Source organism: Panthera tigris, chromosome D2 (genome assembly GCF_018350195.1).
Source record: "Panthera tigris isolate Pti1 chromosome D2, P.tigris_Pti1_mat1.1, whole genome shotgun sequence".
NCBI lineage: Eukaryota > Metazoa > Chordata > Mammalia > Carnivora > Felidae > Panthera > Panthera tigris.
In genome coordinates, this window is record NC_056670.1 from 67,853,737 (window position 1) to 67,925,825 (window position 72,089).

Sequence of the window (72,089 nt, forward strand, 5' to 3'; positions counted from 1 at the left end):
GGGGAGGTAGAGGCTTTAGAAGGGAAACCCCACACAGTGCAATAAATGATGCTTTTGCACATTCTGTGCTTTGGCCATTGCAGTACTATTCCTTTACCTATAAATCATTTATGATAGGGCCTCATTCAATACTTGTTGAAAAAGAGTAGCAGGTAGACAGAAAAGGCTAGAGAGTGTTATTCCACGGAGTCTATCATTCCTCTAAGAGAAGTGAGGAACATGGCTGCAAGTCATTAAGGAGACAAGTCTGCTTGTTGTCACTCTGGTTTCTGCTCAAAAGGCATCTCCTTCAAGAGGCCTTGCTCGGTGAGTACCCATCTACAGGTCATCCGTTGCTCTGCCTTATCTCTTTGTGACACATTCTACCATCTGAAATCATCTTCTGCATTTAATTGTTTACATGGGTGTGCATGATATTTCTCCCCAGAATGTGGCTCTATGAAGGCAAGGATTTACTCTTCCTTATTCACCACTGTGGCCCCAGGCACAGAAGCAATGCATGCTGTGTTCTCCCATATTTACAAATTGGTAAATATTTGTTGGTCGACAAAATAAAGCCAATGAGGAACATACTTCAAGAATTATTAGGGCCAGTTAGATTAGCAGCTTCCTCTCTTAGGGATATTTGTGGGACTGTGGAACTCTACACAGGACTTGAAAATGACTGTGAGTACCTAAATGGGCTAAGTTGCTATCAAACCAGATACATCTCAGGGTAAAATCTGAGATGCTTAGACTAGCATCTGACCATCTGACTACCAAGTACATCTGCCATCTAAAAGAGAAGTCCACCATAATAACTTGTAGACTTCTATAATCTGCAAAATATTCCCATTTTTTGTGATATTTTTTCTTTATCACCTAATTCCCCAAACACATTAACCTTAAACTCCTTAAAATGAAAAATGGGTGTAGGATGGAAAGGAAGGGAAGGAGGAAGGGAAAGAAGGATAGCTATTTAAAACAAATATGGCTGTTCCTTTTTATGACTTCATATTTAAGGTTGCAGGATGGTCATTTGGGTGCATTTTACCAAGAATAATTGTGTTAGCTTAGAAAGATAGAGAAAAAATATTTTTCTTACCTAGTCACCAAAGCCTAGCTCAAATGCAACCTGCTTCATGGGCATTTCTGATTATGGCAGTCTTTATTTTGCCTTTTTCTAGTCTGAATTCTCTATAGAATTGGCACAACTAACTTGAGCCCTTAATTGAAGACTGTCTTTCATTAGTGCCATTTCCTCCCATGTTTCTGCAGAGGGCTTTGTGCTCACTAGGGATAGATGCTGTCCCTTAGGATCAATATATTTCCACAGCAGGAGCACCAGGTGAGCCTTCACTTTAGTTGTGATGGTTGACTCATGCCAAAGCACACGGATGGCCTTGGCCAGAGTACTATATATATATGGTCTCATTTAATCCTTGCAGCAACTATCTAGGGGTAGATAGTATTTACAGAAAGGATATTGAGGGTCAGAGAGGTTGAACCATCTGCCCAAAGCCCCACAGTTCATAAGAGCAGAACTAGGGTTCTACCAGGATTTTATCCTGTGCCTTTTCTCCTGTACCTGACTTGGAGAACATGCTTCTGGCAGAAGAATACTCAAAGCCAGGCTCAGTGACAGTTGATAATGGAAATGGAATCTTGTCTCTGCAACGATTTCTATTCTCCGTCCTGTACATGTGTTACTGCTTCCGGTTGGCTTCTAAGTGCCAGCAACAAATGGCATTCTACCTCAGGGCCCATTAGAGGTCATAAGTAGGGGAACTATGTGTACCTGCAACTGTGCCAAAATTCACTGGGTAGGAACATGACAAAGGCTGTTGTGTTCTACTGTGTTCTGTCTTGGGGACTCAGAGCAGTGGGGGTGGGGGGGGGGTGGGGGGGGGGAAGGAACAGGGAGAGAAGGCTGGCAAGGAGTTTGAAGTTCCTGCTGGCAGTAGACCTGATATTCCTTCCCTTGAGTTCATCAGATACAGCAGCTTAACATCCTGGGGATAAAAGACATATGTCCTCCTAATTTTAGGAGAAACTCTACTTTTAGATATTTGAATTCAAAAGTTTTTCTTGATCAGAAAGATCAGATTTTAAATTGTTTATCTTTTTCACCAGAATTGTAAAGAAGAAAGTAAAAGTCACTTGTATAGAAAAGTCATTTGTATAACAAATGTTACTAATGGTTACTCTGTTAGATCATTATTTTTTAAACATAGCTGGGATCATGCTTTATTTATATATAGCTCTTAATCCTGATTTATTCACTTAACACATCATAAGCTTTCTTCTCCTGCCCTTAGATATTCTTCATGAGCATAATTTTCATTGACAGCATCATAATTACCTTATGGACATACCATAATTTGCTACCATTTTTCTAACATTGGACATTTAACTTCTTTCCAGTGTTGTGTTTCATTGTGTGCCTAGTAGTTGTCAGGGTGGTTTTGTTTTTATGGTGGTCACTGGGAGGTCACCAACGTGTTCATCATCCTAAGACCGTCCTGGATAGCCATTCTAAATTTCCACGTATTTGTCATGTAATGATACCATGTGAGCGCCTGGGAAACTCCCCTAGGAGGTCATTATGGCTGAACAGTGGTCCACAAGAACTTTAAACATAGTCTTTGCACATTTATGCTTTCCAGGAAAGAGTTGCCTTCCCCCAACTAAGTTTTCTGAGTTAATGCCGTTCTCCAGGGAAGCCTATGGGGAAACAAGATTTCTTATTTAATGATGTGCCATCAGCTCACTTAGTGCCGATTTTACATCACCCAACAGAGGTTTGGACACAATATTCTCTTACTTTTGTGTATTTTCCTGTGGATGGTTCCTTGGAATAATGATGTTAACACCTCCAGGAGAGTTGACACTCAAGCCTAAAGTGGGGATTATCATTATTGAAAGCATCATGATTATGCAAATCTAATCAAACTTTTCTTTTTGGCAAAATTTGTTACCATCTTTTTTAATTCATTCCATGCCTTATTCCTACCACCACCTGAATACAGTAGGCTGGTAAAGTCACTGCAGTCTTCTCAAAAAGTGACATTGAGACAGGGTTCAGAGGCTAGGGGAATTTTAAAGAGACAGTTACGAGATGGAGCAGATTCTGCTGAGGTGCCCATCGGTCTGGTTCTTTGGCCTTGCTAGTGGCATGCCTCTGTACCCTGTGGTTTCCTGCACTTGCCTTCTGTGGAGAGGCACCACGTTCTTTGGATCTTCTCCAGACCTTACAATCCCAAATGGAAATTATGGAACATTTTGAGGTCTTAGAGCCAAGAAGTGACCTGGGAGTGCTTTGGCCTCTCCTTCATCCCCAACGTCATCCTCAGTAGGCAGTGATACTCTTGGTAAAAAATGGCACCAACGACATGGACAAATACACACCATTTGCTTACACTGATGTAATGCATCTTTAGAAAATTCTGCCTCTCCTATCGATCTGTGTCATATGGTGTAAATAAAATTATCGTGCTTGCTGGGCAAACACAGCTTCAAGACAATTGTTTGCCAGCCAGCATCCTGCCACCAGGCCCCTCCTGTGTACAAATTCTGGATCTGCTTAAAGAAGTGGCTTTTAATCGACTTTTGGATTATGGATCCCTGTGAGACTCTGAAAAGCTGTGGATCCTCTGTAAGAAAAACATGCACAGATGCCCACATCTGTCACACAGTTTCACGGGGTTTGCTTTAACCCTGACACAGATTAAAGTAAAACAAAATAAAACAGCAAAATCCTTCTCAACAGGCCCAGACACTCTTGAGAAAAGAAAACCAAGGCTCAGAGAAGTCAGTAGTTCATTGTGTGACAGAACTGGGGCAAGAATTTAAGTTAGTAATTATTACCTTCTCCATATTTTAGGGACTTGTTTTTTTAGTGACACGTAGCCAGGGGTTATATTCAAAATACTGACCACAAACAACTGCCTGTGAACACAGCTGGTTTGATGAATCCATGATTCTCTCTGTCAGCCGGGGGCTTTGTTGCCCCGAGATGGAAAGAGGCCCGGGAACCAGCGAAAGACTTAAGCACCAGGGGGAATTTCTAAGTAAGACAGCAGGCTGATGGGGGCATGCAGGGCCATGACCTGCCCGGGGCAGCAGCTTTGTTCCCTACCCACAGAAGGAGCAGGCATCCAACACTGAATGTGAATGAAGCCACCCAGTGCTGACAGCTTGACCACCAACAACTGTGAGCTCAGGGATGATTCCCTGAGTAATGTGCAGTTTGAGATTTACTGGGAGACAGAGCAACTGATTCTGGTTTCCTGGGCAAGTGCTTCATATCAGGCAACTGAGTGCTGGTGTGGTTAAACCATAGCACCCACACGGTCCCGTGCAGTATCATCAACTGTGACTCAATGATGCGGGCAGCGCTGCCCAGGCTGGTTGTATGGTTTGCATAATCTCTTTCTTTGCGAGATGCTTCTCCTCCACCCCAAGCAAGATTTCTCATCCTCTTCCTTAGGGTCAGTGGAACCTTAACCCTGTAATGGGACACAGAACTCACCTAATGCAAACCCCTCCCTGCTCCCCGACCCTTCTCTACTCCTGCCTCCCACTTTATAGTTATGGAAACAAAGTCTCTGGGAGGAAAAGCCATGAAACGTTCAGATTTAGTGCTGAAACTCCGTTGTACTGCCCCCTGCCCACTGTCATTCACATTACTTGCTCACTGGGCCTTTAAAACAAAATTGCATCTTCACAGAAATTTTTTCTTTGGCAACTTCCTGAAATATATTCTCTTCTATCATCCTGTGTATCTATCTTCTGGCAAAACATATTATCAAAAGTCTCAAGTCAGAGCAGATTCCATGGGACAGTACTCTTGCAGGGAAGTCAAAACTGCCTACTGCAAACAAATCTAAAGAGTTTTCCCGAATCTGTTGTGGGCAAGTTTGTTTGGGGTTGTGCATGGGGTCTCATCTCAGAGGACCATTCCACGGCCAGAGCCACGATCTGTCCTGTGATACGTGCCGCTCTGTGGGATCCCAAAGCATTTTTGGTAGCTTTTCATTGCCCTAACCTTTCCAAACTGGCAAAGGAAACATTTCCTGCCCCTTACTGTTTCTCAAAGCAAATATTAGCTTGCAGTATTTTACTCTCTCTTAGCCTCCAAAGAAATCTACTATTGAAACGTTGGAAATGGGGATAAATGAGCCCATCCTCCAATCTGTTTACTGCAATTCCCTTAATTGCTAAATTGCCCCATGCTGTTTGGCTTTCTATGATATTTTTGGGCTTCAGTTGAGCTCTGGAATAGGTAAGGTTCTCTGGGTTGTGTCAACAGGATTATCACAAATCCTCTTTCTAATAGCTCTGCGTGCATTGGCATACATCAAAGAACTAGCTTCAGCTGCCAGATTCTCCGTATTCATGAATATCTGCATATAAAAAACAAGGGGTTTTATTTGCATATGGATTAAAACAGGATGTGGGTTTTCCTGTAGTTTATGTTCCCTAGAGTAGAGGTATAAATGTGCAACTTTTTTCCTTGCACTTTCATTGTTACTTAGGTTGTGAAGTATAGTTTCTTTCTTTAATTCCTTTTTTTTCCTGATTATGAAAATAGTATGTGCTTGTAAAAGTTGGAAAATGCCAAGTAATAAGAACAAAGACATCTTCCACAACCTTACCTCCCAGCTGCGTTTCGATGTGCTTACGTTACTACACAGTATTCCCCCCAGAAGTCTTCAGCAGACTGTATATACAGCTTTATCCTTTTCTTTAAATTTAACAATATTTGTATCTCACAACATCTTCAGATGTTTTTAAGATGGTATTTGGATAGCACTTTAAGGGCTGCATAGTTTTCCATCATGTGGGTGTGCCATAGTTATCTAGGGGTTCTCTAGAATGCTTCCTTTTATTATTTTTACTGCTGTAGATAATACTTCGTTGATGATTTTTGTGCATTAAGTGTTGGGTATTTACCTTCAAATACTTTTTTCAGAAATGGTATGATTTTGGAGGGTTCTTTTTTAAGGTTCTTGATAAAAATGACTGGTTTTCCTTGTAAAATAGTGTCCCTAGCACACTACGAGAATGTTTATTACATCCAACTTCAACAGCTCTGATATATAAATAAGTAAGATATGTACATATCCCCTCATATCCTGCGGACAAGAGTGGTTTCCCATTGTTGTGTAGAACTTAGGCGTCTTTGATTACAAGTGAGATCAAACTTGTTCCCTATGGTTGTCAACCTGTATTTCTGCTTCTGTGAACTTTCTCCTCTAATAATTTCATGGGTGGTAGTTTAGGACGGAAGCTCAGCGCCACGAGAACACCAGTGTGTGAGGTTTTTCTGTACAAAACAGTACTACAAAGCCACAAGTGCCTTTCTTCCTATCAGATGGACTCTGCCAATCCTCCTTAGACATGCATGAGCTGGGAGCATTTCCTTGTATTTAAGCTGATATAAATTTTTCTGCCTAGAACCGTGGGGAGCCAGTCTTAAATGAACCCCTACAGAAATGCCAAATGTTGCTTACGGCAGTGGGGGTCTCATTTGGGATGACCGAAATAATGTTCTGTCATTAGCCTGGGGGTCATGCCAAGAGGTGGGCAATCACTGGAGATGAGGTCCGGCACAGTGGAGGTGGTCCTGAGCAGTTTCTACTCAACAGATGCCTCTAATGAGACATCTGTGCCTGAGGGTTCCGTTTAATTGGTATCTTCCTCCTCCTTCTCTGCTCCTGTCGTCAGGCAAACCAATTTGGGACATTTAAATGGTGCCTTCTCTGAAGTCTTCTTCTTAGTGTTATCTTCAGGAAATAAAGGCTCCATCTTGCAGGGCTTAGGTAACTGGAATTATTTGACACTTGGCATTTCCCAGCTTCATGGGATGGAATCCAAGAGAGACAAGGGAGAGCAGTGCTGATCATCCCATGGCCACTGTCACCTCAGTGGAACAGTGAGTGCTCCTCCCAGTTGGGGGCGTGTGTTCTTGGTTGATTGAATTCAGTCATTTTGCAGATAACTAGAACAGCAAAATGATTCAATGTTAAAATCTAGAGAGTCGATGTGATCATTTCATCATCTCACTGCCTTCCGACTTATCCTGAGCGAATAACGAATGTGCCTCTTTTGTTGTATTCATGCTGCCATTTGCTTTCTGTGTGGTCTTCAGCAAACCAAGGTCTGAGAGGAGAAGTAACTCACCCAACTCAAAAGAGAAGTGGGACTACGGGGAATCTACATTTCTTTGCAATGCATTTTCGTGTACTCCTAGACTCTATGACCCACCCTCAGAAGGAGACATCCTTTGAGTCGTTTTTTCATCTCGAGGTCTCATCTGCTTACAATTTGTCGCCTTGTCCCCTTGTGACCTAGGACATTGCATATCTGAGATGGATGACTGGGTCACGGGTAATATCTGTGACGTGGGAGTGTTTTCCTCTTTATGAATTCAACAAGCCTGTGCAGCTCCCGGTTTTCTTTATTAGTTCCACATGCTAACCATTGTGCTAGCCCAGCCAGATCAGTCACTGTCTCTTTTTGACCCCAACCCACAGCTGTATATTTTGGGGCTCTATAGAGATTCCATCTGATTCTAGTTTAGATTGATGCCCCACATAAAAAGAAGTTGAGATGGAATTTACCAGTAGGAAGTCCTGGGAACAGGAGCCCCATAAAGAACTCAAACCACGGGGGCAGGTCAAAACCAAAAAGAAAAAATGAATCCATGTGTACTTACAGCTAGAAGTCACCACGTGTGCGAGTGGTTTCTTATGGGATAGAGGGTAGATTAAAGCAAACAGCACAACTGAAAAACAAATACTAAAAAACAAAAACCCCCACATCACCCGTTTAAGTGTGGGATGAATTTGGAAGCAACATTCGTTCATTCATTTAACAAATGCTTGTTGAGTATCGTCATCTGCCAGCCGGCAATTGTGCCAGACTAAGAATAGAGGCAAGATGGTGGCATGTGTTCTGTTTGGGCTTGGCCCAGGAGGCACAGATGTAAGAGAGGAGCTAAAAGAACAGGATAAGCCAAAGAGATACCTGGTGGTTTGATGGGACAGAGAGGGCAAATCCCAGGTAGAAGGAATATATGTTAGCTTCCTACTGTGTCACAAACTGCTGCCACAAATTACCACAAACTTAGTGTTTTGAAACAACATAAATTTATTGTCTTACAACTGGGAAGTCAAAAGTGCTAAGATGGGTCAGGAGGGCTGCATTCCTTCTGGATGCTCTAGGAAAGAATCAGTTTCTTTGCTTTTCCTAGCTGTTGGAGGCCACCCGCGTTCCTTGGTAAGTGGCCCACCCTCCATCTTCAAAGGCAGCAGCTTCGAATCTTCCAGTCTCTCTCTGTGTCCCTCTGCTTCCCTTATGATGTTGCTTTCTGTTTTATAAGGACCCTTGTAATTTAAAATACAAAACAGATGGGGGTACCTGGGTGGCTTAGTCGGTTGAGCATCCAACTTTGGCCCAGGTCACAATCTCGCGTTTCATGAGTTCAAGCCTCCCGTAGGGCTCTGTGCTGACATCTCAGAGCCTGGATCCTGTTTCGGATTCTATGTCTCCCTCTCTCTCTCTGCCCCTCCCCCGCTCATGCTCTGTCTCTCTCCCTCTCTCTGTCAAAAATAAATAAACATTAAAAAAAAATTTAAAGTACAAAACAGATGAACGTCAGAGAAGAGAAGCAAAAATAATATAAAAATAAGGAGGGGGACAAAACATAAAAGACTCTTAAATACAGAGAACAAATTGAGGGTTGCTGAAGGGGTTGTGGGTAGGGGGATGGGCCAAATGGGTAAGGGGCATTAGGGGGGGACACTTGTTGGGATGAGCACTGGGTGTTATACATAGGAGATGAATCAGTGAAATCTACTCCTGAAATCATTATAGCACTATATGCTAACTGACCTGGATGTAAATTAAAAAACATAAGTAAATTTTAAAAATTAAAAATTAAAATAAATTAAAAAAAATAAAAGGTGACTACATTGAATTGAACTGGATCATCCAAGATAATCTCTCATCTCAGGATCCTTAACTTGATCACGTCTTGCAAGTCCCTTTTGTCATGTAAAGAACATATTCACAGGTTCTGCGGATTAGGGTGTAGTCTTTAAGGGCCATCATTCAGCTTCCCATAATATAATAGCAAGGAAATGGGATATTTTGAGACATGAAAGATGATTTTTTCCAAATGCCTACGTATACACATTCACATTTACACAAGTACATGTGTTGATATCTTCTTGATAATTTTTTTAAATTAACAGACTATTTTTAAAACACTTTTGGGTTTACAAAATTTGAGTGAAAAATACAGAGTTCCCACGTACTCTGTGATACCCCTTCCCTCTGATTAACATATACATATTAACATATTAACATATGCATTAGTGTGGTATGTTTGTTACAATTAATGAGCCAATATTGATATTATTAACTAAGGTCCATAATTTGCATTAGGATTCATTCTGTTGGACATGCTGTGGGACTTTCACAGGTGTATAGTGACGCGCACACGCCATTACAGTATCATTCACAATAGTTTTATTGCTATAAGAATCCCCCATACTTTACTCATAGCGATCATTTAAAGTTTTCCTTTTCTGTGAGTTTTAGGAAAACTTTGGACCCTTTTGCACTAATGAATGTGTGACTTCCCCTAAACACTATAGCCTAGTGTTCTCAGGTGTGCTATAACTTGTCATGACCCCAGATGAGATTAGTTTATAGTAGAAGCTTTTGCACCGGAGACAGTGGTATGCCAGAATCAATCCATCATGACCTGTGAGACTCCATTGTATGCATCTCTTTCTAACTCTGAACTCAGCGAGGTCGTGTTGATAGTTTGAAATCAACCATGGTAGAAGTATTTACACCGTGAACATCAGCAAATTCTACAAATTGGATCCCCTTCCCTCCACTGGCCTCAACCCCCCACCCCCAAGAAAGCCAGTTATTAAACACTGACCAGCACACGACTGCCTATAGTTCTCCCATTGCCCTTTTATCATGGCTGTGAAATGGCAAAACTTCTTGCCTCTTTACTCTTGTCCCGCACCTAACCCCCATCCCAGATTTGGAATGAGAATATACATCTAAAACGCATCCATTCTTATGCTGTGTAATCCATTTTGCAACTAAAAGCCGGTGTGAACTTTTGTCACATCATGTCATTCTCTCACTTAAAACTTTCCAAAGGCTTCTCCTGGGATTTAGGATAGAATCCTGACTCCATATCATGACCAAGTCCCTTTTTATTCCACTAGTCCCCTCTTACGTCTTTCTCCCTCTCACTTACCAGGTTCCAGTTATTCTGGTCTGCCTTCTATCCTTGGAACATGCCAAGGCTGCCTACCTACGGCACCTTCGCACACGATTGCCCCTGCTAGGAGCGATGGTTGATTCCACATCATTTACTTCTCAGCTCTTGGACGTCTTCCTGTGGCATTCCTTTTTATTTTTATACCCTGTGTTATTTCTTTATAGTACAATATTTGTCACCACCTGAATGGATCTTGTTTATTGATTGGGTTACTTGTTTATAATCTATCTCTCCTCAGTTAGAACATAAGATCCATGAAGGTAGGCACTCGTCTACTTTATTTACTTTTAGGCACCATGGGTGTGCTGATGTACAACCACTGTGGATGCTTTATAAATATTTGCCCAGTGAACACATATTTATCCAACAGAGCAGTATCAGCCTTGTCTCTGTCCTCAGAGAGCTTACAATCAATCCACTGGTGCGCTTGAAGCCAGGCTGCCAGCCAGATTAGAGCAATGGCGTGTTCTGGGACACAATCTGCAGGGACAAACTCCACGTTACGAACCAAGAATTAATTACAATACCAAAGCAATCCAGTGCATTTATGTAAATTAATTGAGTTTAACTTAATTTCCAACTAGACTGTAGTCCCTTTCTTCCCCCTTTGGGGATTTTCCACTTCATAAGGTAAAACAGAAAAATTGTTCAGCTTTCCATCAAGAAGTGTGTTAGAAACCAGGGCTGATTCTGCAACTACTGATGTCACAGTGGGGAGGGAAAGGAGGACAATAACTTTTCTGAACCAGTATCTAGTCCGACTCTGTTGCCTTTTTCCAAATGTCTTTCTTGGTGACGCCGAAGAAGCCTACTTGCTTTCATCAGCTAGAAAGGGGAGCTGCTCAGCCAGAAGGTGGAACCGCTGGCAGCTGTTTCCCAGAAAAGCCATCCTACATTCCCTACATCTAAAACTTCCACTGAAACTTATAGGACTGAACTTTGAAAAGAGTGAAATGTCGTTAGAAATCTTTGCACCGTCTTTATTCCTGAGTTGCTGCTGGTCTCTGGCACTCCAGTCTCAGATGCACAGGGAAACCTGCCCTTGTCCTGAATCCATGATGCCTTTTCCATCAGACTGCAGATCCCCATAAAATGTGCAAAGAGGTTGACTCTTGCTGCATTGACTCCTCTCGAGAAAGTGAAGGTTGCCCCAGCCCCCTCTCAAGCTGTCACTGAGAACAGTACTGGAGGGTGGATTTGCCAAATGTCTGTCAGAGCCAATGCTGGGGGCAGTGTCAGCAGGGAGCCTGCGTTACCTTTGGTGACATGATCTTTTCTCCTCCCTGTACCCTTCGACTGTTCTGAACCAATGACACAGATCTCAAGTTCCAGGGGACAGGTAAGTTACTCACCAGCTGATTCTTCCAGTAATTGGTGAGAATGAGCAAGACCTCTCTTTTATGGGCCTTCCTAAACCCACTATGGAAATAGGGGGTGGGTGTATGAAGTTTGCTTCAAGGAAGTCTTACTCAGGGAGTTGTTTGTCATGAGCGACACTGGCATTTAAGTTCCTCTCCTTTATTACCATAAAATACCTCCTCAGCATAGACCTGTTTCTCTCCCTGGCAAACTTGTCAAAATGGCTCTCATGAAAAGGAAACAGAGAATGGGAGAGCCCACTGATTAGAAACTTTGAAATAAGTGCTCCAACTTTGGATATTCATATTTATGATTTATGCTACTGTCTGCGATAAAAAGCAATAATGGAAAATAATAATGAAACAGAGGTTTATAGATATTTCTACACTTGCATCAGAAATCCATCCTGCCCCCATGATTCCAAGTTGAGGATGGCAACCCTTTAATACATGGGTTTCACTTCCTCTGCCACAGCAGACATTGCTGAATGATTACCGCATTCTTTCTTGTTGAGCTGAAATGCAACAGAAGAATCCTTTTGGATATGGTGTTTTTAGCAGCCACTATAATTCATCAGAAATGTTATGCAAGGGGCACCGGGATGGCTCAGTCAGTGGAGCGTCCGACTTTGGCTCAGGTCATGATCTCACAGTTCGTGAGTTCAAGCCCCGCATCAGGCTTGCTACTGTCAGAGTGGAGCCTGCTTTGGATCCTCTGTCCCCCTTTCTCTCTGCCCCTCCTCTGCTCATGCTCTCTCTCTCAAAAACAAACAAAAATTTTTTTAAAAAAGAGAGAAACGTTATGCAAAATGGCACCCATTTGCCAGCCCTGTTCTAAGTTAATAAGATCTACTGTGTGTGTGTGAATGCAGGTACCACTTGGAATGTCCTCAGCTGAAATACTCTCATGTTTTCAATTTCCATTTCAGATGCATCTTTTTGGGAAAACCGTTTTCTGCCCAAAGGAAATCAGCTTTCCTGTTTTCTGTTGTTATCAATATTGCTGTTTGGGTTCCCTTGAGTGTGGATTAAATGGCAGCTGAGAAATCTTGTTGGGACCACCTCTTCCCATTGCCTTTCAAAGTCAAGTCTTGACAAGAAATGAGTTCTTCCCAAAGATAAGTACATTGGAGGTTGGGTCTGGTGGTAGCTTCCTAATGAATTTGTGGTGCACAGATCTGTCCTTGAGCTATTTTCTGTAATGTTCTCACTGCAGTGTCCCATGACTGATCTTATTTCAGAGAATTGTATGAGTTTTGCAGCAAATTACAAGGAAGGCCTGGTTCCTAAAATCAGCTGAAGGCCAATTAAGGTTTCTTGGGGCGCTTTCCTTCAGCTGCAATGTCATCATAAATGACTCTCCAGTGCAGTGGAGGGCTGACATTTTGTAAGCTAATACTATATTTTGGGAGTGATTAAAATCTCCATCTCAGTCACCTGCCTGACCAACTGCCAGTGGCCACAAAACAAAAAGATTACAGTCAATTCATATCCATTAGGAAAATGACGTGAAACACTATTGGTTTAGGCTCAGTGGGGCTTAATCTGATTTCAGGAAGAAAGAAGAGGTGTGCAATTAAAGGAGAGAGGAAAGGCAGAAAAGAAAATCAAATGAGAATTTTCCCCCAAAACCCAAGGCCTTTTTGGTTTGTTCATTTCCATAAGGATTTATTAAGTACCTGTTGAGTTCTTCCCACTATGGTAGACCCTGAAAGGAGGAAGGAGAAAACACTAGCAATGCCTGTCCTCAGAATTTGCAGTGAAGTAGGGGGGGAAATACTACACACTGAGGAGGTGGCCAGAGAATTAGCAGATTCATGTTAGTAGGAATTTAAAAATATTCTTTAGGTGCCTGGCACAGTTGGAAAAGGAAAAGAAGATAAGTGAGAAGGGATAGTTGACATCTACATGCTCTTACTGTGTGCTTCACATTAAGTTTTACACATATTAACTCACCTTTACAACAACCCAACATACCATTATTATTCCTGCTTTACGGATGAGGAAACTGAGGCCCACAGAAGTGAAGAAACTTGCCTGAGATCACACAGTCCACAAGAGGAAGAGCTGGGGTTTGCATACAGCTAGTCTGGTCCTAGAATCTGAGGTTTCACCATTATTCTATGTGGCCTCCCAAGGTGATGGGGTATTCCTGACCCATGAGGATTTTCATTCTCCATGGGGAGATTAGGTCTAGGTGTGGGGATAATTAAGCTACAGGTAGAGGGTGTAACAGTGGAGGCAGGGAATAGAGTGATTGATGACTTCAGAAAGGTGGGTGTGCTAACTGAACTCTGGACATGGATGTGTATATGTTGGGGGAAGCTCTGCACAGAGGGATAGAGAAGGTTCTAACCCAGGAAAAGAGCACGAGCAGAGGAGACTGAAAGAATGGCTACAATTTGCAGTTACTTGTTTGTAGTTGTCTAAGAAGAGAAATCATTAAATCAAAGGGTGCCTTCTTACAAGGACAAGGGTTTATAGCACTGGGGACAAGAGCAAAGATGTGGAATCTGACAGACTAAGTTTAAAGTTCGATTGTGTCCCATGCTCCTCAAGTGACCTTGAGAGAGTTACCTAGCCTTTATCGGCAAATGCAAGATGGGAAGAACGGCTATAGAAGAATTGGGAAAGTCTCTCATCTTGTAACGGAGCTCATTTATTTACTTCTTCAAAAATATTCATTAGGAATCAATTACCTGCCATGTGCTGTGCTAGATGTTGGGACAATGAACAAGGCAAACATGAGTGTTGCTCTCTTAGAGCTTGTATTCCAACTGGGGAGGCAACACAATAAACAAGCAGTAATCAACAAGTAATCTTAGGATATGAGAGGGATTTTGAAGAAAACATAGGGTTGGGGCCAAGTAGACTTAATGGCTTTTACTGTGCCAAGGACAGTGTTTGTCAGGTAGGAGGCAATCAAAACACAGGAGCTTTCATTTTACATTTATTAATAGCTCCATCTTGAAATTCAACATGTAAGAGGAAGCCAAGGTATCAGATACTCTTTGCTGCCTACCAGGAGGGCATTTCTCCTTTCACCTTGCTTACAGACCCCTCTTTAATCCAAGATTCATCTTATGCCCACAGGCAAGGTGTTGGGGTTACAGGAAGCTCAGGATGGATGTCTACATCTCCAAGGAACTATCACTTTCTACCAAAATGTGAGAAGAAACTCTGGAATGCAATGTCATGAGAATGGGAACTGCTGTGTATTCACTGCTTTCCCCTCAGTGCCCAGGACAGTTCCCAGCACAGAATAGGGGCTCAACAAATGTCTGTGGAATTATTAAACAGGTCAATTGAAATAAACATGGATATATTTTAGAATCACACAAGCATGGCATAAAATTTTAAAAATCCAAACAGGTAAACATATTGGGAGTGCGACTTTATATTTTCTACCACTAGTGACATTTGCTGCAAATGTTTAAAGAGCTGCCTCTTAGGAATATCCCACTTGACTTTAATTTGAGCCTTATCACATATCATTAAGACCTTTTCTTAGTGCTCTTTCCCGGAACACATTTCTATGCAGACAGCTCTTGTTCTCCAGGCCAGCAGTAGCTCTGAACAAGAGGGAATACCCCAGCATTTGCTTCTGAACTCCTTTTTCATGAGCCAAATCAGCATCCTCAGTCCAAGATAACTAGAAGGAAATGGGATCTTGAATGGCCCAGTTGGGTGGCCTTTGCTCGTGCTATTTCTCTCACCTAATCTTGTTTCCTCTTGCTGAGAGCATCCCTCTCCATCCTGCAAAGCTTGCCTAAAAGCCCATTCAGCTTTCCCCACTTCTCTAGGCTCCAGCGAGTGGACTCTCATATCTCATAATCTGCACAGTATATTATCTTATCTATCAAAGGAATTAAAACATCAAATAGCAGCACAGGACAAAGCCAGGCGGAGCCCACATCCTGTTTCTCCAACAGGATGTGCATTCTATGAGGCAGAGGCCACGCTTTCTGCCTCTTTGTATTTTGTGTTGTAATATCTCTGGGTTAAGTTCTGGTGATATTCTTAATGCTTTTGGAGACTTCGTATAGAAGACTAGAAACTCTTCTATAAGGTTACTGTAAATTTTGAAGAGATAAAAAGTGTGAAGGGTCTCCACAATATCGAGTACCGGTTCACATTCCAAAGTTCCCCTACTGTTAGTAGTACATGGCAAGTACTCCATCCTTATTAGAAGATTTATTGAATGATCCACTCTCTGATAGCTGAGAACATATTCAATCCTCTTGCCTTATCTAGATGGCAGTGCTCCTGCTGCATTTGAAACATGGGCTTCCTCAGACTCTGCTCTGAAATTGCAATGGAGGAGAAACCAGTGGTTTCAAGGAACAGAAATGCAGGGGAAGCTGGGCCAGCCTCAGCTCTACAAGGGTGGTCACCAGCTCCGGGACTGACAAGGGCCATAGTACAAGACGGAGACGAAGTGCCGAGTTCCCAGAGGCTGTTGGTGGTGGCGAGGCCTGTGCCATGAGCGGTGTCTTCTGGAAGGTGAGATTACCAGAGCCCAGGCACTCTAGGGGCTCTTGGAGGGTCACACAGTGAAGAAGTCTGATAATCACCAGCCCTCTGGAGGGAAGTGGCTGATCCACAGAAGCCTGTTCCTCTACTTTGGTCATTGTTACGGGTCTCACTATAAAAGCACTGAAGTAAGGATCAGTCAGGAGGCTCATGGTCATTATGATTCCACTGTCTGCTGAGACACAAACCAAACCACTCAGATACAAACAGTCAAAAGGTCATGACTCTGCTCACCTCTCTGGTCTGAGTCCTGGGCCAGTGGTGACCCCCAAGGAGTTGCCCATGCCAAAGTCTCTTACCACACTGAGTCTACCCAGAGGACCAGGGCTGTAAATGCACTGTAGGTGATGCTGGATGATTCTTTAGAGGCCATTGGTGCTATCTCCTCGTTGTACAGATGGGGAAACTGAAGCCATGTAGGGGGAGAAGGGAATTGGACAAATCACATGACCCACTGATGTTAAATTTGGACTTGATTCTCCATCGTATTCTCCTTCCAACACTAAATGTAGTTAGAAGCCTGCTTCTGCTCGGAAGATGGAAAATGGCCTCTGACAATAAAAGCTGATTTTTAACAACCAACCCAAGAAAAATAGAATGCTTCAGCAAGTCTTTGGCCTGGATCCAGAGAGATCTTAGACTGTGAAGGGATGGATGGATTAACTCTTACCACCCTCCCATCCTGAGCTCTTTGAGCTTTTGTTTTGCTTTGTTTTGTTTGCTTGTTTTTTGTTTTTGTCACCTATGGGGTTTGCAAATCCACAAATTTGATTGTCTCCTGTCATGTGGTTGTCACAGGAGCATGGGCCAGCAAGAGGTTCACATGATGGTTTAATCAATACTGCAAATAACGATAATAATATATGATAGTTAGCACATGTGCTTACTGTACCAGATGCCCTTCTAAGTCCTTTGCATGCATCAACTCATTTAAACCTCACAACTCTTATCAAATCAGTTTACAAATGAGGAAATTGAGGCATAGGAAGGCTAAGTAACTAGCCCAGGATCACCTAGTTTGTAAGTGGTACAAGTGAGATTTGAGGATAGTAAGTCTGACTCTGGAACCATGATGCCTTACTGTCCTGGTTGCAGTGAATGGCACTTTAAAACAGGGCTGTACTGTAATTTAAAAAAAAAAATCATTGATTACAAATTCTGTCTCCCTGTCCTCAGGGGCTAGCAGTGGAATGGACCCTGAAAGGTAGTGCCTTCCCTCCCCCACCTTCTCCCACAGTGCTGTGGGCATTAAACCCTATCTCCCCTGCCGCCCTCTCCCCTCTCCCCACCAGGTAGTTGCCTGCTTCGGTACCTTCAGAGGCTCTCCTGCAGAGGCACCAGAGGTCACTGATGGATTGACCTTTTATATTCCCTTGGGGCAAAATGTACAGCTTCTTGGTCCTTCAGTGAAAAATAGCCATTTGAACTCTCTCAACTCTATGAATCTCATGAACTGGGTCTCCAGAAGCCACTTGCATGACAGGAAACAAATAAAAGGGAAGCCCACTCCTCTTCCCCAGAGGAGGAGTTAGAAGGCTGGAATAATTCATCACAGTCCCTACCCCTCCCGCCACACACACACACACACACACACACACATGCACGCGCGTGCACACACACACACGTACACACCAGTGCTCCACTCTACCAATGGAACATTCGTGTTGCCTCTGAATTATGTGCTTTTGATTAATTTCTAAGGAAAAAAGATCAGCTTTGCCAGAGCCTATGTTGTGTTTTCTCTAAATCAGGGCAAATAACATTACTTCTGCAAATGTTGCCATTAGAATAGATTTATATTTACCTAGAGAGGCCGCTCCTGAGAGAGATGCAGTGAGAAGTTTATGCTACAGACAGAATGATCTTCTCTGCTGAAATGCGATTTGCTGCAGAGGGCTGTTTGGGGTTTGGATAAATGAGAAAGATAAACACGATGACTGCTGGTGGTATTCAGTAACACGATTACCCCTGGAGAATAGATCTCTCTCCCTCTTTCTGTGTCTCTCATCACTCATCATCTCTGCAAAAATTTTCTGAAATAGAGGATTGAGCTGGTAAGGCCATGACATATGCTCACGTCCACACCCACATCTCTGCCCATGCCCTTGGTCACATGTGCACACACATGCACAGGTGTGCCCAGGCACCTTCACACAGTGGCTTTTGGACGTCAGCTTGGGCAGAGGAACACTTTTTTTGTCACAGTCATCTTTCCTCTACCACCAGGTGGAGCATATTGGGTCCTCGAGAAACTACCAATATATTGGCAGGAAGCAATTTGTCCCACAAGATAAAGCTGTGAGATTCAGACGAAGCAATAACAAATTTAGCTCTAGAGCCTTGAGGTGCTCAAAGTTTCACTCTCATGGTTTCAGGCTATGGAATAAAATTCTTCCGTGAGTGTAATTGGCTTTGCATTGCTCCTGTGTATTTTGCAACTCAGTCAGAACTGGAAAGTGGACCCAGGAGTTCTAGATTCAGGCTCTGTCCTCTGTCTTACCAGTGTGGAGCTCTCATGCATGTCCTAGGCTGTTCTGGGTCTCCAAAGAGGAGCCAGATATAGTCCCTGCCTCAAGGAGCATCAAAGCATGACCCCAAAGAAGCTGAATGTAGGCTCAGAAAGTAAGAGGTACCGAATGAGAGGTGCAGGGAAGCTGCCCTAAGGGAAGCATCACCTCCGGCTGGAGAAGGAAGGAGGAGTACTGGTCTAGCCTTTGAGTTGCTCACAGAGGATATGGAAACTTTGGACAGACGATGATGGAGGAGGGAAGGCATTTCTGGCAGAAGAAACAGCATATTTAAAGGGAGACAGAGGACAGCGGGGGTGTGTACGTAGGGGATAATGGACAGGCACTCTAGGGCTCAGGGTACATGTGTGGATGTAGAAGAGAGGAACGTGGGTGGACAATGAAATGACTTTTCTGTGTTGCCTTTCCTGTCTTCAGCCACTTCGCTTCAGCCAGTGGAGTCACCCCCAGATTGATCAGAAGCCCCCTTTCCAGGTGGCAATCACTCTTGCCAACTAAGGATCATAAGGGCTCTGTGCTCAGGACAAGGCACCAAAATGGAGGATGCCCAGGAGAGGAAACATGTCTTCTACCTACCTCCCTGTTGCCTTTGCTGAAACTCTTCCTTTCTATCTCCATCTGTTTAAATCATACTCATCCTCCAAGATGCAACTCAAATGCAAATTTCACAGCAAATTCTTCCTTAATGTTCCCAGCCAGAAGCAATTATTCCTCCTCCTGAGCCTTGAAATCCTGTGTTCCTCTGGGATGTTGATGGGATTCTCCTGTAAACAGTGGAAACCCCCAGATGCTTAACTGTGCCCTAGCGCCCAAGTTCAGTATGATCTCTGTGTGTCTATTCCTGTAAAAAGTTCTTATTATGGATCTTAAGTCAACTGCTGAACTGGGGCTTAATAAAGCATAAAATGTGCAAAACTGAGAAGATTAAAGGGTCAAACACTGTAGCTCTGATCTTTGAGTCAGCTCATTGGAAATGTGGCCAGCAGGGTGAGTGTGACAGCTTTGTTCCCACTCTTCTGATCGGGGTCTGGGAAGGGACCCATTTCTCCTCAATCCCCAGGCCCTCCTGGATGGCTGGCATCTATACAGCGCCATCTGGATTCTTCCAACTGGCTCAAAACCTAACTATCTTCCCTCTCCACAAACATGGCTTCTTCTCTCTTTTCTACTACTTCAGTCAACATCAACACCATCTGCACAATTGTGCGATTGTACAACTAGAAGATATCCTTGGCCCCTCCTCTCCCTCACCCTCCATTCCCAATCGACCTTGTAACTTCATGTACATCATTCAGATCCATCCCCTTCTTCCCACCTTTCCCTCCAGCCCCCTAACCAAACCATTGCCACCCCCTCCCTGGATAAGCCCAGTAGCTCCTAACTGTTCCCATGCTGTCTGACCTCCCTCACATCTGTTCCCCCATGGGTCAGCTAGTTTGCTGTCACATCTACGGCTCGTTTTTGCCCTCGCTCCTGCAACCTGGCCAGGGCCTCCCTGTCGCTCTCAATGGGGCTGTTATTGCAGCCTGGTAGGTCGTGGCAAGGAATGGGAAACCATCCTCTTCAGTCTCATCTTCCCCAACTCTGTCTCTCTGCACTGTCAATGTCCTGCCCTTTCCTCCTGGCATTTGCAGACTGCCTCTCTCTCTGCCTGGGATGTGCTGCTACTTTTCTGTTTAGCTTCGTCCTTGGTTTTCAGCTTCCCAGTGCTTCCTGGAAGTCTTCCTCTATCCAACAAACTTGACCACGGCCTTCTCTTATGGGCCGCAAAGTGCTCTGTGCTTCTTGCTCAGCACCATTGTCATGATTTATAATTAGATAATAAGCAATGACAAGATTATATCTTTTCAACTACAAGATGATCTTTAAGGCACTTCCCAGCCTCATCAAGCTATCATTCTAACCCTCGGGTGTGGCACTCAGAGCTCTTTCTGGCCTTACCCTATTTCCCCAATCCCATTATAGCCAATCCTGGTTCCCAACACACACCCTCTGCTAAGTGTTGGGGGCTGTTCTCTCTTCTGGACTTCCAGCCTCCCATGTTCACCTACCCCTGTGTAGAATTTCTGAGGCATAACTTAAATCCCAACCTTTCTTTGGTGTGTTCTCCTTTTAAATGGCTTCATCCCTCTGCATTAGTTAGGATAGGCTACGTTTTGCTGCAGCAACAAATTTACCTCCAATTGCAGGGGCTAACACACAACAGAGTGATTTCTCCTCCAGAATAAATATCCAGTGAAGTTCAGCAGGAGGCTTTTTTCCTCAAAGAAACTCAGGAACATAGGCTGATAAGGCCCTCATAACCTGGAATGTTGCTGGGAAAAAAGGGCATGTAGAAAGTTCGCGTGCTCTTTCTGTTTCCATTGGGAAGTGATACATGTCACCTCCAACTGCAACCTATTATCCAAAATGAATCACATGGCTCTTCCTAAATGCAACGGGGCAAGGAGGTGTGGGCGGCATCTAAGTATTCCCTAGGGGCAGATGCCTCCACCAAGGCAAGTGAAATATTAGTGCAACGAAATTCTCAAGGAAGGTTTGCTCGTAGTCGACTGCATACCTATTGATTTTCTTTCTGTTCTGAACACAAACAGTATTTTATGCCTAGAGATCTTATTAATTGAGGAAAAGCTAGACTTTGGCCCTGCCTTGATATCATCTCTGTATTACGTTTGTCTTGTCTCCCTTACCAGATGACAAATGCCTTTAAAGCAGGGACCCTTTCCAATATTAATAACTTCCTCAAGCAGCAGGAATAAAGGAAAGAGCTGTAGTAGGAGGAGAGCCTTACCTTTCACAGTTTGCATGATGTTAGGCTAATTATTTAACCTCTGAAGACAGAAGAGCCTTGGATTTCAGAGCAAGGGTATAGGACTTCCTTTGTTTAAATACCAACTCTGTCACCTACTATTTGAGCAACTTTGGGAAACTTAAGGCCTCAGTGTTCTTGTCTGTACAGTGGAGATAATAAAGTAACTACCTTACATGGTTGTTGTAAAAATAACGTATGCAGACTTCTTTGCTTGGTGCCTGGCATAGGTTGAGCACCCAATAAGTGGGAGCTGTTAGTGGCTGTTCTCTGAACCCTGGTGTCCTCAACTGTAAAACAGGCATAGTGAATTCTGCTGTGCTTATCCCATTGCCTGGGTGCCAAATCAAAATGAGCAGATGTTAACAGCGCATTGTAAATTGCAAAGTGTCACATACTATTAAGTGTTTCTACTATTATTAGGTAATTCAGGCATAAAGGAAATAAATCCCTAACGCAGGGCCAGGCTCGGAGGAGGTGACTAGTAGATATTTGTTGACATGAATTAAATATAACTATTGAGAATAGGAGGCTTTGCTATTTAATATTTTTCTATTTAATATTGCTCGGCACCAGATATTAGCCCTTGCCCAGGTACATTCTTGTTTGCATTTCAAGGGGAAAATGCTCAGCACACTTCTTGGCACATACAGAGATGTCCCTCCCAGTGGCATGGGCATTCTCCAGGCCTAGGAAGCTGTGTAGCTCCCTCCCTTTTGTCCCAGCCATCATGCTTTTTGTCCCCCTGTCCCAGTGGCTTTTTGTCCCCTTGTCCCAGTTGAACCAGTGGTCCTGCTGTTTGCTTGGTTGCATCAGTATCACTGGAGAGAAACTAGAGAGAGTGTCTTTGAAAGGGGAAATGATCTGTTACGTCCCTGGACCAACTCATTTTTCACTTAAAGGCAGGGCAGAATGCATCATATTTCTCTCTGAAGTCTTTATTTTCCTGTCAATAAAAATCTTGTTAGCTGCCTGACTGGGCAGGGTTTAAGATTGGCATGCTTATCTAGTTAATCCTGTGTCTGTTCCTTTATTAACCTTCGTTTGGTGTCGGACAGTTGGAGTGCAGGGATAGGTATAGTCAACAGTCCAAGGCCGTTAATTTGGTTTGGAATCTTGTCCTTTCATGTACTTGACATTCGCCACTCATCCCACAAGGAACCATGAGGGACATAGCAAAGCATGAGAGGGTGCTGTGGATATTCATAATGTGGAGGGATGTGGGTAAGAGCATGTTCTCTGGAGTCAGATTGCCTAGGTAAGAAGTGTGTCTCCATCAACTTAGGACATTTCTGCACCTATTTCTGCTCCTAGTTTCCTCCTGTTGTTAAAATAATGAACATAAAGTACTTGGCACAGTGACTGGAAAGAAGCAGGCAGAAAACGTTAGACTTGATACTAATTATTCACTTCACTGAGGATTAAAAAGCACCTGTTATGTGCCAGGGGCTGTGTTGAGTGCTTGGAATGCATGCAACTCCCTGTCCTCATGGAGTTTACACAATGAGGATGAAGAGGAAGATGAAGATGTTGATGACGACACCGAAGATGACTCCTACCCTCCGGGAGCTTAAAATCTATTGGGGGAAATAAAATGACCTCCCATGTTGCCATGGCCTTACCCTAGGATACTTGCAGCCCAATAAATTTCCCCTACTGCACAGTGAGATCATTGAGAGTCCAAAGATTGTTCTATTCATTTCTGGACGTCTACTTTCTCGTTTTCTGAGTGTATTAATGTTTCAACCTCATGATAAGGTGTGGCCAATCATGGGTGAGAAGGATGGCTCATGGAGGCCCCATTAAAGCAGAGAAAATATGCTGGGCATTGTAGGACATAGTTCATTCATTTATTCGTCTGTTCACTCAGGAATACTTCCTGAGAACCTAGGAGGTAGCAGGAACCGTGCCAAACATTGAGGGGCACAGGGATGAATGAAGCATGGTGCCTTGTCACACTTCATCAGGCCAATGACACACATGAGTGACTATTTCCCTAAGGTCAGTGTGTGACAGATTGATGCCTCCATTTCTAGCCTTCATCCCCTTCCTCTACAGTACGGTCCCTCCCTTAGGGAGGAGGGAAGGAGTTGCTCCTGATAAAAGTGTGCTGGTCAGAGAACAACCCACTGGAACACAGACCAAGGAAAATGATTCTATCCTCTGCCATTTGACTGGAACAGTGTTAGCAATGCCAGTGTCTCTAGAGAGGAAAATCAATTACGTGAATAACTGACCTGTAATTCAGTGAGAAAGATTTGACCCCTGAGTCACTACCATTTATAGTCGATACTTTGAGAGTTTGTCATGAATGACAAGAGAATGTTGATATGATAGCAACTCCAGAATCAGCTGGTCACCCTTGGGTGCCATACTTGTATCACAACAAATTCGTGGTGTCATCTTGTCAAGGCCCTGCTATTAAAGACAGGTTGAGGTCTCCGGGATGGAGATGACCTCGTAAGTGATGAGCATGTGAGAAAGAAGGAAGAGAAGGATGAGGAGGAGTAGAAGAGAAGCGATGATGGAACTTTACTTGTATAGTGCTGCCTATTCTGTGGGCAGTTCTGTGTGGTCATACAAACAACCCCATAGAGTGGACAGAAAAGGCATGTATCTCTTAGTTTCGGCTTATTCAGTTGTAAGACGAGGCAAGAGATGTTCCCAAGGTCTCAAAACTAGCAAGTGTTAGAGAGCTCTCCAGACTCTGAGCTTAGTGCTTTCCCACCAAACTAGCCAGCTCATGTTGGTGACATGGATTTGACTAAGGAGACTTCTGGGCGATTAGATGGTTTCTCTAGAATACTAGTTTCTCAAAAATATTAACGATCTCTCTCTCTCACACACACACACACACACACACACACACACTTCTGTCAAATATGTCAGTGAATTACAAGAATAAGGAAAGTTAAATGGGTTTATTTATTGTAGGACTTCTCAGTGCCTTTATAGGCTCACATGACAAGTGACTTCTCGAGATGATTCACGATAGTAAGAAAGGATACGGTGACTTCCTCAATAATGGAGTTCTGTTTTCATGGATTACCTTGTGAGTAGTTCTCTAAGACATGTGTTTGCAGAAGCCCAGCTTCAATTTTTTAGTTTTCTTCTTTCATTCCCTCTAAAAACCTCTGAGAGACACCTCTGTGAACCAAGGAGGACAGGAGTGGTGGTAGCCCAATGTTTAGGGTATATTTGTGTCTGGCCTGGGCACCCATAACGTGCAGCCCTCTGTTTTTACACAGGTCTGTCCTAAGGCCTAATTTCTCCATAGAGAAGGACTGACCTGGAGGTCAGGAGGTCCTGCTACCACCCAGTGGTGTGACCTTAAGCAAGTCAAGTTCCCATGTTGGTACTCAGATTTCTCTTCTGTAGAGAGAAGAGAAACACTGTTAAGATGCAGCATCTTGAAGCCCACCCCAGAGATTGCAGTTGAGTGGGTTTGGGGTGAGGCCCTGCAGACTATAATTGTCATGCCAGGTGATTTGGTATGAAAGCCTATCTACACTGGGGCCCTGGCAAGATTTATTCAGACCAGTGAGGACCCCAGAGCCTCTGAACATATGACAGAGCTGGGATGAGTGTTACATGTCAGGTGTATTCACCCATCTGCTGCCTGACTCACCGAGAAGATGGGCATCCCCCGGCCCACATCTTCTTCTTAAGTAGGCTTTACTCTTCTCTTTTTATTCCCTCTAGTTGGTAATTTTTCACCAACAGCCCTCTTGGGGGAGAGAGGAAGATCCCTTTGTTTACCTAGAATTCACCACCTACTACAAGGCATTAAAGCAACCCATAAATTGTATCACGCTTCCAAGTGTGTATGCTGGAAGTAACACCACGGTGGTGGTAAAATCCATTTACAATCTGCTTAGCCGTTTTGAAATGACGGGTTCTAGAAGTTGGCTCTTTTAGAAAGTTTTTCTACAAAACTGAGAGTTATGTAATGCCGAGCTCTGTTCAGAGGCAAGCTGCCAAAAGACTTGGTCGCTGAAAGAACAATCACTTTCCAATTTCACTTCAAACCAGACATGGTTAAGGAACTTTAAAATGAGGGAGATTTTCAAGTGAACATAAATTACTTTGGTAATCAAACATGAGTTATTAAAAAAAAACCTTCTGAGAAATGAAGTAAGGCTGGGAATATGAGAGTACTGAAATCCTCTCCCCACAGAGGAAACTGGCGGAGGAAGTCTGCCGATGGGTGAAAAGTTCTGGGTGCAGTGTTCCTACTCCTGAAAACAAGATGGTTCTTAATAGCCAAGGGTATGCAGGTGTACTTCTGGTTTCTTATGCTTATTTTCTAGATACTTGTCCTCATCTTGTACACGCGCTCTTCACCTGGCTTTTTCACATAAAATTGTAACACAAACGCTTGCTCACATTGCTACAAATCTTGTCACAGAATATATAACTGCTGCATTGTTTCCATGGCACAAATATGCTGTAACGCATTTAACCATTGCTCTCTTGTTGGATGTTTCGGTTGTTTCTATTTTTTTTTTTTTTTTTCTTCTTGCAGGAGAAAATATTGTGATGAACTCTCAGGGCCTAAAGAGTTTTCTGTATTTGGAATTATTTTCTTCAGAGCGATTTTAACATAGAATTCTAGTACCAAAGCAGTGTATTCGCCTCTAATTTCTTTCTTTGTTTCTTTTCTTTATTTCTCAGAATGTCGGGAAGAAGTTTGAAGACAGGCTGGCCCGAATTCACAGCCCAGGAGAGGTCTGACTTAAAAATAAATCCTTGTGTAAATTAAAAAAGGAATCTAAGCAAGCCTATCTATAAAGTCAGGATGTTACTGACTGTTAATTGGTAATATATATGGCTTAATAAGAAGACCATAAACTGGGTTCTGTTTAATTCTTTAAATCTTTTTCTGCATATATAGCATCTTTTTACTCACTTATTACAAAGTATCTCACATAACTCACCTAGATGTTTGGCCAGAGTGAATTTTATGTAGCATTGATATATGTCATCATACTGAACTTGTGTATTAGACATGGAAATATACTGAAACATGTAATTTCTCATGTTGCCATTAATACCCATTAAGAGAGTTGTTAAGAAAAAAAAAAGAAAGAGAGTTGTTTAGTTATTATTTGACCATTGTTCCGACTGAAGAACCAAAACACCAAACACCTGGAGGAGGGACTTGTCTAAGTTCACAAGGCTAAGTGCAGGCAACACCAATGCCTGGGGCTGTGTTTCCTGATTCTCAGACCTGCAGTTAATGGGAACACTTTATCACACTAAAGTAAATCAATTTTCATTCTTCCATTTATCTCTGCGTGCAATGAATGACAGAGTGACTATACCTAACAGGGGGTCAATATCGAGATGCTGGAAACAAAGAGATGAAAAAAATGATTCCGTTCTCAAGAAGCTACCATTAATAATGGGAGAATCGTAAATGCCAATGGATGACCAGCAATTTGATTATGCATGACTGTTACAGCAGTTAAATATCGAGGGCATGCAGAAGGCATGTAGGTAACCAGCAGGAAAGTCAGGGAAGGCTTTGCCAAGGCAGAGACATCTGAGATTATCCTTAAAGGAAAAATCTGTTTACAAGGCAGTGAGTAGGGGTGTGTGTTGGGGAAGGACACTCAAAATGGAGGGCACAGGAAGGTCATAAACAGAGAAGTGTTAAAGGGCATGGACTGTCCTGGGAACGGTGATATACATTCAGTGCCGTCGGGTCCTAAGATGTGGTGGGTGCATAAATGGGAGACAAGGCACGGGAACTGGGTGCCAGAAAGCTTGTTGGTCATTCTGAGAAGTGCAGACTCAGAGCATGAGGTGAAGAGACTCAAGGGTGTGTTGCAAGTTGTGTGTGTGTGTGTGTGTGTGTGTGTGTGTGTGAGGGAAGGGGAGAAATAGATTTTTGTAGACAACCTTACCTGTCGATGAGGGTGGGCGATATACTAGAGAGGCTGACACTCGTAGCTGGGAGATCATTTCCGAGGCCATTGCAAGGAGGCAGGTGCAAGATCAAGATCGAGTCTAAGCCAGTGATAGCCGTCATGGTGAGAAGCACCAGATGGAAGAGGCACTGACAGAACTGAGTGTCTATTAAAGGCAGGGGTAAGAAAGAATTGGCAACTGAGGATAATTTTAAGATATTTTTTCGGGGAAAGTGGAAAACTAGAGCCGGGAAATATAAGAAAGAGAAGGAGCTTGAGGGATGGAAGGTAAGAAAGGGAGTTACCTTTGTGGTGTTGGAAGGGAATCGAGGTGGGGGCACAGCCGCTGAAGATGGGAGGCTGTGAGCCGGGCAGGTAGGGCAGGACACAGATTAGGAATTGGGTCAAATGCAGCTTGTGTAGTTGAAAACATGGGACGGGGAGGGGACCATCCAGAGGCAACAAGCAGAGTGAAATAAGAAAAGAGAAAGAACTACACCTGGGAAATGCCGACCTTCATTAAAAAGAACTCAGCAAAGGAGACTGGGAAGAGAAAAGAGGCAAGAAAAAGCAGTAATTTGGAAACAAAGGGAGAACTTGTTTCTCTGCCTAAAAAACTTCCTGCTAGGAAGACAGCAGCAGGATAAGAATCACCCAGCAAGGATTCTTTCGGCCAGTAAATAATCAGGACCGGGGACCACGGTGGTGTAAGCCCAAGGTGCTTGGTGGAACCAGGAGGTGTGCTGGTTCCAGCTAGACATGGGAGACTGAGGTAGATGGTGCGGCCCTCCGGAAAGGGTCTCAGGAAGCTGCTTCACAACTTGGCCTCTCTCATTTCCTAAAGCAGGCTGGGGGAGAGAAGAAAGAAGAAGGAATGATCACCAAGGCTCACTCACTGGCTTTCTCGTACTCCAACTCCTTGATCGCATTTATTTCACCAATGCTATGAGGTGGGTGGGGGAGAGGAATGGTATCTGGGGAACCCTTTCCTCTGTCCTCATGTTTTCAGGCTTCTATCCAGACCCTTCCAAGCGTCTCTCTTACAGAAGCTGCTTCCTTGTTTCAGTTGGTAGGATGGCCAAGGGTCTGCACAGCCTTTGGCCCACTGTTTTTTCCCAGGTGACTTAAGACCATAGAGTCCCTGATTCTCTTCTTGTTTTGGAAGTGACTTGATCTGTCTGATGCCCATTATCCTTTTCTACATCGCCAAGAGTAACCTTTGGGGAAGGTAAATGGTTATGACTGTTTAGCTCTTTTGCCCTAATTTGGTTTGGTTTTTGGAAAGGGTGAAATATTAGGAATCTTGGGAATTACTGGCTATGAATCCAGGCTGTATTCCCAAAGCCTGACGTGCCAGTTATTAAACTCACGTTGACCCCTCAATTCCACTCGTATCTGGTTTTATTTTATTCAGATTCTCATTTGGAGGAGAAGAAAAGCATTATTTACTGACCTGCTCAAATCCCAACATATGCTCATTTTATATGTGAGGAAATTGAATTCATTCAGTTTGTAAATGACAGAGCAGGGATTAAACCAGAGTTTAAACGCAGAGATTCGACCCAGGCTCCTTGTACTTCTATTCTTCTGTGCTTCCTCCTCAGGTTGAAATTATATTGACCAAAAGAAAAAAAAAAGTATCCCAGTCAGATGACATGATTCCAGTTACAATGAGTTATGAATTCACTTAAGCCAGTTTCTGATGTCCTGCTTGCTCCCAGGCTATCAGTTCAGGAAACACTCTCTAGCATATTCCCACGAGGTATATTCTAAGATGGTCTTCTCATCGGCGCTGCTGGGAAAGAACTGAATGTTAACACGCCAAACACTCTCCCTTTCCCCAAAGATTCCACTACTTTTGATGACGCCAGTTTTCCTAATGGGGAGCAGGAAAACGGTCCAGTTTCTTTATAGGACCATTCAAACTTTTTCCCAGGGCAGGATGATCCTTGGGAAAGCAATGGCAATTTCCCTGCAGGTTCTACCGTGCCCTGGGCTCTAGACTGCTTCTTCTCATCCTAACCATGACCCCAGCACCCCCCTTCCTGCCGCTGCCCCAGCAAGGGCATGCATGTGAGAATACTTTGCACTTATTCCCCAAGTAATGCTGTAGTATTTCATTTGCTCTCACAAGAGCTCTGCTGGTCCATTTTCCCAAACACCGAGTCATGGGGAGGCCATGGGTAGTGACCCAGGCTAACTGGACATAGATAGGGACTAAGCTAGTGTTGAACACAGGTTTAAGTCTCCTGGCTTCCTCTCCACTTTACATTATAAGAGTGGTATATTTAAAAATTGCGCCTCAACATATAAAATAGAAAAAAGCTGGAAGTGACTTGAAAAGAGTAACTGAGAGCTCTTCAAATTTAGTTTCCCCTTTATTTCCTGTGGTGTCTCCCCAAACCCACCCCTGTAGCAAGCGTTGACCCAGATTGGATTCCGATAATACATTTTCTGATTTCATTTTTGTATTTTTATTTTTAATTTTTTATGTTTATTTATTTTGAAAGAGAGTATGAGTGGGGAGGGACAGAGAGAGAGCGTCCCAAGCAGGATCCTCACCATCAGTGCAGAGCGTGATGCGAGGCTCGATCCCACAAACTACAAGATGACCTAAGACGAAATCAAGAGTCCACGGCTTACCTGACTGAGCCACCCAGGCACCCTAATGTGTTTTCTGATTTTAAAGTCTGGGTGTTTGGTCCAAGAAAAAACATCTTAAGACTGAGAAGTTGTGGTGTATGCTTGCTTGAAACACAGAACATTTGATGTGGAGATAAGAGGCAAGGATTTAGTTTTGGTTTGAATTCTAAAGTATAGATTCCTTGGCATTGGCATTTGTTCCAGTGAAAATGTATGGCAGAACGTGTTTTTCTTTTCTTTCTTTTTCTTTTCTTTTTTGTTCTTAGAACACGTTTTTCAAACTAATCTTTTAAGGGAACAGAGACCTGAAATATGGATTATCTTGTGGAGAATATATGGTTTAACAACTTTGTAAATTAATAAATAAATTTGTTTCTTAATTATTAGGGAATTCCTCATTAGGATGATTTATTTTTTTTTTAATTTTAAGTTTATTTATTTATTTTGAGAGAAAGAGAGCACACAGGAGGGGCAGAGGGAGAGAGAGAGAGAGAGAGAAAGAGAGAAAGAGAGAAAGAGAGAAAGAGAGAATCCCAAGCAGGCTCTTCACTGTCAGTGCAGAGCCCGATTAGGGGCTCAAACTCACAAACCGTGAGGTCATGACCTGAGCTGAAATCAAGAGTTGGTTGCTTATCTGACTGAGCCACCCAGGCTGCTCTCTCGTTAGGATGATTAAAAAATAATAATAAAAGAAAGAAAAGAAAAGTAAAAGAAAGGAAACAATAATCTCAAACCATCTACAGATGTAGGCAGACAGGTAAACTTCGGACTCTCCAAACTTATTTTAGTATCTTATTATGCAAAGCATGTTATGAGCACCAGCCCAGCCCGCTACCTACAATAACCCAGGAGTCTGTTAGAAACACTGACTCTTAGGATCCCCCCCAGAATCTGCTTTTCACAAGGTACTCTTGGGATTCTTTTTTTTTTTTTTTTTTTTTTTTTACTTTGGGACAGAGAGAGACAGAGCATGAACGGGGGAGGGGCAGAGAGAGGGAGACACAGAATCGGAAACAGGCTCCAGGCTCCGAGCCATCAGCCCAGAGCCTGACGCGGGGCTCGAACTCACGGACCGCGAGATCGTGACCTGGCTGAAGTCGGACGCTTAACCGACTGCGCCACCCAGGCGCCCCCGTACTCTTGGGATTCTTATGCGCATTACAATTTCTATGGCTTTGGTACTTTTGATTTCTCAGGGCTGAAATCTGGGGGCAATCCTAAATTACATGCCAGACTAGACCTCTAGAGCCACACAGAGAGCCACTGCTGATGTTCTGAATGACGGTTTAGTTCCCAAACACAAGGGGGACATATTTCTGTGAGTGACCGACTGTCTTTTGTATAAGTGGCTGCCTCTGGCCCAGGGCTGTGGGTGAATCAGAGCATGTGATTTAGTGGACAAAGGACATATGTTTAGAAAGAAAATGATTGCCAAAAGAAAGGAGGGTAGGAAGAAATAATATTACTCATATCTGTTTTTCATTATAAAATAATATTGCTGTTTTGCATGCTTTCTAGATTCCTTAGGGTATTCTATTGCCACTTGGAGGGTTTTTTTTTTCCTTTTTACATATTTAGAAGCTATTTAATAGAAACGTTACCGCATGGGAACAAAAATATTTTTCTCACAAAATGTTCCCTTTCAATAAGTTGCCACGTAGTTTTGTTCCATATGGTGCTTTATAAACTAACAGTGTCTGTAGGCAATGCAATTGACATAGCAGCAGAGGGGGAGACTTAGATGTTTCAAGTAGCTATAGCAATCCATGTCAAAGGACTTTTTTGCTTTAGACAAAAGATAACTGATGTTTAATTTAAAAAAACACGAAAAATCCCATGTACTGTTAAAGAGGGGTTCAAGCTAAATCCCCAAAAAAGACTGCAGAGTAAGTGCATCTTTTCATTTATTTCATTCGTTCATCAAACATTAACTGATCTTTTACTAGGGATGCAAAGATGAACAAAACATTGTCCATGGCGCTAAGAAATGTCCCCTGTAGGGGAAGAGGAAGAAAGAGGACAGCAAAGGATGACAAGAGCTTTCAGGGATGTGGGATCCCTGGGAGAATACCTAGGGGTTCCTAGCAAACCTGATAGGTGAGATAGGAGCTGAGGGAAGTCTTCCCCGAAAATGTGAACCCTGGTGGAAACCTTTAAAAAAGCAAGTCATAAAACCACTCCCTCATTTCCTTAAGGGCTCTGCGCTGTATCAGTGAGGTCCTCCCTGACCATCTGTCTCAAGAACAACCAGTAGCCATCCCAACCCCCAGTCTTTTCTGTCCTTTTACTCTGCTTTTTTTGCTCCAGAGCACTTACTACCATCCATGGAAGCCAGCCTTCGAGAGAGCCCCGAAGATCTCTGCATCTTGGTATTCTTGCCCTCGTGTAGCCTTCTCCCACTTTTATCAGGGTTAGGGACAAGAGAATACAACAGAATCAGTGACATGTCACTTCCAAGATGAGGTTATCAAAGATACCATGGCTTCTGTCTTAACCCCTCTTTGTCTTGGATCACTCACTGTGGAGAAGCCAGCTCTCAACTTGAGAGCAGCTCTCTGGAGAGGTCCACATGGTGAGGAACATGATAGGAAAGGAAGGAAGGAGATCTCCCCAAGCCAGGCAAAGCTTTAGACGGGACTGCATCCCTCCTGACAACTTGACTACAACCTCAGGAGAGATCCTAAGCCAGAACCAGGCAATTACTCTGCTCCCAGACTTCTGACTCTCAAGAGCTTTGAGGTAATAAATCTTTGTTGTCTCCTAAATTTGGGGTAATTTGCTACACAGTAATACATAACTAAAATGCCATCTCGTACATTATAGGTTTACCTGTTTATTTACTTATGGTCTCTCTTCCCAAGCAGGATGTGACTTCCATATGGAAACACCTTTGCTTTGTTCACTGCAATACCTCTAGTGCCTATAACAGTACTTAGCTTACACTAGGCGCTGAATATCTATTTGTTGTATGAATGGCTGAAGCCTGATGACAGTTATTCTAATGGTTTGAATGAGGAGTTACAGTGTTTTCACGTATGTGGGAGGTCCTCAGCATGAGAAGGACTAGCCTTATATCTCTTGTGATCTAACCAGGTTGGTGTTTTGTAAGTGAGGAACTCCACCTTTAATAGAAAGAACCCAATTAGGCTCACCAGAGAACAAAAGCAGAGGCATGACATCTGACATTTTCATTTACCCACACCTCACAGGATAACAGATTTTTCCTATTTAGGTTCTCATCAAAGCCCATGGCAGCACACCGCTGCTGGGACTAGCCATCAGAACTAAAAGCTGTGCTTCCAGGTATATATGGTCCCTGAAATCATAAGCCCAAACAAACTCCATGGAAATCAAAGTCCAACCCTCTTCTCTAATTGCCTAGCCTTGGGTTCTGTAGAGCCAATGATGGCTGGAGGTTTTCAAAGCTGGGAAAATTGTGGGATTCCAAAGGTCAAGAGTCTAAAGACACACATGGAGACTGAAGGAGAAGGCTGATCATGGGCAGTGCCCTGAGTGGGGACTGGGGCAAAACAGAAGCAAACCAGAAATGCCTGAGCAGAGTCCTAAGTCAGCTTTCTGTAGTCAGTGGTTCTCAACCCTACCTGCCCCATCAAATCACCTAGGGGACCAAACCGCATTGTTTTTTAATTCTTATTTCTTACTTGAAGCCTCAGCTATCCCCACTGTAAATAATTCCTTTAGCTACGTGTACCCTCCTTTAGCAACCTTCTTTTGAATGCGAGAGAGCTCACTCATCCAGTGAAGAGTAAGGATTCTTTTGGTCATTCATACTGCCAACTCCTTTGCAGATGGCACCAACCATTTGGGCTGGTTCTACCCTTGTGCTTCCATATTCAGAACGTCCCTGGACTTTTAAATTCTCTCTGGATATCCTATTCTGGATGGAATCAACCGAGGCAAGAGAGTACTAAATGGATGTTTCCCTGTCACTAAAAGCAAAACAAGGGACAGCTCTTAGGTATTTGCAAAGATCTTTGGGGGGAAAATGCTTGCATCTGCAATCAGAGAACGTCCATCTTACACAGGTTCTCTGTGTGCAAAATTCAACTCCCCAGCTCCTGATTTTCACTAAATATTTCATGTGTGTGGGGAATATTGTCAACATTACTAATGATGTTTCTGTTTAATTTCTTGATATAATGTATCATCAAATAAACCCTGGGACAGGAGTTCTGACCAGTTGGACAAGACCTCACAGAGAAGGGTAGGTTGTTTCTGTAAAGGGACTGATCTCAACTTCCAACGAGCAAGAGCCTGAGAATGTATGAACCTGGCAACTTGGCAGGAAACATTATGGAATGTAGTTAAATATTCCCAGGACAAAGGCTCGCTGTTTCAGATTTCTGCACAATGTACCTCCTTAAATCAGACAGGGGGAGGCATCTCACGAAAATTGCCACCTTCCCTTTGAATGGACATTTCTCTGCTTGGCTGTCCTGCACTGGACTATGGAATTATGCTGATCTCAGATGACACACATCTCAACAGATAGGATGTGTAGATCCCCACTTAGTCCCCATCTCAAAATAAACCATATGACAGTTCAGAATAAAAGGCAATGAAAGGGAATAAGCAGACTCACAGGAAATTGGTAGAATGACGAAAGATGCATGCACACACAGAGACTCTAAATCACGCCACACAATTTCTTTGCTTACTTCTGTTCTCATCTCTCAGAGGAAAACCTAGATCTAGCATTTTTTCTACCTGCTATTTCTCTAAGGAAATGAGATTTGAGGCATGATAAACTATAAAAGAAGTGTGTTTAAGCAAACTGCTTACAGCCTTCCAAGTATTTCTAGTTTCTGCTCTAGAGGGAAACATGGGAAAAATTCTAACAAGTTAAGAGAAACAATCCTGAAGTGGATTTGGGATAGAAGAATATTTATTGCATCTTCAAAATGTTTGCTTTGCTTTGTTTATTGTTTGGGAGAAGTAGCCTTAAAGGGCAGGGGGGGGGGTGGTGGTGGTAAGGTTGCAGATTTCTAGAGACAGGAAGAGTGATTGGACAAATTGTTGATTTGAACTAATTTTTTTGGTGTCTTCTGTATGAAGTTAATCAGGAAAGTTTCCACCGTGTTCTGCTACTTGGAAACCTTTAATGGCTCTCCAGCACCCACAGGAAAACTCTTTGAATTTGGATCCCATCACGATGCCGTACCAACTTTTTTTTTTTTTTTTTTTTTTTTTGGTCACTTAGAACTGTGCAATGAAGATGCTCCATTTTAGCTGAGGGATTTGTCTTGCCCTAGTAGTTCAGAGCACTGTATTTCATATCTCAGTCCCCTCCCCCATGTATTAACAATTATACAATCTTGGATAAGTTCCCATGCCTTCTGACCTTCCATTTCTACATCTGTAAACTGAGGGTGATTATAGGCTAAATCTCATAAGGTCGTTGTAAGGACTGTATATAGGGACGAGAAGTCCCAGTTTGTCCAGGCCTGAGAGGCATGTGTAGTATGCAGAACTTTTAGTTGCCAGAAAGGGACAATCCTGCACAAACTGGGATGAGTTGGTCACTCTCTATGACATATCACAAATAAAACCTTTACAACCGTGCTTAGGGATGAAGTTTTGAGGTGATGGTGGTGTTTGGAACCGACGGCCAAGAAAGAATTTTTTTTTTAATTTGTTTAATGTTTATGTATTTTTGAGAGAGAGACAGAGTGCAATTTGGGGAAGGCAGAGAGAGAGAGAGAGGGAGACACAGAATCCGATGTAGGCTCCAGGCTCTGAGCTGTCAGCACAGAGCCCAACGCGGGGTCAAAGTCACGAACCATGAGATCATAACCTGAGCTGAAATCAGACACTTTACCAACTAGCCACTCAGGTGCCCCCAAGAAAGAATTCTTGAAGATGCCTTTGGTGCCAAAAGGTGGCTTTATTAAAGCACAGGGACAGGACCCGTGGGCAGAAAAGAGCTGCCTCTGACCATGAGCAGAGACTGGTTATACACTATGGAGTTGGGGGAGGTAAAGTCAAGGGGAAGTTTCCAAAGGGATTTTCATGTGCTAAAGTAGACTCACAGGATACTGGAGGCCTAGCTGTTGTCAAGCTAAGGTTGTTTTTCCCTCTAGCAAAACATTAACATTAAGGCAGTGGGGAGTTCCTGGAGAAACGTTTTACTCTGCCAGCCTTATTTGTCAATGGGCTGCAGGTCAGAAGGAAATTTAATTTTATCTGCCATTTCCTTCTGCCTTTGTTTCCCACATCACTTACCACATAATATGATAACAATCATTTTATATATATATATTTCATACATATATTTCATATATATATTTCGTATATATATTTCATATATATATTTCGTATATATATTTCGTATATATATTTCATATATATATATTTCGTATATATATATATTTCATATATATATATACTTCGTGTATATATATATATATATAATATATATATATATTTCACTTCTTCTTTCCTAAACATGCTTTACATTTCCTGCTGCTCCATTGCCCATATTTCCCTGACCAGACTGGATACCAGTGAGGGGGGCCTCATCTCACTCAGACTTGGAAGGCTTCTGCAGCTCGTGGGAGAATGCCTGTCACATGGTCAGGGCGTACCCCTATGCATGCTTATTGGAATATTAACTAACACCCATTGTTCCCCTTAGGGAAAAATTCACATCTGTGATTATATTAAATGTGCAGAAAAAAAATCTTGCACTGAAGGTATTTGCTGCCAAAGAAGCAAACTCCTGCCATGGTGGCAAATCTCTTACTCGCTGTTTATTCACTTTCACAATTGCTAATGAAGGGTGTCAGTATTTCCTCAACTATCACAGCTGTAGCGCCATATCGTTCAGAGGAATCAGACTTTCTTTTTAGTTCCTTGTAAAATTGCTCAAGGATTTTTTTTGGCATCCCCAGAAGAAATTCTGACACTGTAGGGTCATGCTTTTGCATTCAGTGGAATGTTTTAGAATGTTCTTTTTGGAAGAGATTGTATTTCACTATTTCCTTTGTGTAAATATAACACTTAATTACCAACACAAAGAAACCATTCTCTGAGAACTAAATTGCTTATTAACAAAAGATTTGAAATGGACTTGAGTTTCAAAAGGGAACAGAAGAAATTGAAGACATGTATCTTTAAACAATAATTATACAGTTGAAAATAATATACTGAACGTAATTTTGCAGATTCAATTTACTTGTTATTGGAGGAAAGACAGAAGATTAATCCTATAAATTTAAAAGTGTCTGGATTTTTTTTTTCTTCAAAATTTGACTTAAAATGTGATATTTCAACTATGCAGTTTGTGTTCCTTATCCCACAGTACAATGGGCAATTGTTTGAAGAGGGAAGTCTACCTTCAGGGTGACAGGCTCAGAAAAGTTTAAGAGCAAACAATCCTTTTATTTTGCTTATGTTTTTCCATCCATTACAATTGGAACCACATGGAATGCTGATTATTCAATTTTCAGAATCATGCTTATTATATTTTCCATCTCATTCCAGAGTTCATTGAATCTGAGACCCAACCATAACATGCAGATGCAATTGCTATTGTTTTCTCCCATTAGTGCAAGCATATGTTATTTCCCCTGTTCCAATTCTTAAAATAAAATTTTCATTAATATGAGCTTTAAATCTGAATCCAGTATGACTGACAGGCTCTGAATGCAATTTAGAGAGATGGCATTAGTGTCTAACAGGACTCGGAGAGGTAGAGTTTAAGGTAAAGATGTTCTCTGACCACCAGGGCAAGATAACTGGGTCAAATGGGCTATGAGGATTCTTTAATGCCAACCCCTTCCTCAAAGGAGATGCATAGCCACGGCCTCCCTGGGTCCTGGAGTCTTGATGAAAGAGTCTGCAGTAATCATCAGCCACAGAGAGTCTGGGTAACGAGGGCCTTCTATGATCTGGAAGGTTCCTCCATGCCATCCCCATCTCTTCACCCGTGCTCTGTTTCAGAATAAAGATGTCAAATAGAAACAAATCAAGTAAGACCAAACAAAAACCAAAAACTTCACATATTAAAAACAAAATTTGTCGTAAATACCCTGGATTCTATAGACATTTAGTGTAACTGACGTGTTTTTCATGTAATATATGGCAGAATTGATTTTTTGACTGATGGCATAAGGGTGCTACAAAATAGTGGCTAAGAATACGGGCTTTACAGCTGGATAAATCTGGTTTTAAAACAGGTTCTGTCACTAATTAGCTTGGTGATCTTGGACATGTCCCATCAACACTCTGGCCCACTTGCCTGGGTCTCCTCATCTTTGATGGGGGGAGAGTGGTCCTAGTGGGGGAGCTGCTTCATGCTAAGAGCCCCCATGACCCAACACCCTGATGCTCATGTTGCTGAGTCTGCCCAGTTCTCTACTCTTGCCCTAAGTAGGCTCAGCTCTAGAACATACTTGATAGCCACAACCATTAAAGGTGGTGGTGAAGACAGGTGTTACATTTCCTGTTTTGCAAAGAGATTGATGACGTTTGGGGATGATGGGGGTTCATGGGGTCTGGAGCTGATGGCCAGGAAAGAATTCTTGAAGACATCTTTGGTGCAAAAAGGTGATTTTATTAAAGCATGGGGGACAGGACCCATGGGCAGGAAATGCTGCACTGGGGTTGTGATGGGTAATTCATTATGTAGCCTCAGGTTGGGAGGGGGTCAGGGACAGCATAAGTCTCTAAGGTATTTTGGAAGCAAGGTTTCCAGGACATTGAGGGGCTAGGTGTTGCTAGGGAAATACCATTTATTACCATTTAATGAAACCTCAGTCATGAGACCCTTCGGATGTATATTGAGGGGAGCCATAAGCCTGGAGTATGATTGCCAGCATATATCTTGGGACAATTGAGATAAAGGAAGTAGACTTATAGGATTCTCAAGGGGTCAGGATGATGTTGAGCAAAGGTTCTCTTTTTGCCCCTAGCAAAGTGTCATCATCAGGCAGCTGAGCTCCCAGAGGGAGGTCAGTCTGCCTGTTTCAAAGACTTGTCAATGGGCTGTAGGCAGTAAGGGAATTTAATTTTTCATTTGCCTTAGTTCCCTACACCACCATGGCAAGCACTTAAAACCCCTTTCCTCTGTTCTTGGGTAGCCAGGAGTGTTGGAGGAATATCACACATATTCTACCTGGTGGGGGCAGGGACAGTGTGCCAGCCTATATTTTGCCCTCAGCTTGCCCCAAGCTACCTCATCAAGATTAGGATAAGTATAATAGTTAACTCACAGCAAATGTTTACCATATGCCAGGAACTGTCCTGCAGTTTTTTTTTTTAATTTTTAAAAATGTTTATTTATTTATTTTGAGAGAAAGAGAGAGTGAGCAGGGGAAAGGCAGAGAGAGAGAGAGAGGGAGAGAGAGAGAGAGAGAGAGAGAGAGAGAGAGAGAGATTTCCAAGCAGGCACACTGTCAGCCCAGAACTGTGAGATCATGACCTGAGCAGAAGTTGGACACTTAACCGACTGAGTCACCTAGGCTCTAGGGTTAGAATTTCTTGACAGTAAAGGGTGGCTGCCCCCAAGAGAAGTCCCTGCCCATTCTGCCAGGGGCCCAGAGCTATGAGGACAGCACTTTGTCAAAGAAGAGGAAAAGATTTCCAGGGACTGTGAAGACTGTGCTCAGCTGTGGGTCAAGGGCAGAGCAGAGAGAAGGTGACAGGCAACCTTGCCTTGAACAGGGAAGAGAAAGGATCACTCGACACTCATAGGAAAGGCAAGGGAACACTGTCCAGCCTCCCCCAGCCCCAGCATCAAGGCCGAGCACAGCAGTGTAATGAGAGCGTGTGCTGGCTGTGGGGGCAGTAGGGGCTGAACTTGAGCCCTTGTCTGACCTTGTCCATGGGCTGTAGGAACCTTGCTGGAATCCCCCACCAGAGGGAGGCCTCTGTGACTCACTTGATAGATGTGTCCCACACCAGGGGCTGCCCCGTTGTCCTAGGCCCGAGTCTTCAATCCTGAGCTGGAGTTCTCCCAACAGTAATACAAGGAGCACATCCTTGGTGATCTCTGAAAGCTTCTCATCCTAAAATAGGGTGGCTTTTTTTTTTTTCCTTATTGGAAGTCTTTACCTCCGTATAGTTTCAACTTCATTCTTCTAAATATTTGGAGAATTTAAATGATTCTATAAGCTGGATATTACCTTAATAATGAGCTCCAGGATGAATGAAGGAGTAGACATTAGATTCAGAGATTTAAACTGATGGCGTGTTTCTGCCATTGTGTTTTTTTTTTAAACCATTATTTAAAAAATAATTTTTGGCTTTAAACAATGATTTAATTTATTATTATTTTTAAATGTTTATTTTTTTATTTTGAGAGAGAGAGAGCGAGCTTGAGCACGGGAGGGGCGGGGAAGGAGACAGAGAATCTCAAGCAGGCTCCATGCTAATGCAGGGCTCGAACCCACAAACCATGGGATCATGACCTGAGCCGAAACCATGAGTTGGATGCTTAACTGACCGAACCACCCAGGCACCCCTAGAAAACAATTTTAAATAAAAGTTATTAATTACCTTTAATCCACCTAATTCTATACAACTATGCTTTTCATTTTTGCCTCCTCGTCCAGTTTGTATTTATCTACTTAGTTATGCTAATATAGTTGCAATCAAAATGTTCATAGAATTCAGTAATTTTTCTCTCACTTGATACTTTAGCTTAAACATTTTCCATGTATCCAAGTCTTTCTAATTATCATTTCATCACAGTCCACACACCATAATTTACTTAACAATTTCCAGAATGCTGCACATACAGCTTGCTTCCAATCTCTTCTTGCCAGTGTTGATAATGTTGTTAATTAACACTGTATGCGTATAACTTTTTTTCCCTCTGATGAGTTATTGACTAGCAAGGGCAGGGGGAGCCTTCGTGTGTTTTGAAACTACCTGCTGGAAGCTGTAAAGCAGTATTTACATCCTCAAAATATGGTTGTGTGTAAGCTGCATATCCCTTCCTGTGACCAGAGAGACAGGAAGCCTTGGGCCACAGTTCCTATCAGCTGTCTCTTTTGAAGTGACCTGTGAAAACCGTCCAAAGGCTTTTTGGCAAGTGCAATTTATGTTACTGTCCCTCTTCTTTTCTTCTTTGAAAAATTATGTTACAGGAGCATAAGGCCAAAGTAGATCAGTTTTCTGTAGCTAATTAGGTTCTCCTAATGCCCAATGCAGGAAGCAAGGCAGTGGGACCTTCCCCCACTCCTCATCGGTCCTTACAAACCAGTGTTTCCCTATAACATATAACAGCGCTGCTTGAATAACTACCCATCCAATTTAAAACTCAATTCCAAAGTAAAGAGAGAGCCATTTCTGTTTAAATGCAGTCCGTCAGACACAGCAAATATGACACTTTGAATCAGAAAGGGCTATGAACATTTCAACCACACTTAGAAACACCATTTTTAACACTGCAGCAAACATTGTCAGTTTCAGGCATAGGGTAGACATTCTGGTGCCTAAGTCCCTAAAGTCTAGATAGTCCTAAATTAGCAGTCAAAAAAAGTTGAGTGATTTTCACTTTATGGGAAATCAGAGTTATTGCTAAAAGCAAAAAAAAAAAAAAAAAAAAAAATTCAAATTAAATGGAATTACAGCCACACCTGCACTAATGCTCTAGCAGGAAAGACTTGAAATCTGAAGCTATTTACCAAAGGCGTCATCAGGCTTGGGTGGCTGAGCAAGTGTAGCCTGAATATGTCTCACGAAGAGAAATTTAGGTCATTTTTATTCATTGTGTTCTGCGGAGTCACAGACCTCAGAAAAACACACTAATAAAACATCACGCTCAGCTTAATGGTCTCCCCTCATTCGGCACCATAATGATAAATGAAATGCCATTAGCATAAGGCAAGTCCATTTCTTGTAGTCTGTGGAGCCCAGGACTGTGACAGAATTGGAATGCAGAGAATTGATTGTTCACAGTTCAAAGGAAAAATATAACGTGTTTCCTAACCCCACGCTGAAGCCTGGATCGAAGTCTAAGCTCTGAGAAGGATCAGGGTCCTCAGACTGCAAACACAAAGTGCTCAGACTTGGTTTGGTATGAGGACCGGAATGCTGCTTGGAAAGATGTTTTAAAGCAGCATTTGAGAAAGACCAGAAAAGCAGGAAGTTGGATGCTTCCAGGGCCCCTCTCCCTTGCACCGCAAGGTTCCCCTTCTTCAGTCATTATAAAAACATCTTTGTGTTAAGTTCCTGCCATGGGCCAGGTACACTGCCAATCCTGGGAATTCAGACAGAAATAACACAGACAAGATCTTGCTCTCATGGAGTGTACACTCTAGGGAGGAAGACATTATGATAAGTAACTTAAAAATGACACTTTCATAGGTACTTTTCGCTGCCTGGAATTATCTAGCAAGGTAAGAGTTGGGAGGGTTGTTAGATTTAGCAAATAAAAATATAGAACGCTCAGTTCAATTTGAATTTCAGATAGGCAATGCATGAATTTTTTCAGTATATGTATGTCCCAAATATTGCATGGGATAAACTTGTACTAAAAATGAGTCATTATTCATCTGAAATTCAGATTTAACTGAGCATCCTGTATTTTATCGGACAACCCAAGGAGTGGGTAGTGAGTGAGTGCAATATCAAATAGGATCCTCAGGGGAGGCCTGTCTTTCAAGACCTTTGTAATTTGGGAGCCATCTACCTTTTAAATGTCTATGTGATAAGGGGCACCTGGGTGGCTCAGTCAGTTAAGCGACCGACTCTTGCTTTCAGCTCAGATCATGACCTCACAGTTCATGAGTTCTAGCCCCGAGGAGTCGGGGCTCCGCACGTGGCAGTGGGGAGCCTGCTTGGAATTCTCTCTCTCTCCCTCTTTCTCTGCTTCTTTCCTGCTCACATGGTCTCTGGGTCTCTGTCTCTCTCAACATAAATAAATAAAATAAATAAAAATAAATGTCTACGTGATAACAAATAGCAAAGACACATGCAGAACTTGCCTGTGTCAGGCACTGTTCGGGTACTTTACATATATTAACTTATGTAATCTGCACACCCCTGTTTGACAGATAAGAAAACTCAGGCTCAGGCAGAGTAAGTAACTCATCCGAGGTCACCCAGTAAGTAGTGGTGAGGTAATCAGTCATTGTGGCCCCAGGGTTTGTGATGCATAATCTATTGCCTGCCACATAGCCCACCAAGGGAGGTATTTCATTTTATAGAAATCAAGGAGGTTCCTCAAGACACGCTGTCATTTCAACTGGCTGAGGAAGACATCGTCCTCTCCCCTCTCAATATATGCAGCCTGTTCCCACTGCTGACATCTGTGGGGTTATTTAACAGCTTACTGGCATTTTTATTTACAATCATTTTAAAAATATTTATTTAAGTAATCTCTACACCCAACGTGGGGCTCAAACTCACAACCCCAAGATCAAGAGTCACATGCTCCTCCAACTGAGCCAGCCAGCTGCCCCTACAATCACTTTTATATGCATTTTTATTGAAACACCAAGTCCCACAAGTTAAATTTCATTATTTTTCCTAATTTTACAGATGAGGAAACTGAGGCTTGGAGAAGGGAAGTCACCCACGTGATGGTGATCCTACGGAATTGGTAATAAACAATAAAACCAAGACGTGGCCTTAAAGCTGTAAGAACATCTTCCTGGCATCTAGCCACATTTAGCAGGTGCTCAATAAAAATGGGTTGAATTGAACTGAATACAGTGTGTTTGTAGTGTTTGTGCCTCACAATTAGCATTTTTGATTGTAATGTAAGTGCCTGACATCAAGCTTTTGATTGCCGAAGCACCCATTTCAAAAGCATCCATCTTGAATAAATACATTGCCAGCTGACCCAAGTAGATAAAGAGCTAGCCTGCCCCACCCCCACCCAGGAAGTTCCCCTTTTGGAAGGGCCTGGGTGCCCAACATAAAGAACCAATAGATGACTTGCTTTTCCCTTTCAGTGCTTTAATTCCTACTCTTACGTTTTAAAGTCACCAAAGTGAGCCCATGCAACCCTAGGCACCTTCCCTTGACCTCAATAAAGGTGGAACCCTTGGTCCAGGCTCTCTCCTGCTCTCTCTTCAATTTTGCTGTGTGGCCCCGGGGTATGGTGTGTACCCCTCTAGGGCTTGTGAGTAATAAACCTATCTTTTCAAAGTTCCCTGATGGTTATTGCTGAGGTATGTTTGCAATCACGATAAGAACCACAGGGCCATCCCGCCCCAACATTGGCTGTGGTCCGGGAAATGTCTGGGGGCTCACCTCAGGCCCAGGTGTGTGCCCACAGGCGTTTGCAGTTGATAACTGAGGCCCACACAAAACTGTGCCTCCACAGCCCTTTACAGGGTGTTCCCTCTGCAGAGAGGCTTAATATCTCCCCTGAATATGGTTTTGGTCCCCTAGTTGTTCAAATGGTTTCACAGACTCATATGCAGGTGGGCCAGAGCTATGAATTCTCAGATCTCCCATAGAAGTTCAAATGTGTTTTTCAGGGCAGAAGTGGTACTGTTATTAGTTTCCTATCAAGGTGACTAATATGATCTCCTACCATTTCTTAACCAAATGACTTTAGGGTCATGAAATGTGGTGCCAAGAAAATCACCCAAAATGCAAGGCTAGGTTTCTGTGCGTTGTAAGCCAAATTGGTGTGGTGATGAGATTCCTCCTGCCCATGGTCCTTTCCCATTTGCCTCCAGAGATGTCAGCCTTGGTCTTGTGGAACGGGTTAGGTTTTTGGCATTTGATTTGGCATCAACTTTCAGGGTAAGCCCTCTTCTGCAGCTGAGTCTCTTTTAATGCTTTCGTATTGGAATGAGGCAAGGACTGTTTTTCTTTCCCTCAGGGACCTTCAGGTGTGATTTCCAGAGCCAGATTTTGGATGAGTGAAGAGTCTTAGGGAAGGTGGCAGAATGGGTGGGGCAGAGCATGGGGACTGGAGGCTTTCAGTACTGGGGAGTGGACAGGATGGGCTGAGGGATGAAAAGGCATAGATGGAGAGATGGGGATGAAACCCCAACATTCCCGTCTCTGCCTGCCCTGCCCCGCCCCCATCACTATATCCTGTGGGTTGAATTGCAGAGTGGGATCCATTTGCACAAGAACCACAATAATAATTAGTTTCCCTTGCACAGGTCCTGTTCCACTGATCATCTGGAATGGTCTCCATGAAAGCTCTGGGGTGGGCAGTCCAGGGTTGCTGACCCCCCCCCACCCCCCCAACCCTATGAGATAAGGATTCTGAGACAGGAAGTCATGAGACTTGTCCAAGGCCCTTCAGCAAGCAAATCATAAACAGTGCTCACAGGTAAATATTGTGACTCCCAGGCCAGAGCTAATCATTTCTGCTGTAAAAGGTGAGTACAGGTATGTAGACTTGTGCAGATTGTGTCCAGTCACTCACTTACTTCTGTTCTACAGGAATATTGGGCACTCCCCCAAGGCATGCCCTTTCCCCCTTTATGAGTTCTCTGCGCAAATGGCCCCATGCTCCCACCCCAACTTTCTGCCCCTATTATGTCACGGTGCCTCCATTCCAGAAAGCTTGGCCAATTAGCCCCAGGGTGGCAATCTTGGTTGACTCTTCCTCAAGGAGATAAACTTCCCACCCACGTTCTGATCTGCAGAGTGGTGCATGCCTCTTTTCTGCAGTCATGATGGACAGAAATGCCAGATGCTTGATGAGTGGTGGGCATCTCTTGATAAAAGATAAAGGATATTGGCAGGGTCTTCTTTGAATGAGTGTTTTCTAAGATTCAGAAAAGCAGTAGGGGCTGAAAATACAAACATCTGGGCGTGAGCCATAAGCCAGTGAAGAAAAAAGAGGCAGAGGCTTATGTTCAGGCATTCATCATAAATCTGAAATGTCGTTGCTGCTGGGGGCAGTGTCAGGAAAGGAGAAATAAACAGAAGTCATCGAGTGTGGAAAAAGTACCAAGTTTAGAGTAGCAAAGAGTCAGGTTTGAATCGAGGCTCTGTGGCATACTGGATGTGTCACACAAATCACCTGACCTCTCTCAGGTGGGTTTATCCTCATTTTACAGAAAACTCTTATGAAGATTCCTTCATTCAACAAATATACCAAGAGTCCACTATGTCCCAGACTCTGCTCGATGAGATGGGATACAAAAAGAAAGAACCTTCTTTAGGGAGCCTCCATTCTAGGCAGGAGAGAGACAGTCTAAAGAAATAAACAGATCGCTTCTTGGCCTTTTGGCTAAGATCCAGTGTAGAAATCAACAGATTATGAGACATTGATGGGTACAAAATTTAAAAGGCTGATATGGCAGAGAATGGTTGGGAAGAGACTGGCCAAGAAAACTTCTCTGAGGAGTCAACATTCAGGATGTTTCCATCCATGTTGTGATGTGTGAAGGAGTTAGGCAGAGTCAACAGCTAAGGCAAATACCCTGTGGCTGCAGAAGCCATGAGAGGCAGGGATAGAGGAGCAGGGTTCTGGGGCATGAGGTCAGAGCAAGGGGTTTGGACTTGATTCTAAGTGTGATGGGAGCCGCTGGAGGGTCTTGACTGGGGTCATCATACTCTGATCTGATCTGTGTTTTTAAAAAGATCTCTCAGTCACTCTGTAGAGAACAGATCATGAGGAGCAGAAACAGGGAGTCTAAGAGGTGACTTGGAGGAAAGTGGTTGTGAAGAAGGGAAGAAATGGACAGATGGGGGATCGCGTTTTGAAGGTCATACTGATAGATTAGATGTGATGTTTGTGGGCAGAGAAACCAAGGATGGAGTCTGAACTTTTTAACTTAAATAATTGGGAGTTGCTGGTGCCATGTGTTGAGGAGGAAATAAACTACAGTGTGTGAAGCAGTCCTGGAAGTGTCTAACGTAGTAGATGCCTCAGTAAATATTCGCAGAAATGCACTGACTGAGCAGCCAGCTAAGTACTGGGGCCAGAAAGGAAACCACACACACTCGAAAGGAAAAGTCTACCCCGGGGTTCTGAGAATAAATGTTGACATGCCTCCTGGGGCTGGCTGAATGAATTACTACAGCCAGGCTTGCTTCCCTTATGCACAGGACATTGGAATAAATTCTATTTTATTTTACTTTATATTACTTATGTATGTGTGTATGTATGTATGTATGTATGTAGTCTCAGTGCCCAACATGGGGCTCAAATTCATGACCCAGAGATCGAGTCACATGCTCTCCTGTCTGAGCCAGCCAGGCACCCTGAGTGGGCGAAATTCTCCACAGAATTGGAAAATGCCTGGACAGATGAGAAGCAGGAGACAGGAGGAGGTTTCTGGAGCTAAAGATCCCGCAGGAAACAGCCATGCCCACAAGTAATGTCAGATAGAGGTATTCCCTCTACAAAGTGGACAGGCCCTGCATGTATATGGCCAACTCTACGCTTGTCCAGCGGCTACAGAAAAACTCACGAGCTCCAAATGAGGAGAGAGCAGTCACATGACCCTGACCTACAGTTCCAGGTCCTTAACTGGAGAGAATGACTTTTCCAGTCCCAGCTCTGCTTTGTGCTGAGCAAAGTCCTGGATGTTTACATCTTTTCTCATGTTCAGTCTTCACCACAACACTGTAAGATGAATGCTATTATCTCCATTTTATTGGCAAGCAAACAGCCTCAGAGAGGTCAACTCATTTACCCAAGGTCACACAGCTTAAGTGCACAGTTTCTGTCCCGTGGAGCTTCTGGTAGATTATCCTGTCTTATTCCTTACTGAATCCCCAGTGTCCTTCACAGCAGGAGCTCAGTAAACATTTGTTGAATGGATAAAAAGTCGCCCCAAAGCTTGCATTTAATCAGGGAGCCACACTATTCCCTTTGCAGTGTTGACTCAAGAAGCCGCTTTCACCCCAAGTTTCTCTCTGTGGTGATGACACAAAATCTGCTCCCCTGGAAGTCCACCACCCAGGGCTTAGAAATATTTGGGAAGACAGACTGCCTCGGGACTCACTCTCAGTGGTCAGAGCCAGTCTCTGCCTCAGGAAGTGAGTCACTCAGGGGTGACAAGGTCTTATGAGAGACAGGTAGGGCCCACTAGCTTCCAGAACTCACCAGGGGATTGGCACCCGCAGCCCTGGTGTTTATATTTGGATTACATTTGATGGCACACTGAATTGGTGACTGATTACAGCATGCCCAAATAAGGTCCTTTAATTATACCTTTTTTAATTCCAAGGAAAGCTCCGCTTGGAAAACAGAGGGATGAGGAGGATACAGATCTACTTGCTGTGATCCCTAAGCATGCCTTGGAAAATGAATTACCAGGAAAGTCTGAGGCTCCAGACAGGGCACCGATCTGTTACTGCCAGGAAAGCTTCCCGAGGAAAGGGCCGCTTGCGATTTTCGCAGCCTGATTACTAAAGCTGGTGGCCTGGCCAGCTTTGGGGACCCAAGTGGGTGTGCCGAGAGGCTGACCCTAGCTGGGGTTGAGCCTCCCTACTCCTTCTCTCTGGGAACAGCTGTCCAGCTCTGATGAGCTTTGCTGGAGGTTTTGCTCAGGCAACTTGAAAAGGCAGACTCACTGTGCTGTTTTCTGTTGGAAAATCATTTACTGATCTCTGCTGCCTTGTGAGCTGCACAAAGCCAATTCAGAGCTTTTTCAATGGGCTTCTGATGGGGCCTTCCAAGTTTTTACAGGTGCTTTTAGACAGGTTGTCTATATGAGGGGGCTCCTCCAGTCCCCCTGCTGCTAGGCTACAGATGTTGTCAGGAAAACTGTGGCAGTTTGGGGAGTAAAGTTTAAGTGTTGGGAAACACCTTATTTAAATCACTTTAACTCTTTGGGAAGGCCATGAATTTTAGCCACCCTCTTCCGCCCCCCACCCCACTGGCCTAGAGTGGCCTTAAGACCAGGAATGCTACATTTAGATTTCCATCGAAGTTAATGACTCTTTCCATAGTCCTGTTTCCTTCTTGTCCTCTGTCTCTTTAAATGCAACTTTCCTCCAGGGGGCGCCTGAGTGACTCAGTCGGTTAAGCGTCAGATTTCGACTTCAGCTCAGGTCATGATCTCATGGTTCCTTTAGTAGGTTCGAGCCCCACATCGGGCTCTTTGCTGACAGCTCAGAGCCTGGAGCCTGCTTCAGGTTCTGTGTTTCCCTCTCTCTCTGACCCCTCCCCTGCTAGCTCTTTCTCTCTCTCTCTCTTTTAAAAATAAAAAATAAACATTAGATTTTTAAATAAATAAATAAATGCAACTTTCCTCCAAAGCAGAATTGTTTTAGAGTCCCCCCTGGGACTTTTCTACCTGTCACTACACCTGTAATAGCAATGATGAGAAAAGCTCATCTACAATGTCAGACACTTTCCTAGAATTGATCTCATCACTCCTTCCAGCCAGCCAGCTCTGAAAGGTAGACAAAGCAGCTATTAACACTCTTATAGCTGAGCTCAGAGAGGTGAATGAAGTCTTGGCCATGTTATCCAGTCAAGACAAGGGTCTGCATTATCTGGTGCCTTCCTCAGATTCTTTTCTATGATGCCTGTCAACAAGCCTTGTTTTGACAATAGGACATTGTTTCCCAGCAGCGCCGGGTTTGTACCTCAAGCCCACCTTCCGAGAGAGCGCCTCCGGCTGATTCGCGGTGTTTCATTTCCAAATAAGTATACTGGGTTAGAACTTACTTAGACCGATGTGAGTGAACACCTATCTATCAAACCCCTGTGTGTGCATAGCTCGTGGCACTGAGTGCATAAAGTATCGAGACAGTGAAATGCTTGCCACCGTTGGGTGTGGATTCTAGATAGACCCGATTCAAACCACGGCTCTTCCTGGGATGTTGAACAAGGCACATAAACTTTCAAACCCTCAAGATGAAAGGAGATAATATGAAGGGACCAGCACCTGGAAAGTGTTGGATTAATGGTAACGATGCTTTGTGTAGATCCTCTCTTTAGTCTTTACAAAACGCCTTAGAAGGTAGCTACTGACTAGTCTTCTCCCCATTTTATGGATTGGTAAACTGAAGTGATTGGCCAACGGTAGGACAACTGTGTTTTGCATGCAGGTCTGTCTGGCTCCGAACATGGCTGGTGCACTGAATCGCCGTCAGGAGCTGCCTTTCGTGATTAAGACACAGAAATCCTGCAGCTGCTTGTTGTGGGCACGTGATAGCAGGGTGTGAGCTTTGATTAGGGATCAAAATTTGATAGGGATCTCTGTCATTTAGACTCAACACTGCCACAAGCCAGTTGAGAATAAAGAGAGAAGAAAAGAAACAATATTTGCACATTTGCTTACTCTTATTTACCAAGTGCCTGCAGAGGCTTGCACAGTGATTAAAACAGACTCACTGGAAAGAAGGCCTGAATTGAGTTCCTTTTGTCATTATGTGTTTTCTCAAGTAATAGACGCTGAAATCCCGAGTATCACTTGAGGGAACGATTGGAAAATTTGACATTAAAAACCGGGACCTCTCACTAAGAAAGACTGAGAACCACAGCTCAGGGAGATTCCTTTTCGGTTGGACCATCTAGCCAGAGAGAGCTTACCTTTGGGGGACTCACAGGTGCTTTTGAGAATCTGATGAAACAGAGCTGTTCTCTTCACACGCATAAGCCTAGTTGCACGCACCCACACACATACAACTTCGCATACAATTTCAGTAGTTCACAGATAGCCATCACCCCGAACAGTCCATTCTCAGACTAGAGGTTGGAGTGCAGAAACCTGGGGGTGAAACTGAGTCATCAACTACTTGTCTGGGGCTCAGCATCCTTCTCTATCAGTCTGGGAAGGAGCAAGGATGAAATGAGATGCTCCCACGAAGAGACTGATGCCCTTTTCTGCTCAATATGCACCAGCCCCGTACCTGGCCAGCCAGAGACAGGAAAACAACCAAATAACCAAGCAAGCAGGCCACCACGAAGTGGAGGAAGTTTATTATCCCCAAATAAGCTACCGGTCCCTGAGGAAGTGCAATTTAACTGCACATTTTATAGGCTTTTTCATTAGGCTCAATAATATGCCCTTTGTGGTGCCCTAGAGTGAGTGTGGGGAGGACTGTTGGGGCGACTTGTAAATGTTAATGGCTCCTCAGACCAGCTTCCTTCCGGCTAATTGCTGCTGGGAATTTATGAGCCATCAGTCTCCCCACCCGCCTCTCCCTCTCAGAGCTGAAGCTTCTGCCCTGTGATTCCAGCCCATCTTGGTCCTGCTCATTTTCCACCAGGCCAGGGAGAATGTCCACCTGCCTCAGACGCTGCTTCTTGATTTAGAGCTTTGTAGGGCTCATTTGCATGGGAAGGTTGGGAAAGGACGTCTACTCTGTGGGCTCTGAGGGCTTTAATGCCTTGCTATTCAAACTGTGGCCTTGACCTAGAATAGACCATGGGGACTTAGGAGAAATGCAGACTCTCAGGCTCCACTCCAGACTCCGAATCTGCGCTTTAACAAGCTCCCCGGGGGGTGATTCCTGCATTTGTGAAGGCTTGGGAGGCATCAAGGAGCATTGCTCTAATAATGGAATTCTCCCACATGCTCACATGGGCGCTTGGAGAACTTCAAATGCCCCACGGGGAGGATTTGACTCTAAAAATGATGCAGTAGGAATAATGAGCGCCAGCAAGTTTTCGCCATTAATGCTCCACAATCCACAAAGGGCTTGGGTGGATGCAGGGCCGACTCTCTAAGTGCCTTCTGCACAGTTCCATCTCTGCTAAAATCCATCCCACCTCCACCTTCCTGGATAACATCTGTTTTGAGAAGAGAACAGTTGTGGGGGTGAGTCCCAGCTCTGCCAGGCGCCGATTCCATAACCTTAAGTGAGTTCCTTATCCCTCAAGTCTTTGATTCTCCTCTATAAGCCGGGAATGATTACGCTCTTGGGGCTATTGTTACGGTGAAACGGGGATTATGTGTGTAAGACACTTAGCTCAACACCTGGCCTCTGGTGAATCCTCCACAAATGGCAGTGCCTCGGTTTTGTTTCTCTTATTGCTGGTGTTCGTGTAAATTCCCACTCGCCCCCGCTCGGCAAGGGCAAAAGCCGAGGCTGTCTTCTGACTGCCCAGCACGCGGTAGGTTTCTTAAAAAGCGTGGAATGAATGCTTGATCTTCACGACGGCCAGCAAGGTGAGCTAGGCAATATTTTCCCCATGATTGGACTTAATAATCTCAAGAACCCCGGGACATAGATTTCATTTCTCCCAGTTTGTAGATCATAGCTCAGAGGCTGTGGATCGGCAACAAACTTGCTCATGGTCACATGGATACTAGTTACTGATCTAAGTCTACGTCTCCCCCGGCCTGATCCAACAGGCTTCACGGCACGGCTTCCTTTCAGGTTCATTGCGTGTTAAATTTGTAGGGCGTGGGGACGCTTTAACATGTGTCATGGGTGGGAAAGAGGAGGTTCTTTTTGTTTTCTTTGTTTACTGACCACCAAGCAGCAGCTAACAAAAAGAAAAGAGTTTCTTACCGTCTAGCCTAAGTCCAGCTTGCTGCCCCGCAAACTGATTCACCACCTCGCTCTTTTGGGTATGTCTGAGTATCACCCATGCTATTTATTTTCCATTTTCCTGTTATCAACTCACTTTTTTCTTTACCTAAACAAATATGTTTTCAAATGAAACTATATCATTGCCATAAGTGGCAATCTAGCGTCACCTTCCAGTAATAGAAAAATAACGGTATAAATATATACAATGTAAGCAAAACGACGCCCTTTAATTCTAGGTGGACACTGCGGCCGGCAGAAGGCTCTGTGCCCCAGGCCCTTTTCTTCTTCCAAAGCGAGATTAACAAGTGATGGGTAGTGCCAGTATGCCCTTGACATCCAAGCTTTCTTTCCGACATAATCAGAAGGATTGGGAAACAAAGAGAAAAAAGCAATAAAAAGGCAATGCACGTGTCACCACGCGATTCAATGCTGTTCAGTGCCCTTAAGGAATCAATAAAATCCTTTCCAAAGCCTCCAGGAGTTCCATTCCCTGGGAAATAACTTTCTAGTACACATCATGCCATTAGAAGCTATTGTTAGGCAATAGCATCTATTGTTATCCAATAGCATCTAATGGCATTGAGACAGGCGTGTTTTGGTTCCTCGACCAGTCTGTCTGGTGCACAGGTCACGGAACACGGACGCTGGAGCAAAAGGGCTGGGTTTACACCCCAGCTTGGACACTTACTAACCGCTGACCTCGGAGAAGTTACTTTACCCCTTCTGCCTCAGTTTTCTCACGTGCGAAAAGAGGAGAACAGTGCCCAGCACATGGTTCGTGCCATAGAAATAAATACTAGTGTTGCTGCTGCTGCTGTTTTGAATGTGCTCGGGCCGGAATCTGACAAGGAAGGCCTGGCCTACGATGAAGGTAAGAGCTCTTCACCTGCCGGAGGAGGACTGTCCAGATTTCTTTCCTCCCTTCTGCGTCCCCAGGCTAAACCATCTCTGCATTGCAGTCTCCTTCAAAAGGATGAGCAGTGGAGCCGGCAGTGAAGGACTCCAAAGGACAGGGACACTTCTCTGGAGGGAGCTGGCATGCGCTTGGCTCCTGCTGTGTACCAGGCACTTTGGCATGCTCTTTGTACACCTGTCGTTGGTGCCTTCCTCTGCGTATTTCCTCTCCCCTGACTTCCATGAACTTCCCTTCTCGTAAGAAATTAGGCGAATCCATGTGCACAGGACTTCCTGTGGCCAGAGAGATGTAGAAGTGACGTGTGCCACGGTGGGCAGAAACTTTCAGAGCTAGTGGGTGAGTCACCACATTCCCCTCTTCCTGCTTCAATAACTATGAAAATAGGGGGTTCCTGAGGAAGTAGAACACGAGCAAGAGTGCCCAGCCAACACAGGATGGCAAGTGTGGCAGAGAGGAAAAGAAATTGTCTTCAGCCGCTGAAATTTTAATACTCCAGTAAAGCCTGCCCCATCCAACTAAGACAAACTCCTACTTGTGGACACATACATGAATTCTTGCATCTGGCAAGAATTTGCCGTTCTTGGAGTTGAAGCTAGAGCCTGGGTCAGGGTTGCAGGTGAGGTGGGTGCCTAGTTCTTGTAACCACTCTCACTTTTTACCTCTGTCTCACTTCTTCTCTTCTGAGCAGTATCTTGTAAAGAAGAGGGGAAAACTTCCACTCAGGACCCTTCCTCAGCTGGCATATTCTTGCAGGAATTTGAGGAACTGTTTCCACTCTGGGTCTGTTTCTTGCTGAATCTCTGATTCTTGTAGAATCTCAGGGAAAGAAGGAACCCTATGAAGTCATTGTCTTAGGTCCTTGTTTCCTGGTGGAATCTCCTTTACCTTGTCTCCTTATCAAGCCTTTGCCTGAATCATTCCAGAGACAGGAAACCTACCAGCCTCATCATTAATGGACATAGATCTGGGCTATAGAAGTGACAGTTCCTATCTACTGGATTTAGGGCTTGACTTAGCGGAAGGGTCAATGATTTTGAAGATGTTTCCTTTGTAGGGTGGCCATATCATTTATCACCTTAACCATGACACGTTTAAGAATGAAAGTGGGTGCTCGTAGCAATTATACTGGAACAATAGGTTTAAAACAGAACTCTCTTGGGCAAACCAGGGGGTGTTGTTGCTTGGCTTCTATGAATCCATGGCCACCAACACATGGTAAAATAAATTCCATGGGTAGGACTGTGTCCCAGCTTGGTCACTAATCCTGACTTTTGGTCTATCCCCTCTCCAAAACTGTTGACAGCCAATAAATTGTCTCTGGATGATCTCCCATAATTTCCTTTCCTTGCCTTGCCTTGCCTTGCCTATGCCTTCGCCTTTGCCCATGCCTTGCCTTGTCTTGCCTTTGCCTTTGCCTTGCCTTGCCTTGCCTTCCCTTGCCTTCCCTTGCCTTCTCTTTTTTTAATTTTTGAGAGATACAAGAGACAGAACAAGTGAAGGGGGGCAGAGAGAGGAAGAGAGAGAAAATCCCAAGCAGGCTCCGTGTGGTCAAGTACAGAGCCCTACACAGGACTTGAATCCATGAAACCGTGAGATCATGACCTGAGCAGAAACCAAGAGTTCAACGCTTAACTGACTGAGCCACTCAGGTGCCCCAAGAGAGAGAAAATCCCAAGCAGGCTCCGTGCGGTCAAGTACAGAACCCAACACAGGACTTGAATCCATGAAACCGTGAGATCATGACCAGAGCAGAAACCAAGAGTTCAACACTTAACTGACTGAGCCACCCAGGTGCCCCAATCTCCCACTCTTTTAACCAACTCTCTTGTGAGAATGTTAGTCCTAAAGCCATTTCAGAGGCAAAGTATGTACATATGGCTATCATTTCAAGCAAATTTCCCCCATAGGTGGTTCCTATTCCTAACTACTATCTTGATCAAATGCATATTTAATGCCTTTTGATGGAGACACAGATGCAAACTGCTCAGCCCTTCCCGGAGCTTTTGCGCTGCCAGGTCCCAGTGCAGCTCTGTGACAGCCAGTGGAGTGCCCGAAGCTACATTCTTTCAGTGCCCTCACAAGACCTGGACTCTCAGGAAACTTACTCACAAGGTAATAGAAGGAGAGGCAGGGCTTATTAAGTTTCCTTCTGCCGGCTGTTTGATTGCAATTCTGCCCTGGGTACAGGCTCATTTGCATAGCTGATTTGTAGCTTTCATTTGAATATTACAGTTACTTCCCATAAACCAATACCCTGGTCTCCCTTTGGATTTTTATTTTGACAATCCACTCAATACCACGTGAAATCCAGTGAGGCCAGGAGTCGCTAATAGGAGGAGATTTACATTCCCCTTTCCACTGAGACAGAGGAATATGGAAAGTGAAGGATGGAAAATGAACGGACGGCTAAGTTTCAGAAATGCTTGATTTCTACTCCAGGGCACTCTCACAATTACACACAGTGCAGACACATTCAGCTTCAAGAATCTTTGATAATTGTGGCTTGTTTTTATATTACTGCTTCTGTAAGGGGCACTTTCCCTTCAAGTTGCCTCTTCCCTTTCCTTTGTTTGTGCTTTCCAAAATAGAGTTAAAATTTACTGAATGCATACTACATGCCAAGCACTGAGCTACTTAATCAGATTGTAGCGTTGCAAAGGCAAGTTTGTCTTGGCCATCAAGAAGATTACGCTCTTGACACACAATACAGATTTCAAGAAAGATATTATACATTCCATTAATTAACTATGTAATCTAAGCATCAGCTTTTCCCATTCCTTCAGAGTGAGCAGCCCCTGTATGTAGTGAGTGTGGGTGTGTGTGTGTATCCTATGGTAAGCAAAGGGAGGTTTTGATCTTATATTACCTGTTCTATGTTGGGCACTTGGAAGTTCTTTTTTTTTTAATGTTTATTATTTATTTATTTATTTTAGAGAGAGAGAGAGAGAGAGACAGAGACAGAGACAGAGAGCAGGGAGGGGCAGAGAGAGAGGGAGAATCCCCCCCCCCTTGAATCCCAAGCAGGCTTCAGGCTCTGAGCTGTCAGTACAGAGCCCGACATGGGGCTCGAACCCATGAACGATGAGATAATGACCTGATCCGAAGTTGGATGCTTAACTCACTGAGCCACCTAAGTGCCCCTGAAGTTCTTTTTTAATAACGGGCATAGTGCCGGGTTTCTCCCAGGCCTGCTGTGGTTCAGTGTAGAGTTCTTCTTTGGAGCTCTGGAACAAAGGCCTATCCATAAGAGGCTGTACCCTCCCAGTGTGTAGCAGGGACCAAAATATCCTTTTGCTTGGTTGTGGAGTCTTTTCAATTTTCGTATTTAGGTTGATGAAGATTTTAGATGATAAAAAATACGGTATGATGCATATTTAGATGGCTTATAGCATCAATATTCTCACCAAGAACGGTGGGAAAAGTTGGATAAAATTTGCAAATATACTTGAAAGCCCCGGGGAGAGCCTAAGTTTACCAGAACTTGAGGGACTCAGATGCAGGAATGTGAATCTGATATAGTTAACCCCTTGAGGTATTTGCCATTTTGCTTTTAAGCTGGAGAGACAGAGACAGAGAGAGAGACAGAGAAATAGAGCAGAATGTAGCTGAAAAGCTAAATGGCCTAACACTACAAATGAGATTAAAAAAAAAAGTTGAAGCTCAATACCTTGAAGGATGAAGGATCCTGGAAAATACCCAAGGACTTCAGGTAAGACCCTTTAAGAACTACAAAATAAAAGTAAGTAGCATCAGATCAAAGCTAGGCAAGCCTTGTGATGTGTAAAGTTGAGCCTGAAAGGAGGGAATCTCCTCATTGGAATGAAGTGCTATGGCCCTACTCTAGCTACCTGCCAACAGCTCAAGTCCAAAGCACCTACAAGACTAAAATCTGGGGACGATGTGCTTCCTCTAGAACTCCAAGAGGTCTACCAGATGCTGTGCTTCTCTGGAGTAGGGGATGCAAGACACAGTCATTTGTCTTTTACTTTGGAAGAATATTCTAGTCTAGCCCTGACCACCAAACCCCTAGAAACCTTTCTGTAGCAGGAGATCCCCGAAATACAGAATTTCTCTCCCATCAACCTTAGCAATGTGTGGTACTAAGGTCTCTAGCATTGGTGGCACTTCTTGTTTGTACTGCTCAATCAATGCGATGACATTAGTGTAATGGATCAAGGTGACATTCGGTAGGTAATCCACAAGGTCTATATCTCATTGGACTATGTAATTATAGAGGGAAAGACAGCTAATACAGGCCTAGGGCAAAACCGTAAGTGAATGTCATTGTCTATGCTTCCTGTGCAGGAAATAAGAACCTCCCTTAAGCTACCAAATAGATCCTTTAGCTCTTACACACCGACACTGGCTCTTACACTCAGCCTTTAGCTGTTTGTTGATCATCTTTAGCTTCTCTTTATCCCTCTGCAGAGCATCAGTACAACTTACCAGTGTCCAGCCACCTCTGCTACCCTTGTAGGCATCGGTTTTACCATATCTTCAAAAAGCCTGAATGATCAATCTGGCAGGGACATTCCCCTCCATCAAGATGTTTTCTCAGGTTGCTTCAGTGAATCTTCAGCTAAGGGGCCACCACCTTGTGCCAGACTATTCATGTCTTATGTCTCAAGATGAGATCCTTGTTACCAGCTAGGCAGTGAATGTGTGCATCCTCAGGCTTTTTCAGACCACTTCCAATACCCTGGGTCTGTTCAGGTCTTCTGAGAAGCAGATACGAAGATGTGATCAGATGTGGAGGAAATTTGTGGGAAGGAACAGCTATGAGGGATAGAGAGGGAAGGGGCAAAGAAGGGCAGGAAAAGCCTTTGGAGCTGATATCTAAGAAAGGAGAGGGAAGAAATGAGGACTTAGGCAAAAAGAGTACAGACCATGCACTTCTGAGGAATTTTTGGCGAGATCAGTGAGGAATCCCTGAGCAAAGTTGCCCATTAGAAAAGTCCTTGCCCAAGGTCACTCAGCCAGTCATTTTGGAATTGAGTTTCCAACCTATAGTCTCCAATGTCCATGCTTTTTCCATCCTACAATAGGTGCTATAGGTTCTCATCTGCTAGTTAGAATTGGCAGTCCCTTGACAGCTGGGGCTTCTCTCTGTGTTTTCCACAAGGACTGGACTCAGAGTTGTAGCTTTTCTCAAGTTCACTACTGTTCATCAAATCTTGGATCTGGAGAGTTACCAGGCTCTCAGCCACTTATTCAGTTCTCTTGGCCTCCTGCAGGCAGGAGATTCTAGAAAATTTGGACAAAGAAGTTTACAAAACATGAAAGGATGGCTTAGTCCCAGGTGAGTGGATAAGGGTCTCGTTGACCCCGAGGCAAGGAAATAATATGAAACTTGAGTTTTATACCCTCTATCTAGAGACACACACATACTTTCCTGTATGCATCTTTACCCATTCTTAAAATGTTTTTCTTTATGTTTATTTTTGAAGGAGAGAGAGACAGAGCGTGAGAGTAGAGGGACAGAGAGAGAGGGAGACATAGAATCCGAAGCAGGCTCCAGGCTCTGAGCTGTCAGCACAGAGCCCGACGTGGGGCTTGAACCCATAAATCACAAGATCATGACCTGAGCTGAAGTCGGAGGCTTAACTGACTGAGCCACCCAGGCGCCCCTACCCATTCTTTATTCAATGAAGTTAGGCTCTGGCCACATTCTGAGTGAGGGTGGGCGGTGTATAGGTTCTAAACCTCTAGTATCCCTGTAGGATGGCAACAATATCTTCAAAGTCACACAATTGTTGCGGATGTGGAAATTGAGGTTGGAAATCAGACAGGTTAAGTAATTTGCCAAATTCACCCAGCTCCTACATGGTGGTTCTCAAACCTAGGACAAATGGAATAATCATCAATAAAATGAGCCCTTGGCCTTGAGTGTCCTAAGCTAATCTCCCTCACATTCACCACATACTTTGTGGAAAGTAGTCCTGTAGAGAGGAAAGAACTTAAGCTTTGGAGTTAGGCAGGCTTGGGTTGTAAATGTCAATTTCCAAACGCGTGTCCTCAGGCAAGTTAAGTTCCCAGTTCTGAATTCCCTCATTTGTAAAACAGAGTTAATTATACCTAATTGATAAGATCAATAAGATACTTAAATTTGTGCATGCAAAAGCAGCTGGTATCGGTGAGCACATAGTAGAAACTTAACAAATATCCATTCCCACCTTTGGGAGATATTGTGATCATGGACAGAGCCACCTCCTTTGTCTCCCAGGGCAGCCAGCAGCTGATCAACAGAAGCCTTCCCTGACCCCATTGAGAAACTGAGGCCTCACTGTGCATTGAGTGTTGGAAGGCAGTTGTTCCAATAGTAATTAATTTCCTCAGTCCTGGATTTCCTGTTAATTATTCTGGAAACATACATTCTGTGAACAAGTCTGCTTTAAAAATTGTAGCCATTTTTCATCCTTAATAAATTCTCTCTCCTGTCTCCTCCCTTCTGTTTCACAATGGAAAACATCTTAATCCTAAGCATTTAAAGAATATGGGGGAAAGAGGAAGTATACAGCTCCTTTCTCCACTCCCCTGAAGAGACGCTGACCTCTCCTTCATCTGCTGGGTGCAGGGACTTCCCATTCTCTGCCTCCCTGAATATTTACACCGAGGCTTCATGTCAGTGACTGTGAGATTGTGATTCCCACTTCAGACAGGAGGAAACTGATGCTAAGAAAGGTTACCTACTTTGGCTAAGATCACACGGTAGATGTTGTCAGAGTTGATATTTGAGCCCAATCTGTCTGAAATGAAAATCCCTGCATGTGTTAGATGTGTTAGGTATGTGCCATTTCAGACTAAAATCGCGCACACACACACACACACACACACCACACTCCGTATCATACCGCTCATGGACATGGATGCAAACTTAGTTTCCTGCCTGCTATTTCTCGTGTGTTATAGAGAGAAGAAAGTGCCTCCCTTCTTGTCAGCTTCTGTTCTCCATACTTAAAACCATTATTTCCCACTGATCCCAGTAAATGCTGAAGAAATAGTTGTGAATTAAGCTTCTTTCTTCATTGAAAAGGGAGGTGTTGTATTAAATACAGTCTAACGGGTTCTCCTCTGGTCAGTTGGCTAGCTCAAAGTGATAGTGTTGTTTCAGGATGATTAGAAGAATCAAAAGCTCTTTGTGTGTGGGGCCCATGTCATTTACTTTCTCTGGGTCTACATAGAGCTGAGTCCTTATGAATTAACCAAATAAAGGCAATAAATCAGGGATCATCCTGGTGCCAAGAAAGTTCTTTGTAGAAGATCACGTCATCTTGGGGATTCATCTCAGCAGTGCCATTGATTTGCTACATGACTCAGGAAAGTCACTTGTCTCCACTGGGTCCGCATTTTCTCATCTCTAGAACCAGAGGTTGAGCAGGATAATCTTCTAGTTCTCTTAGTCTCTATGTTTATGATATTCAGCCAGGTTCTGGGGATTAGGATGCCTTTCAGCCCCATCTCTGTAGTTGAGGACAGGCTGCTGCACTAGTATTCATCTTTCTCACCAGGCATCCCTGTTGGAGGGCAAAACATCTTTTCTTTCTACCTTTTTGGATAGAGCAGATTTTAAAGTTTGCGGATATCTTTCCTCATTTATTCTAATTGCAAACAAGTAGGTAAGTTCTTCTATACAAACAAGATGAAGTGCACGCATTTCAAAGCATCTTCCCCAAAGATAACAGTGTATAGTAATTTCTCTAAATATTCCAGGATCCCATTTCTACAGCCAAGTAACCCTTCCTTCAAAGAACCCCACTGGGCAAGGTTGAGTCAATACGATTTCCATCAGAGCAAAGTCTGTCTTTAGGTTCAGCAGTAGAAGAAAAAGATGTTGAGAGGCAACCTTTACTTTTCCCTTGGTTTTAGTTGTGAAGGTGAAGGAAGGTATTGCTGTTGATGCCTTGAGGCCATCTTTGTCGACAGCTGGGAATCGTCTCCCTGACCAATGAAATTAGTAGGAATGAATGCAAATGTCTCTTAAATACATCTGTTTAAAGTGTCTTTGGATCAGACTTGGAGCCGAAGTCTGAAAAAGAGTGCAATATATCAAAACGCCTCCTCTTTCTGAGGGGGAAAATAAATAATGATTCCCAATATACATTGTGAAGGTTGTTCTTTAAATGGTAATGAGGCATCACTAGGTAAATGTTGGCTGGAAATACTGGAAAACAAAATACTTCCATGCAGTCCAACCCAAGGGCGTGGGTGACTTCAGGGAAGAGAGGCAAATCTGAAGGCAGGGGTACCAAATGCACCCAGTCAGGATAAAGTGTTGGGGAAGAAATTCAAGATTTAATTAGATCTGGTGAGCCTCGAACCAGGCAGAGGTTGAGAATATCATGGACATCCCTGAACAAGCAAACAGAGAAAGAATCTTCTAGTGAAGCTCCTGCTTTATTGTTCTGGTCCCAATCTTCTGCGGATGTAACATGAAGAAAAGTAACAATAGATGAAACTGGCATGATGTCACTGTCAATATATGAGCCAAACCCAGGGGACTCTTTGTGTGAAAGGCAGGCCCGTGCCCCAGGGAAGCTCTCAGCCCTTGCTCCTTGACCCTGTGCCCTTGTGCAGGCACAACTTACACAACTATGCATGGCAGCCCTGGACCCTCACAGTCCCTCAGAGGTGCCATGTTTTCTCTTGAAGCAGGAATCCGTGTCAGGCTGGGGCACTCCCTACACCTCCTCCAGCCCTTTGCTTGTCTATTGCACACTCACCTCTTAGGTGTCTGCTTAGACATCACTTCCTTGAACTGCAGCCTGGATTAGATGCCTATTTTAGGTGCCCCCACTTTACTGCTTCTTGCCTGTTCTTTAGATCTTTCCAAAGATTGAGAGCTCCAAGAGGCCACTGATGGTATGTTTCTCTTTCTTCAGTGCTGTCCACAGGGCTGGGCACAGAGTGGACACCTGGCCAGTGTCTGTGGCAAAATGAAGGGAAAGGTGATGGGAAAGGAAGGTGAAAAAGAGAAAGAAGAGGAGACAAAGAGAAGGGGAGGGTGGAAGAGAAAGTGGAAGGGGAAGAGACACAAGGAGAGAGAAGGCAAAAGGAAGAGAGCCAAGAAAAAGGAGAGAGGGGAGAGACACCCAGCAAGGGGGGGGGGGGGGAATTTGGCTGCCCTGGAGGTAAAGCAGGGCTTCTCCCTGGGCCCTGCCTGTCTCTCTGGTTCTCTGTTTCCTCCTAGCTTCTCACCACCATCAACACCACCACTTAATTAAAGTCGGTCTCTCCAAAAGAACTGGCTTGACCTAAGCCTCTTCACCGATGAAAGGTCTTCCTTTCTTGCCAGGTCTTTCTTCTCTCCTCTCCCAGAACTATGTTCTGGGATTTCTGTCAACAATATCAAGGCCTACATCTAGGGTGCGGGCTCAAGCCAGCTAAGACCCCTGGTCGTGAGGGTCTCCTCATTCAAGTTTAGTAAGATCCTTCTCATCCATGGGGAGCTGTGTAGGTTGGAGACTAAATTGTTTTCCAAGCTTATTCAAAGTGCTTCCTTGGGAAAATGTCCTCTTTCTGCCAGAGTTGGGGCTCACGACTGTGACCTCCTATTTAGTGATATGTTCTGGAAAAGGGTTTGGGTTCTGAGATTTCCTACCAAGTTGCTGAGAGAGAAATGTGCTTGGTTGTTGGGAGGTTGAGAATTGCATTTAAAATTTCATTTGTGATTTTTTTTAAAGTTTATTTATTTTGAGAGAGAGAGACAGAGAGCATGAGTGGGGGAGGGGCAGAGAGGGAGAGAGAGAATCCCAAGCAGGCTCCACACTGTCAGTGCAGAGCCTGTTGTGGGGATCAAACTCACAAACCCTGAGATCATGACCTGAGCTGAAATCAAAAGTTGGATGCTTAACCGATTGAGCCACCCAGGCGCCCTTCATTTGTGATTTTTAACTTGGAACAGCATTACCTGGGAAGCTTGTTTAAAATGAGTAGTCTAAGGTCCCAACCCCATAGATTCTGATGCAGTGGGTTTGGAGAGGGCCCTGGGTCTCTGCCTATTTAACAGTCATCCTCCTGCTTCATTCTGGTGCAGGGTCACAGGGCCCTTGGGGAGGAGTCTGGCAGGAGTGGGGCCGGGGGAGGCTGTGGACTGGTAGCTCTCAGGGCAGTTGAAAACTCTGTTGCTGACTTGGATCCCACCAGGAGCAGAAAAGAGGCCAGTAGAATTTCCACGCATATAGTTTCGGGGAAGTGACACTGGCCATTTTTCATTTGGTGGCCAGTTCTTGGTGCGTTTGGATTTCCTTGTTTGGGCCTTCCTTTTCTCTTCTCCAGAAGGATTCCTTCTTGCTAGGGGCACCGTCATTGGGAATTGGGCCATACCACATTCTCATTACCTTCTCACCTCTACCAAGGGATGGATCCTGCTGCTTCCCAGAGAGGACAAAATGCTGAGGGGTGAAGCAACTCCACGCTGAGCTGGCTTCTTCCATGGAAGCTACAGCCTAGGCAGTAAGTTGGTCACTTTGTTGGAGAAGGGTGTTGGGAGGTAAGATGCCAAGGATCCTGGTGGCAGTTCATAATCCTGCACTGACAAGGACAGACTGGGCAGGGAGAGGGGGTGGCAAGGAACGGTGGGAGGAGGGAAGACCCGAAAGTGAAGCAGGAGCAAGAGTCCCTACATCCTAATCTCCTCTCAACTTCTGACGAGCTGTGGGACGGGTACCAGCCCTTGTTCTCAAGGCTTCCCTTCACTCCTGGGAGTCGGAGAACCCACTGCTGGTGAACTCTCGGACTGGAGTTGTTTTTTTCCAACACTTGTCTTCTCTGATGCAATGCTTTTTCTTGTGGTTTGTTTCCCCCTATTGCACATTCTCCCCTCCAGCTTTGTTTCCCATTTCCTGGAGACTGCTCTTGAACTAGTGAGTTCTCTTAAGAAAGTAACTTCTTAAGAGTTGTGTGTTCTTCCACAGTCTATTATCCGGTCAGTTATTCATGACTTCATCTCTTTACAAAAACCAAGAGAAGCGATCACACTACGTGGACTTGACTGTAGGAAAGCAAGTAGAACATTCCTCCGAGGCACTGTCTCTGTGGCGTGGGACATGCTTCCAATATGTTTTCTACCAAATCTGTTCCTGCTGCCCCAGCTGGTTCTTTACCTCTGCCCCTGGGGTATTTTTCATTTGCTCTTCCCTCTCTGCTTCCCATGGCTCCAGTGCTCTCCTGCTTCATTTAGATCTTAGCTCAAACGTTTCCTCTTTAGAAAGGTTTTTCTTGCCTCTGAATCTGACACAACTCTCTCATTGTTCTAGATTCCCCCACCCCTCCTTATGTTTCCTTCAGGGCACTTTAACCAGTGATTCTTTTTTTTTTTTTTTTTTAACGTTTATTTTTCATTTTTGAGACAGAGAGAGACAGAGCATGAACGGGGGAGGGTCAGAGAGAGGGAGACACAGAATCTGAAACAGGCTCCAGGCTCTGAGCTGTCAGCACAGAGCCCGACGCGGGGCTCGAACTCACAGACCATGAGATCATGACCTGAGCCGAAGTCGGCCGCTCAACCGACTGAGCCACCCAGGCGCCCCTAACCAGTGATTCTTAAAATCAGCTGCAAACTGGAATCACTTGGGGTGTTGGTCAATCATGTGGATCCCCAAGGTCCAATCCATGGTATTTAATTTGTCTGTGGTGGAGGATGTGTTTTTTGTTTTTGTTTTTGTTTTTTAAAGAAGCCCTCCAGGTAATTCTTATGTGGAACCAGGATTGCAAACTTCAGCCTAAGCATTATTATATGTTTGCTGTTTGTCTCAACTACTCAAAAATATAGTAGATTGAAAAAAAAAAGGGGGGGGAGAGGGAAACAAATTTCTTCCCAAACTGTATACATGCAATTTGAAGTATTCCCATCAAGAGATGGGCTGGGCTGACCTTGTGATTGGCTTTGGCCAATAGAATGTTGTAGACATGACACGGTAGGACATCTGAGGCGAGCCTAACTGGAGGAAGAAAGGCTATGTGGAGCAGACATAAGGTGTCCCAGTGGAGGTACTCTAGACCAAACAGCTGATAGCTAATACCACCTGTCAGCTGTGAGTCAGGCCATCTTAGACCATGCGGCCCCAGTAGAAGCACCAAATGACTGCGGTTACATGAGTGACTCCAGGCGAGACAAAAAGGACAGCCGAGCTGAACCCAAATTGCTAGTCTACAGAACTGAGTACAAATGGTTACTGCTCTAAGCCAGCCAGTTTTGGTATCACTTGTTATGGAACCACAGATAATGCAGAATGTAAGCTTCCTGAGGGCGGAGACTGTGGGTTTTTTTGGTTGTTGTTTGTTTTTCTGATTTAAATTTTTTCATGTTTATTTAGTTTTGAGAGAGAGACACACACAGAGCATGTCGGGGGTTGGGAGGGTGGGAGGGGGGTGGGAGTGGGGAAGAGAGAGATGGAGACACAGAATCCAAAGCAGACTCCAGGCTCTGAGCTGTCAACACAGAGCCCAACGCAGGGCTTGAACCCACAGACTGTGAGATCATGACCTGAGCCAAAGTTGGCCGCTTAACCAACTGAGCCACCCAGGCGCCCCTGCTTATTTTCATTACTCTTTCCTCATTACCTAGATCAGTGCCTGTCAGGGCAACTAGTAGGTGCTCATTGTATATTTTCTAAATGAATCAATGACATCTGATAGACCTTTACAAAGGGCTGTTTTGCACTATGCTAAAAGTCCAGTTGTCAGCATAAAGACTTTCCTAAGTACTTAGACTCAGATAATGAGAAAGATTACAACTTGTCTCTTCCCCCAAGATATCTCTTAAGCTGCTACGGTGAAGCTGTCCGTTCTCAGTGGGTTGTTTTGTGAAAGGATTCTTTACCCTAAACCTTTGCTGACTCAGCAGATCTGTTTTTTTCTAAATCCTCGGCTCAAACACCTTTTAGTTCAGAAATAATACAGACATTGACTGCTTTCTCCAGTCCTCTCCTGAGAAGAGCATCAGGATAACCAAGGGTGTGAGGACCCCATGCCGCACAGAAGGCCAGGGTTGGGGGCAGTGGAGAAAACATTTGTGAAAAACTGGTAATCTGGCTGGTGACACTGATTCAGTTACAGTCCCTATTATAAAGCAAACTGGGTGTTTGTGTAATAAGCTCTATTCAGAAACCAAACAAGCTGTCATTATAAGTCCCAGTGGGAAGAGGACTTATAAACAGGTGTCATCTTATTTGATATCACAAATAACACTTAGAGCACCACCTATGCACTAAGCAAAGATTATGTCATTGAATTCCCAACAACATTGTATGAGAGAGCTTGTCATGAAAAATAGTTTGTATCTGAGAGAACAGGTACAAGGAGATAAAATAATTTTCCTAAACCTCATAGTTAGAGGAGTTCAAATCCCAGCTATGTCCCCAGAGCCCACTGCACTCTTGACCTTTACCCTATGTTGCCTCCTTGTAACAGAGAAAATAACAGAGTTTAAGGTCAGACATGAATTGCATCCTGGGGCAGTCTCTGTTTAACTAGATGACTTTGAACAAATCATTCAACTGCTCTGAAGCTGAATGTTCTCATCTATAAAATGGGCTTAAGAATCTGTCCCAACAGCTCATGCGAGGAGTAACGAGAATGTGTGTTTTGGTGGCTGGCACATAGGAGGTACTCCACAAAAGTGTGCCCCCTTCATCCTCCTATGATTCAGCCTTCTCTGAAGGGAACATCTTTCTTAATCTCCTGTGTGGTACTTAGGGGGAACCCCAAGGCTTGCCCTTATTTTGTGCTGCTTAGAGATTTTTGATCCAAGAGTTTATGTAAATCTTGCAGTTAGTTGGCAGTGAGTTTGTTAACGCAGAAAACTGAGTTTGACCTTTTGTTAATTTTTGCCCTTATATTCTCTAGAACATGGGTTTAGTGCTGGCATCCAGTGAGTGCTTGGTAATGACTACTGATGCCTCTTTTGGTTAATAAGAAAATTAAATAAAAATTTTGAATATAGAGGGGTGCCTGGGTGGCTCAGTCAGTTAAGCATCTGACTTCAGCTTGGGTCGTGATCTCATGGCTCGTGGGTTTGATTGAGCCCTGCATTGGGCTCTGTGCTGACAGCTCAGAACCTGGAGCCTGCTTCAGATTCTGTGTCTCTGTCTCTCTGTGCTCCTCCCCAACTTGCTCTCTCTCTCACTCTGTCTCTCAAAAAAAAAAAAAAAAAAAAAAAGAAAGAAAGAAAGAAAAGAATTTTGAATATAGAGAAATGTACGACCACCTGATTCTGGTATCTCTGGAGGGAGTTTTCTGTGTATGCTGGGCTCTGTGCCAGACTTCAGTCTAAGTGGGGTTTGTGATCAACAGTAAGGACCACTTACTGTCACCAACAGTAAGGACCACCAACTGTCATCAGCAGTAAGCATCCACTGTCACCAAGTTGGATTCTTATGATACATGTTAGTCTTTGCAGTCAACTTGAGGAGTTTCACTGATTCTCCTAGAACCAACAGCTTTATCAGTAGGGATACTGCATACTGTTAACAGTGAGCAACAGTTACTGGGCTCACTGTGGTAGAAATTTTATAGATATTGCCTTTTTAAATGCATACCCCAATCCTAAGATGCAGGCAGTATTTTTATAGTAGAGGGAACCAAAGTAAGGGAGGGTGAATAACTGGCCCAAAGTCACATAGCTAGGAAGGAGCAGAGCTAGATTTGAAATATGTCTCTCCTACAGTTTTTACTTTTGTTTTTATTTATTTGATTGTTTTATGGGCTCTGCTGGTATTGGGCTCTTGTAGCACTCCCTTTTCCATTCTTCTGTAACTTCCTAACCCCCTCCCCTCCTGGTGGGTGACACCTTCAATCCTGGAGGTGAAAGCAGGAGCTTGTAGAGCTGGAGATGTCCATTCATGTCTTTGCTGAGAACCGTTGTGTCAGCTCCTAACTGACATTATGGTAAATATTTATTTATTTGCTTATTTTCTTTCTCTCCTTACTAGAACGTAAGCTCCAAGAAATGTTTATTTTGTTAAGTGCCATATCCCATTGTATAGAGCAATTCCTGCCACATAGTAGGTGTTCCATAAATATCCCTTAAAAGAATCCATTGTTGATTTCATAGTTTAATTATCAGAGAAGCCATCTTGCTTCCAAGCTATTTGGAAGCACCTCACACCTCCCTGCTCTCTCCCTAAAAATATACATCATCCCTACGTTTTATCTTCATGAGATTGTGCTTAACTGGTGAGATCACATATGTGAAATCATTAAGCACTTTACATGTGTGACTATCATACAAGCAGGGTCCTTAAATGTTTCAGTCTCTGCAGAATTGTAATCTGAGAACCCAGTCCAAAACGTAGAATATTCTAATAGGAATCTCAAATTTTTACTTATGTCCCCTGAAGAGCATTAAATTTGATCCAATTCATCATCTATAACAATGTTTCTGAAAAGCAGTTCTTCTCTCCTTAATTCTTTCCTACCTGCTGTTGCTCTGGTGTCCCTGAAGTTTTTCTTGATTCCCAGTTCACTTAGCTTTTCTCCCGTCCTCCCTCACCACTGCAGGCCGCTGGTATGTGGACTGAGCCTAGTTGCCTCAGTCTTCTGATCTCTCCTCCAGCTTCTCCCGCATGCTATCGCTTACAAGCTGTGTAACCACAGGCAGGTAGTATAGACTGTTTATGTCCCAGCTTCTTCATATCCAATGTGGGAATTTAATCCTGTGAGCAAAGTGCTATGAGGATTAATGAGTTCATACTTATCCAGTGCTTAGAACAGTGCCTGGTACACAGTAAGCACTCAATCTTAGCTGCTATTGTTATTAGCAGTAGTAGTCAAGAGTAGTAATAGTATCATCTGTCCTTGATTTACACTGCTAAGTGTCTGAGAATCAATGGACTAAAGTGGAAACTCTAGACACAGGAAAGGGAAGGTATAAATCTTAGCAAGGTCAAATACCTATGTCTCTTTTTGTTTCATCTATGTATGGGGAGAGTGTTGTATAGGGAGAGGTGGGGAGAGGTGGAAACTTCATTACAAAATCCTGCACCTGTCAAACAGACACCAAGTATTATTAAGCATTTAGGTGTTAGAAAAATTCTCTTTGTCCTGCAGTTCATGGTACATATTTTCAGTTTTGTCTATTCTTTAAAATTATTCCTCTTTTTTTTTTGGACCATCCATCTTCAAATATTTTAAATCTTCATCTAACACCCTCTTGAGACTCCCTGTTTGTACTGTCTGACCTTCTGTTTTGATTTTCTTCTTTCATTTTTATAGCTTTCCATCCGATCACAGTATTAAGTCTCCCAGCGACTTCTGAAGGTCTCTTCTTGGCAATTTTCTTGCCATGTGATACCAAAAACGTCCTGAAAGGCCTCTGTGGCACTGGAGAGAGGCAGGATGAGGCCAAGCCGGTCTGTTTTCTTTTCACCTGTGTTCCATGTTCCAGCAATGACAGGGCACAGGACAAACCATGCAGAGTTAATTTCCTGAGTTGGGGCAGCCGGCAATGCCTAGTGCTGTCCGACCACATCTGCGAAACCCACCAGAGAAATGGTGTGATTGCTATGCGCATGAGGGAGGCAGAGCTAGGAGACCCAATTTGGTCTGAGCCCAGGGTGGAGACTAGATGAATCTTAATTTGGATAATTGAGTCTGTCTGGGTTCTGTTTCCAATATATAAATTAGAAGCAATTTAATGGAATTTAGCATTTCAGGTTTAAAAGATATAGTCAGAAGAGGGGCTAGGATTTTTGCATTATGAACCTTGAATATCCTATTTCTCTAATTACAGGATTTCTTTTTCCAATCATATTTTGCTCATAACTCAAATTCTGTCTTGCTTTAGAAGGAGTCATGATTTAAGAAAACCCAAAGTTACAAATAAGATAAAAGCAGAAAGTGTTGATTTGCTTCTTCATTTGATTCTAAATTTTATTCTAACTTTTTAAAGCTGCAAACTCTCCTGGGTGCCTTACAGATCTGTTTCAGAGCATTAAGTCCCTGTTCAAGTCTTACAGGAATTAGGGTGGTGTGAAGGAAAGAACAGGGAAACTGAAATCTGAGGCGGTAGGAGCCACTGCCAATAGAAGCTCAAGGTGAAATGAAGATGAAAATGTGCCTGAATTTTAACTTGACACAAAAGGGAAACACAGGGAGCTCTGGTGGGGGGTGGGGGGAGAAGAGGGGAGGAGGGAATTTAACACATATCCTTGTTAATCTTGCAGGGAGAAGTACAGCCTTTAAGGCTCCTCCTGCTAATCTGATGAACTTTCAGAGAAGCTCACATTTTCTTGAGGTCTGGGGGCAGGTGGAGGGGAGAAAGAGAGAGATAGATCTTGGTGAAGTGCCCCAAGGATGCCCAACGAGATCTGTTTCCCGAGTCCTCAGCATGATGGATAAGACCATCATGCCCTTTCTCGACACCTTCCCAGGTATTTCCTGAACGTTTTCTGCATTGCTCTGCCCAAGAGGCAATAGAGTGAGGAGGTTAAGAACCTAAGTTCTGTAGCCCATCAACAGGGATTTGAGTCTTGCAGACATGGATGACAGTTTGTATTACTTTGGTCAAGTCATTTAAAATCTCGGATCAGTAAGATGGAGGTATTAAATACCTCACATTACTCTTAGGAAAATTCAGTTCTTCCTATGAAGCACTTAGCATAGGGCTTGGTATTGGATAAGTGCTGCCATTTTTTGATGATAGTAATGTTGACTATTAATATTAATTTCCCCTGGAAAATGAGGATTTCTCGTTGACAAGCAGAAGTTTCGATGGTTATGTCTAAGTTGGGCGTTGGTTTGCAATCCCATTGACCTCAGGTGGTGTTCATGCATCGAATGGAAATCTGAGCTGCAAAACCCCAATTCCTCTGCCTGTACCCACCTTTTGCAGGAGGAGGATCTCTGTCAAGATAATGGTGCTTACGCTGCCACCACGGAATGAGAAGCAGGTGACTCACTACTGATCATCTGCTGCTCACTCACTTCCACTGCAGAGGAACTGTGCTCCCCACAAATAGTTGGCTCCCAACACAGAGCAATGGGGCCTGGTTGGAGAGTGAGCTCATTGGGAGCCGAGTCAGAGCTGAACTTGGTAAGCCCTGCCCAGCAGAAGCCAGTCTCCATGCCCCTACTGAAGACTCCCTGTATATTCCCTCTTCTGCTTGTGTATCTACTAGAGTCAGACATACTGGACCACAAGTCCACTCACTAGCTCAATGAAAGCCATGAGTTCATCCGTGAAATGGACGTAATAATGGTATTTATCTTAATGACTTATAGTGAAAGTCCAATAAGATCTTGGCACAGTGTAAAAAATTCAGTTAATAGTAGTAATTCTTGTGTTGGTCATTTGGCTCGGAGTTCCCCTCCCCTGTCTTCTCGTCTCATCTTCAGTGTCTGGCTGCATCCTCCCCAGATGACCCTGGTCACAGTGAACACCCCTCCCTTCATTTCACTCCATTTCTTCAGGCCTCAGCATTTGTGGACCTTGTTGCAAAAGCGCTCTTGTCTATGGGTTTTATGATATCAAACATTAACTTACTAAAAGTTTTATTATGAAAATGTTCATTAAGTAATGAATTCACTCACTTGCTCAAAAATAGGCATTGAATATTGGCTTTTTATGCACCCTTCTAGATGTTGATGGTCTGGCGATAAACAAGTAAAACCTTGCCTTCATGGAGCTCACATTCTAGGGAATGAGACAGACACAGACATAAAAATGTCTACAAAAACAGGTATACAATTTAAAGAATGAGACAGACCAT

The 72,089-nt window shown here is 43.7% G+C and overlaps 1 long non-coding RNA gene across 1 annotated transcript; it reads left to right on the forward strand.

Moving 5' to 3' along the window:
* Nucleotides 1-12,597: 12,597 nt before the first annotated feature.
* Nucleotides 12,598-26,567, forward strand: LOC102966570. Its single transcript, XR_445720.3, has 3 exons — nt 12,598-15,024; nt 15,907-16,155; nt 26,197-26,567. It is a non-coding gene; the product is annotated as an uncharacterized LOC102966570 (long non-coding RNA).
* Nucleotides 26,568-72,089: the final 45,522 nt, after the last annotated feature.